General features: G+C 44.8%; 1 protein-coding gene across 1 annotated transcript; it reads left to right on the top strand.

Annotated features, from left to right (window-relative positions):
• Positions 1–16,544: 16,544 nt before the first annotated feature.
• NAPG (NSF attachment protein gamma) lies at positions 16,545–40,250 on the top strand. Its single transcript, XM_077778107.1, has 12 exons — positions 16,545–16,727; positions 20,641–20,708; positions 22,677–22,761; positions 23,475–23,492; positions 24,140–24,170; positions 27,462–27,571; positions 27,689–27,755; positions 28,028–28,098; positions 33,712–33,790; positions 36,151–36,230; positions 36,790–36,919; positions 37,943–40,250. Exons 1-12 carry the CDS (start codon positions 16,672–16,674, stop codon positions 38,081–38,083), a joined length of 936 nt encoding a protein of 311 aa, XP_077634233.1. The 5' UTR covers positions 16,545–16,671; the 3' UTR covers positions 38,084–40,250.
• The last annotated feature ends 31,144 nt before the right edge of the window (positions 40,251–71,394 follow it).

Below are 71,394 nucleotides of genomic sequence, written 5' to 3'. Positions count from 1 at the left end.
AAGCTGACTTTCATCCTTCAGTTAAATCTAATTAAGAAAATCAACTGAAGGAACTTCCCATAAAAGTGAGATGTTATTATGTGCTAATGAAAGGCAGATTGTCTCCTTGTTACCCCAATCATAAACACGAAGCTGCATTCCCATCAAAGGGTTTTAATTACCTGACCCCAGAATGTTCCCATAATTATGGTATTCTATTATCAGGTGTCAATGAATACCCAAACACGCAGTCTGCATGCAAAGTACATTCTGGTGACCAGTTGACATGACAGTCTTTGTTAACCTTATCTAACTTTAAAACCTTAAATGGCTCTACTTCTTTATAGCAAAACCCTTTATCGTGTAACCTCCACATGGAAGGGTCCTTGCTTTTTTTTATACATCCAAGGATGTTCTTGGAAAGACTTTTGGAGGGAGAAGTGGAAATAAGTGGCAACAGGGAGTTCTGCTTACTGTCCCCACAACTAGAGGGGCTCGCTGAGGCCAGCAAGCTGGTCTACGTCATTCTCCACCAACACTAATTACATCAGCCTCGCCCTCCTTCACCCCAGCTTTCTCACCAAATGGTCAGCCGTACTGAGTCCTTTTGTCCATCCCTCCTGCCTAGACAGTCTACCCCAGACCAATTGTATCAGACCTTGGTGGTATCTCTTTATGAAGGGTCAGCTGGATCTCAGAGCCATGGCATAGCATCCAAAACACTAAGGATAGAATTTTTCTTTCACTTGATCACAAATCATTCTCTTGTCCTACCCGTAGGTGATGGGCCTTCCAGAGCTGACTTCCTCAGATGCCCACTCTCCATCCTCTCTTATCTTGCTTTCTTCAATTCTCCCGTATCTTCTTGTAGGGGGTTATTTTTTAAGTCCTCAATCCAGGCCAATCTCTTCTCAGAGAAAACCCTGTTATCCCTAAGAGAGGGATGTGTGTGTGTGTGTGTGTGTGTGTGTGTGTGTGTCCATGTGTCTGCAGCATGTGTGTGTGTGCCTATGTGTGAATGTTTCTGTGTTTGTGTGTGTGTGTGTGTGTGTGTATCCACCCATGGGTGTGTGCATCTGTGAGTGTATGTCTGTGTGTCTGTGTTCCGCATCACAAAGCTTTTTCTTTGTCTTATAAGTCAGTGTCCTGAGCTTTAATCAGAGGTGCCTTCTTGGCTGGGTCACAGCTGCTCCCAAACGGTAGGAGAAGGCGGGGCATTTTGAACTAAATGAGTTCAAAACGAGTTAAAAAGAGACTCCTTCATATTCTCCTCACCTTCTGCACTGGCATGAGCTGGGGCAGATTTCATCATCAGAAGCAAGCATCATACCGCAAGATGAGCACAATTTTTTAAAGTTTATTTATTTATTTTGAGAGCGAGAGAGAGAGAGTATGTGTGTGTGTGAGTGGGCGAGAGGCAGAGAGAGAAGGAGAGAGAGAGAGAATTCCAAAACGGGATCCTAACGCGGGGCTGAAACACACAAACCATGAGATCCTAACACGGGGCTGAAACACACAAACCACGAGATCATAACCTAAGCTGAAATAAGAGTCAGACATTTAACCAAGTGAGCCACCCAGGCACCCTGAGCGCTATTTTTTTTTTTTTTTAATCTGTAGCGTCCAATCCTTCCCTGGAATTTTCTCCAATCCAAGAGTAACCCAAATTAGGCTCTTCCCTTCTTCCATTCCCTTCTACCCATAGAAGCGTTTTCTCTGTTGGGAGCACCTGGGTGGCTGAGTCAGTTACACATCAAACTTCTGCTCAGGTCATGATCTCACAGTTCATGAGTTCGAGTCCCACATTGGGTTCTTTTCTGTCAGCCTATCAGCACAAAGCCTGATTCAAATCCTCTGTTTCCCTCTCTCAGCCCCTCCCTCACTCTCTCCCAAAAATAAATACTAAAAAAAAGCATTTCCTCTGCTCATCTTCATATAATTGTAATATCCACATACAAGTAACTGAACATTTAAAATCCAATCATTCTAAAGAATAAGATTCAAATGTGAAAAACACCAGAGTTACCTGCATGTGTCTTTCCCTTGAATTCTTATATTATTATTTCTCAACATTTTCTGCCAATTTTTCAGCATTTGAGATGTAACCTGTAACATGCCAATGAAGCATCATTTATTCAGTCAATAGGTACTGAGTGCCTGGCTGTTTAGAGGTCAATATCCCCACCCAAAGTATAGCAGGGGTTCATGGGCCCCAGGGTCAGTCTCAGTAGCTCACTCAGCTCTCAGTGTGCCCTTTTCCCTAGCATCTTGCCTCCTTAACTTTTTCCTGAGCTGTTTGAGATTACACCCACGCGCATCCCTCTCTTATCTCCCACACCCGCCCCCTGGTAGGCTCTGTCTCCTCAGCATCACCTCCATACTTGTAATTTTCAAAAAATGTTATTTATCGGGTGCCTGGATGGCACAGTTGGTTAAGCGTCCAATTTCGGCTCAGGTCATGATCTCACAGGTCATGGGTTTGAGCCCTGTGCCAGGCTCTTTGCTGACAGCTCATAGCCTGGAGGCTGCTTCAGATTCTCTGTCTTCCTCATTCTCTGCCCCTCCCCCCCTCACACTCTGTCTCTCTCTCAAAAATAAATAAACATTAAAAATTTTTTTAATATGATACTTTTGCTACAGAGTGAGTTCTCCAGGGTTGGGATTGCTCCTGACTTGCCCATGCTGTTTCCACATCAGTGGACCTTAGTACTTTACAAACATGTTCTAGATGAGTAAGTGAACACTGAATGCACTGTCTGGTCTCCCCACCAATAAAGCCTGGCTTTATTAAAAACTTCCCAGAAAGAATTCAATGTCACAGAATGTTAACAAAATTTGAAAATAAACAACCTTCATCATACCTCTGGCAATACAATTAACAGACCTCTAGCTTCAAGAAACAAACTTTTTATTCAATTTGGAATGTTCACTTCTGTATAAAACATACAGACTTTTCCCCCAAGATGAATGTTATTCTAATTTTTTATCTAAAACTATTGTAAGAAGCAGACTTAATTATAAGTGCTCCTCTATGCAAAGACATCCAATGCTTGCCTAAGACAGAAAGAGAATCTTTATTCTGGAGGCAGAGAAAAGAATCTTGTCTGGGAAAATTACACATAGATAGTCCCAGCAACCATTGTGAAGATCTATGTCTTTCCTGCTCAATGCCTGCGAGCAAGGCAGCTGAAGCTGGTCTCTGGGAGCCAAAAGCACCAACTTGGCCGACCTTGACCGGGACTCAGTCCAAGGCAGGGCACTGCCTGTAATGTAAGGGCTTCTAGTGACAACTGGTACATCTTGATACATTGAACAAGGAAAACTTACTGAATTTATCCATTTTATTAAGTTTGTATTTTTATAAGTAACACATAGAAGATTATAATTCAGGGGCACCTGGGTGGCTCAGTCCATTGAGCATCCAACTCATGACTGTGGCTCGGGTCATGACCTTACTGTTCATGGGTTCAAGCTCTACACTGGGTTCTGTGCTGATGGCGCCGAGCCTGCATGGGATTCTCTCTCTCCCTCTCTCTCTCTGCTCCTCCCCCACTCGTACTCTCTCTCTCTCTCAAAATAAATAAACATTTAGAAAAAGATTATAAGTTAGAGGGTTGATTTGAGAGCTGATTTTGAATATCAACAACTTACTCTGTAGTTTAAACCATAAGTTGCCTGCTGGTCGATGTTTACCTAAATCATAGGCTCAGTGTTGGACTCAAAAGTGAAACCCATAAAATCAAAGTTCTACAATGAACTTTTGGGTTCCAAAGGGTGGCTCTGAAAATGAAGTTTAGCAGTGCTACAAGATCTCTTCATTCAAGTAGTTTGCTGCTTTCTCTTCCCCTTGCTCCAAAGGGGAATCTTCCTCTGTTCACCTGCAGGATGGGCACTGGCCCCTGGAAATGGAGAGACTTCGAGCAAATCATAGCTAATGTAGAAATGCTTCTTAGAATCACCCACAAACACCCTACATCCTCATAACTGTGTGTCTGTGTGTGCAGGGTCCCAGGGCTAAACACGGAGGCTGCTAGGTGGAAATCACCAGCTCCCTTGTCTTTCTGTCCCCACTTTGATACTCAGTGGGTGGCAGAATGCCAAGCAAAGGCAACAAGAAGCCACACAGGGAGTGTTCTTCAAAGGTAATGAGGCCAGTGGGGAGAACAGAAGTGAGCCGGGGCTGTATGCCAGGTCAACAGAAGAAATCGGGGTCAAGCCTGTGGGAATACTGGAGACGTGTGCTACGGCTCCAAAGGAAGAACTGCAAACATGAGCTCGTGTGACAAGAGAGACCGGAAACATGAGAAATAGAAGCTTGGTTTCTAAGTGGGGCCAGGGGAGGTCACAATGGTTGCGTGGGGGCCCTAATGCAGAGATGCATTCCTTGGGGAACAGAGGCGTTTGGCATGAGAAGTGAGGCGCCTGGACCCAGTCTGCTGGGGAACATGGCCCCTTCGCTGGAAGTCTCTCTCAGTTTTTGCTTTTTTTACTTTCTGATTTTAGCAAATCCGGCCTTTTTTTTTCAAGCAGTTCCAAAGCACCAATGGGGACAGCACATCACTCAAAGTTATTTGTTCCAATCCTAGGAGTTTGAACTGACCTTGAGATTTCCAGGTTTAGGATCCATGGGTGGATTGTGGGAAACACAAAGTCCTTAAGCAAAAGATCCTCCCCTCCCCTCCCCCTGAGTCATCTGCTTCTGTCACCTTTGGGCTGTGGCATCCCCACCCTCATCCCACAGTCCTCCTCATGTCCCCTCCTGTCTGGGGGTGAGCAAAGCACTGGCCTGAGCCATCAGCCAGAGAAGGCGGGGCAGACCCAGGGTCTGTGCCAGGGAAGCTGGGGTCCCAACCCTGGACTTGCTACAGTTTCTTCGGTCAGAAGAGGAACTACTGAAGTGGTTGAAACAGGGAGTAGTGTGGTCACACTGTGACGGCGGGGCTTCCAGAAGGCTGCAGGGAGGATGATGGCTTCTACAGAAGTCAGAGCGGTGGCAGGATGACTGCCCAGTAGGATCAGGTTGACCAGTCATCCAGGCCAGAGAAGAGGCCAGTAGCAGGAGGAATGGGGAGTGTAGGCTCATGCAGGACAGATTAGGAATCAGCACATGCCCTTCTTTGGGATTCTGAGTTCTAGACGTTCACTGCATTAACCGTACTTTATAGGCTTGCCTAGATGGCTCAGTCAGTTAAGTGTCCAACTTTGGCTCAGGTCATGATCTCATGGTTCATGGGTTCTAGCCCCACATCTGGCTGTGTGCTGACAGCTCAGAGTCTGCAGTTTGCTTCGGATTCTGTGTCTCCCTCTCTCTGTGCCCCTCCCCTGCTTGCTCTCTCTCTCTCTCTCAAACATGAATAAACATTAAAAAAAAATTCTTTAGGGGCACCTGGGTGGCTCAGCCAGTTAAGTGTCTGACTCTGGCTCAGGTCATGATCTCACGGTGCGTGGGTTTGAGCCCTCCATAGGGCTCTGTGCTCACAGCTCAGGGCCTGAAGCCTGCTTCGGATTCTGTGTCTCTCCCTCTCCCTCTGCCCCTCCCCCACTCATACTCTGTCTCTCTCTGTCTCAAAAATAAATAAAACATAAAAAATTAAAAAAAACTTTTTTAATTAAAAAAAAAAAGAATGCTTTCCATCCTAACATTACTACTACCTTGATTATCCCAGGAGGTCTAGTTTCATCACTGGGAGTAGCCCCTAAATATCTGTGACCAAAAGATAAGGTCACTTGGAGGCCATGGGGAGGGTGAGTGTTTGAGAGGCTCTCAGCCTGGCGGGCAAGCTCTCAACTCCTCCATGGACCTGGACATGAACAGCTGCATTTAAAGACAATCTCTTAGGCCGCCATACCTTCCTTAAGCCTAGCTGTATTTGGTGGCCTACCGAGTTTAGGCGGTTAAGGAGACTTAGAGGAGAAAAAGCAAGCAAGCACAGGGTGTGCTGCGTGTGCTGTTGTGTCCCTGGAATGCAGGGCCAGCACGTCCTGCTCACTGACGGAGCTCATGTTTACCAGAAGTGCCAGCAAGGCTGGACTCAGTGGCTCTCCTTATGCCTGACTTGCTTAGACCCGGGAGGATTTGCAGACCGAAGCCCGTGGACTCCCAGGCGAGTCAGCTGTGAGGGATTTCAAGGTCCTCCGGGAGCTCAGAGAGGATTTTCTGCCCACAGTTTTAAAAACTATCCTTTGGAAAGAAAATACAAACAAATGATGATGGCGCTATTTACTGAGCGCTCACTACGTGTCAGTTCTGAACTAGGTGGCTTGGAGGTATTTATTATTGGTAAAATAGACAACAGCTTCACAAGATAAGCACTTAGTGTGCTTATCTACTGCTGCCTAGCAAACTATCCCAGAGCTCAGTGGCTTTAAACAACAATTGTTATTAGTGTGTCTCATGATAGTGTAAAAGGGAATTTAGATACGTACAGAGGACCTCATCTCTGCCTCACGACATCTGGGACCTGGGCTGGGCTGGCTCACAGGGCTGGGAGCCACCTGGAGAGCTGGGGGCTGGCTCGCCATCTCCCCCTCCACTCGCGCACACACACCACCTCCTGGCTCACTCAGGATTCCACCCATCGTGGTGGCCTCATGGTAGTTGTAGCGTTCAGGGCTCCGAGAATGGCAGGAAGTAGGAGCTGCCTGGAATGACAGTGCTGCCTCCATGTTCTACTGGTCAAAGGAGCCCCAGAATATGTCCCCACACTGGGTTCAGGGGAAGAGGGGACATAGACTCCACCTCTCAATGGGAGGAGCGGCTGAGATTGGACCGCCATTTTGAATCCACCACACCATTATTATGCTTATTTTATGAAAAAGGAAACCAACCGAGGCTCAAAGAAGTGAAATAATTTACACCTTAAGGAACACAGCTGAGATTGGAACCTGGGACTGTCTCGAAGCCGAAGCCGAAACCTTTTCTCTGTCCGGTACACAGCCGTGCTCTCTCAACATGTGAACATTTGCTATAATGAGATAAAATCGGATAAAATCTGACTGATTTTAGAAGAAAGCATAACAACTCCCTTGTAATCGCCTTTCACCCTCTGTCACTAGCTATAGGCGCCCAGTCTAATATACAGCTGTAAAATCTAAAGTTTCTCTTCGGTTTGAGAGGTTGTTCAAGGTAAAAGATGAGGAAAAAATTACAAATGAACAAAATCACCAATTTAAATAAGAACTACCTGGCTCAGGAGAGGTTTCTCTCCACAGAGGATAGAAATATATTTACATTATGAAATACCCTGGAATCCAATGGGAACCCCTTGTTATTATTAGATTTCCTCTTGAGAAGGATTCGTAAATGAAAACATAACTTGCTATTTTAGTATTTTGTTTTTCAGGGAAGAAAAAACCCTTTGCAAAAACAAATATAAAAGGAAAAACTTATCCATTTCAAGCACTTGTTTATTTTCTTATTTGCCATGCTAAAACCGTCTTCTTTCATCTCTGATTTTGTTGGGAGTTGGGAGATGAGGTTTGTTTTTGTTTTTGTTTTTTTTAAATCTTCCTTTTTTCCCAAATCTGGAAGGTCTCCTTTCCAATGTGAGCACAACTAAAAATCCTTACCCGGGTAGATTTCTGAGCCCACGCCCTCCTCTGGCAATGGCCGTGGGCCTAGAGCTCCCCCCAGCGGGTATAATGGGAACCGCGGGCAGAAGGAGCTTGGTGCCGGCCGTACAGGTGCGCTGGGGTTTCAGCTGTCCTACTGATCCCTGTGAACACGATTCGTCGCTGGAGTTTGTATGTCTCTTTCCCCGCGACACGAGAATCTTGAGAAAAAGGGTCTTGTGGCTGCTTTTGCAACCCTGGCGCACTTTGTGGGCTTGAAATTTTCATGTTTGAGTAAGCTTTCCACCAAAGACTATGAAGCACTTTTTTTTTTTTGCCTTCTTTATTACTATTTGTCCATTTCTAATCACACAAGCAGAAGGGAGCTGTCTGTATGTAAGCAAAAGGCATGGTCCTGCAGATTTTCTTTTCNCATGACCTAAGCGAAAGTCGGACGCTTAACCGACTAAGCCCCAGGCAACCCCAGATTTTCAAACATCATCCAAACTTTGCCTGGTTTTAGACAGGACTCCACGAAGGAGGGGTTGTGTTGGCTCATTCACTAAGTGGTTGGTCTTCTGCACTCCGATGGGGCCTTGACATTGCAGGTCCCTAGTGTTCCCTGGAATAGGCCGGGCACACCCTCTCACCAACGGGCCGGTTCGCTTTAACTCTTCATTAGCCATGCTCCTTCTCCAGAGAGCCCATTGGCTCAAGCCATCATGCCTTCATGGCTTCATTCAGCTGTCACTGCAGTCTGGTAACTGCTCCCACCCTTGTGCGTGCACTGTCCAGCTCTCTTCCTGCTTTATTTTCCAAGAAGCATAGATCTCATCCAGCTTGTCACCCAGGCCCCCACCTGCACCCTTCCCTCCCCAGCATATAAACTCTGTGAGCACCAGGCAAGTCTTCTTTCTGTTGTATCCACAGCTGTACCCCCAGGGCCTGGAACACTGCCTGGCACACGGAAGCCAGTCCACAAATATCTCTTGAATGAATGCCTAAAGAGTAAATAGCATAGGGGCGCCTGGGTGGCTCAGTCTGTTAAGCGTCCAACTCTTGATTTCAGCTCAGGTCACGATCTCAGGATGTGAGATGGAGCCCCGTGCCAGGCTCCACACTAAGTGTGGCACCTGCTTGGGATTCTCGCTCTCCCTCGCTCTTCCCCCCTCCCCCACTCACACACGCACTTTCTCTTCTCTCCACAATAAACTTTTAAAAATGTTTTAATGTTTGGGGCGACTGGGTGGCTTAGTCGGTTAAGCGTCCGACTTTCGCTTAGGTCATGATCTCGCGGTTCGTGGGTTCGAGCCCCGCGTCGGGCTCTGTGCTGACTGCCAGCTCAGAGCCTGGCGTCTGTTTCAGTCTGTCACTCCCTCTCTCTCTGACCCTCCCCTGCTCACGCTTGCTCTCTCTCTCTCTCTCCTAGAAATAAATAAAAAAATAAAAAAAATAAATAAAAATGTTTTAATGTTTGTTTATTTTTGAGAGACAGAGCGTGAGCGGGGGAGGAGCAGAGAGAAAGAGACAGAGTGTGAGCCCAGGAGGGTCAGAGAGAGAGGGAGACACAGAATCTGAAGCAGGCTCCAGGCTCTTAGCTATCAGCACAGAGCCCAATGCGGGCTCAACCCATGACATGACCTGAGCCAAAGTCCAATGCTTAACCGACTGAGTCACTCAGGCGCCCCTCAAAAATAAATGTAAACAAGGGTAAATAGCATAAACTCAGACTACAATTCTTTGTTCCTGACAGGTTCAAACTGTGCAATTCTTGAGGAAATTTTAGTGTGGAAGATGCGTTATTTATAAAATTTCATTGATAAAAGTTAATGTTGTGTTATTTTGAATTTGTGTACTTGATATTTGCACAAAATGTAGCCATGTGAATATATTCTTTTGCAACAGCATTAAATTATTACAATTTAAAGTCCTCTTCACAGGTATGTCTTTGGAATATAGTTTTAAATTAAAATTTTTTTAATATTCATTTCTTTTTGAGAGACAGAGAGTGAGCAGAGGAAGGCAACACAGAATCTGAAGCAGGCTCCAGGCCCTGAGCTGTCAGCCCAAAGCCCACACGGGGCTCGAACTCACAAACTATGAGATCATGACCTGAGCCAAAGCCGGCCGCTTAACCAACTGAGCCACCCAGTGCCCTTGGTATATAGTTTTGAAAAGAACATTTTCAGGATGAAACTAGGTTGTCTACAAGTAGGCCAATAAAATATACAGTAGGACTCTACTAAGCCGATTTGGTAAATTGGTTTCAACTTTCATTCAGAGATAACTATCCGAGTAAGTTCTACATCTTCTCCCGTCTTAAAAGTATTATTTATCAAAACAATTGTGTTGGTTAAAGTGGATATAAAAAAATCTGTTATTAAACCTATAAATGCTGCAGATGTTTCCAGCTTTACTGTACTCTGTACTCTTGGGAAACACTGCTTAACTATGTGTACAAAATAATGAGAGGTATCACTTTTATGTGGAAAGTTCAGTTATGAATGAAAAACGTTGCCAGAGTCTGGCTCTAAAACCAAAAGTAGCAATCACTGCTGTTTGGTTGGCCCGTGGCTCTAAAAGCCTGTGCGAGTGGCGCCACCGTGTGTCTACTAGGGAGAACTACAAGACCTCCGCAAGGAGGGAATGAACTTGGGGAAGTCTCAGTAAAATACACTCAACTGCATCTGGCAGGGATGTTTCCTTCTCAGCCATTTGGCAGCTTACTTCAGTCATATCTAATAAATCCCCAACTCCAATTTTTCAATTACTAGTGAAATTTCCAAACACTAACAGATATGTAGTAAAATGTACTCTGATTTTTTTCCTTCAAAAACATTTGAACATCAGTAATTGATCCATGCGCCTAAGCGGGGATATTGTGTGAGTGGTTATTAAACTACTACAAAACAGATTCCATTTTTAAGTCCATTATAGTGGCTCGAGGATAGATTTTGGAGTCAAATGGTTCTTGGTTCATGTTCTGTCTTCCCATTTACTGACTGTGATCTTAGGCAAGTTACTTAGCTTCTCTGAGCCTCAGTTTCCTCATATGTGAAATAAGATACATGAAACGCCTTGTAGGGGTTCTGACAGATTTTAGTTGTCCTATCGAGCCGTTTGTCTCTCAGCTGCCAGGGACTGCCAGGATGGGGGTCTCAACGGCTGGCCTCCAGCCAGAGCCTGCAGAGTCAAGCAATCCGGACAGAGTCCACTGTCAGCACCGCCAACACCCACCTCTTTCCTGCTGAGGCAGAGGCGACTGTGGGATCCTGGCTACATTGGAAGCTATGCTCCAGCTTAGGCCACACTGGTCTCCTGTCTTGTGCTGAGGCAAGAGGAACACAATACGAAGAGAAGCAGATCGCAAGCCAGAGAAATCACCCCGGGGACGAGCCACGCCAAGGCTCTGGAGGAAGCAGCTTCTGAACGTTCTAACTCATCTCTCTCATCTTCCACAGAAATGAGAGAATTGCAGAAGAGCACTGAGTGATCTCTGTTCTATGTGCAGCACTGCACCCCGGCCTGCAGAAGTCAGGGGCCTTGTCCCCCATAGCTCACAGGTGAAGGGCAATGGCGGTTACAGCAAACCCTCAGACAATGCCAGGAGGAGGCCCTGCGGCCACAGGGACAGGGAACAATTCACCGGTTAACCCCAGGTATGCACACCGTGTGCCTCTTAAATGTCAGGCATTATTCTAAACACCAGCCAATGGACTGTAGAAAGGCAGCCTCACAAGGCTTAACTTCCACGTGGAGAGATGAACAATAAACAAAAATCTTCATAAAATAAGAAAATGATATCACGTAAGGAGATGACAGGTGCCCTAAAAGGAGGGCAATGCTGGGGATGAAAAGTGTGGGAGCAGAAAGAGGGGAGGTCACAGCCTCAGTGGGGCAGGCTTCGGAGAGAAGGGGCTTGAGTAGACCTGAAGAAGGCGGGGCGTCCACAGACACTCTGGGGAGCGTGCTCCAGGCGAGAAAGTCCTAGAACACAGGTCCTGGGGCAGGTGTGCCTGTGTGTTGGTGAACGGGCAGGGCTGGTGTGGCTGGGTGGCAGATGAAAGGAGGCAGGCCTTGCAGGGGACACTCAGGTCCTGGTAGGTCATGCAGGCCGTGGTCAGGCCTTTGGCTTTCACTCTGAAAATGGGCGTCTTTGGAGCCCGAAGGGACCTGATCTGATACGTCGTAGAAGAATCCTTTTGCTGCTGTGCTGAGAATAACCCATGTGGACAAGGCCGCGACATGGGTCCAAAGGCCCCTGCAGTAACAGAGGAGGGGGACCCGGACCATAGTCATGGCTGTGGACAGTGTGTGAAGTGGTTGGGTTCTAGATATCTCTTTGGAGGTAGAGTCAACCAAATTTCCTGACATGCTGTGTGAGAGGGAGAGGGGAGGCCCAGGTGACCCCACGTGCTGGGGCAATGAGCAGGCCAAAGTAGCCATCCCCCAACGTGGGTAAGATGAGGAAGATCAGATTTGGAGAGCCTTAAGAGTTCAGATTCGGACAGACTGGGTTTGAGGTTTTAGACTTCCGAGTGGGGCTTTGGCGCACATGTTGGATGTATGAATCTAGAGAAATAATCCTCCATATTGCTATCTATAGAATCCATAGAGATTTGGAAGTGATTTTTTAAATTAATGTATTCATTAATATTAACAAATATATGGATCATAATGGCATCTATCAGTTTTATCCCAACAAAAGCCAAGAATAATTTTTTTAAATGTTTATTTATTTATTTTGAGAGAGGAAAAAGCATGAACAGGGGAGGGGCAGAGAGAGAAGAAGAGAAGAGAGAATCCCAAGCAGGGTCTGCACTGTCAGCACAACCCAACTCGGGGCTCAGTCTCACAAACCGTGAGATCACGACCTGACCCAAAATCAAGAGTCAGACGCACAACCAACTAAGCCACCCAGGTGCCCCTAAAAGCCAAGAATAATTTTCTAAACTCCTATTCCAAGGAGAAGAATCCATCAAATTATAATGGGATTTGTCCTAAAAGTCTGTTAATAAGTTTTTGTTTGTTTGTTTGTTTTTGTAACTCAGAATCTATTTTCCCAGAGAAATGACTTTATGACTCATGGTCAAACTCGTGGGCCGAGTGTCAGAAGTGTATGTAATCTATAAGGTAGCAATGTATTTGAAAAACAAAAACAAAAATGAAAGAAATTTTTAAGAAACAACACCGCCAAGGTCCTAGTGATTTAATAAACACACAAAACTCAGTGACGGAGGAGATTTTGTGCTTCCTCATTTATGGTTTCTGAGTCAAAATAGAGTTCATCCCAATCTCTTTCCCAAGCAATGACAAAGACCCTTCATTTCGCTGAACATTCAGCTGAGGACAGTGGGCCCAAGAATCTTGTTTCCTGGCAGCAGACCAGACGAGGGGAGGGAGGTTTGTGCACACGACAAGCCCAGAGATTTGGGCCTGGGCACGGGCAAGGGCACCGAGAACTCTCCCAAAACCACAGCCCACTGTCAGAGAGCCATGCGGTAGCAAGCTCTATTTCAGCCTCATTCACCCTTTTGATGGAAATCACTGTAGTCACGTCCAAAATCTGTACAGCACGTGGGAAGGTAAATTTTTACGGAGGCAAGATAAAGAAGGAATTTTTAGAATAAGAGGAGAGGATGAGTCGGATGGGGTTGTTTGAACCAGCAGCCAGCCTGGGGAATGAATGGGACACTGAGCATCTGAAGGGGTCCAGAAGGTGAGGTGAGAGACAGCCTGGAAGGAGGCAAGGCAGCAGGAGGTGAGTTGAAGGCAAAGGAAACAACAGCACTTTTGCTGGGGTGCTGGTAGTAGCGGCCGTGATATCGAGAATTATTTTCATGGGGCATATCACCAGATTTAGCTTGAAAAACTACACCGTTTGATCTTTCCTTGGTTGGCCCAAGCGTTCCATTTTTTGGCTCACCCAAGCTGGCTTCCCTAATATCCCTCACTCAAGCCCTACTTCCACTCTAATGTAGGAAGGGATTGGGGAGGGATGCGGAAGAAGGAAGTGGAATATTTATGTACCCCACTTCCTGTTCCCGTCCTCTGTCTTCTTCCTCCCTTTCCCACGAAGGAGAGTTAGCATGTGTTACACAACTTCCCTAGTCAGAGGTCTTCGGGATCATAGAACCCTCAGATGCCATGGGGATGTCTTAGCCTTCTTTCTTTTTTCCATTCTTTCTTTGTCGCTGCTTAACAGAAGTAGGTTTAATATTTGTGTCCTCTCCTAGGCCACAAATTCCAAGTGGGCGGGCATTATGTCCTGATAGGGTTTAGAACAGGCTACCCCAAAATATGGCACCTTGGCATATTTAAACATTTAAGATGAAGAAATTTGAGAAAGAGCAGGTGCAGGAAGGTCTCTCTGACCTCTCCTTTCTCTGCCGAAGAGGGTCATAAGACCCTGCAGGAGAGGAAAGAGGTTTTCTCAACTCTCTTAGAATCTCTGGCTAGTTCTGCAAATCAAACAAAGATTAACAGGAGAAAAGCCTCCAGTATATTTCATGTGAGTTTTACATGGCATGGGAGCCTTCCTAAGGAAGCGAAGACGCGAAGACCAGACCTATGTACTTTTAACCTGGGTTCAGTGAAGAGTGGAATATCACAGGTTAAAGAGCAGGAGGTAAGGGTATGAAAGTGGGGGAAGCTTAGCAAAGCCTGTTCGTTCAGCTTCTTAGTGTCCCCCTGTCTTTGGAGAGAAGGATGTTGCTTTCCTCCAGGTGGAAGGAGGCAGCTGTCACGTGAGGGTTTTATGACCTGGTTCCAGGGCAGGAGGGTGATGGGCAGAGGAAGTCAGAGTGAGCTTCCTGCTGGTGCTGTTTCCGTAAACTGCCTCAGCTTCAAACATTCAGTACACCAAGGTGACATATTTTGGGGGAGCATGTCCTGAACCCATCAGCCCTCCTATGAGACGTGTCCTCCTTATACCTGGAAAAGAGGACCTTCCTTATCTCAGAAGATGCAGGGATGCTGAGGGGACCCTGAATGAATAGTCCTTGCTAAGCCTCCCTCCGTTTACGACCCTTTACTCATACCCTTTGTCCTATTATGTTTTCCCACAACTTTCTTTTCCTTCATCAAACCCAGCATAACATTCAGGTTTACCCACTTTTGCAGGTCTTCATTTCCTTAGGAAGGCTCTTGTGTCCTGTGAAACTTCGATTAAGTAAATCTGTATGCTTTCTTCCCGTTGGTCTGTCTTTGCCAGTCTAATTTACAGTGCCCTAGTTGGGGAATCTGAGTTGGGTAGAGGAAGAGATTTCTTTCTCCCCTACGTACCCTTGCTTACAATTGTGTCCTGTGGGTGTGGCCAGGGTGCCTAGTGCAGAGCGGGTGCTCAGAAAATGTTTAGCAAATGAATGTGTGAACAAGGGAGAATGAGGAGAAGGCTATAGCCTTTTGGTGCAGATTCCTTAGAAAACCTTCTGACACTGTCAATGGTTTTTAGAGGTTGATAATGCTCGGTGGATGTTAAGTCTAATTTCCCTTAAAAAGGTAAGACTTTCCTGTTTTCTGATAAAGGCCCCAGTTCTCTTATACTGAAGCAGTCACTCCAGAGCTGTGGTGAACTGGAAGTCAAGGTCACAATATTTCGCAACTCCTTTACTTCCCCACCTCTTGAATCTGGACTTGCCTTGTGACTTGCTTTGACCAATAAAAGCGGCAGAAGTGATTTTGAGTTGGTCCCAGGAGGCCTAGATTTCCACTTTCGCCCTCTCGGAATGCTGTGCCTTCATATAGGGAAGCTCAGGCTAGATAATAGGATGATGATGAGAGGCCCCATGTGTGGGTGGTACTTATACCCATGAAACTAAATAAGGACATGAGGATAGCGAGGGAGAGGTTCACTGGAGAAAAGGCGGACTATTCAGAAACTGATACAGATCGTTGGTAGATGGGCTGATGAGGCCAAATGCAAGATCTCTCTTCAACTGCTATTTCCTATTAAACAAGAAGTGAGAGTTGGCAGGCAAGCAGGGAGATTGTGTTGGCATTTTGAGGAGAAAAAGGGTGTGAACAGCCATCCAAGTGAGTGGGTGAGTAATTTGACAGGAAAATAAAGTACAGTTGCTCAGAAGCACCAAAGATCTCCTTGATGTTTATGGTCATTAAAATGAGAAATGTTGGCATGCTGGTTTGTTTTTTTTCTCCAGCCACATTTACTTGCTCAAGAGCAGTTCCAGAGTAGGTAGGGAGTTGGGGATTTTCTAGACAGTGAGAGAGGATTCAAAGGGAAGGCCAAGGAGGTTGAGGTTTAGCTACCAAAGAGTAGCTAAAATGAAGGAACACAGAATCTCTGCCGGGTCAAGAGGGGGAGGTGTGTAAGAGCAGATGGAGAGGAAAAAGGTGAGAGTTCTGTTGAAGGTGAAGAATTCCTGGCACTAGGAAAGGTAAGGTGGAATGGCAGGAGGAGATTAAGTGGGCTGCTTGAAATGGATGTAGTGTAGGACACGCAGTTATTAGTAATTAGTAAGGTCAAGAGTATGATCCTGAGAATGAGTGGATGAGTTACGGGGTTAGAAACTGAGAGGCTGCATGGGCACTGCAGGAATCGTCTGTGTGGATATTAAAATCACCGCGAGTTATCAATTGAGCCAAGGGTGTTCCTGCCTATTATTTCTGCCTGAGCATTACAAGCGATCCGGAACTCTGTTTCCTTCAGAGTGCTGATTATCTGACAGTCACCAGGACGGACAGTCTGTTTTCCTTACTGATTGACATACAGTTGGCGCTCAAAAGGCGGGATGAGTGATCAGCTCTGGAACAAACGTAGTAAATTATAGCACCAACGTATTTTCACACGAATAGAAAAGAAAGGCTGTACTTGGAACAGTGCGCGGCACATAGATGTCCAGTAAATATTTACGGAACGAACGCCGGAACGAACGACGTTCAGTGCCCACGGCGCCTGCGCTAGTAGCGCCAGGCTCAGGCGAACCCTGGCACTCTGCGCCTGCGCGGTGTGTGCCTGCGCTGCGTCTAGACCGGCTCCCGAGCAACCTTGGCCGCATTAGGCTTGAGCCCTACAGGCCCCCGTAGCAGCCGGGCTGCCGCGCCGTCCCGGCTGCCCCCTCGGCGTTCCCACGCCTGCTTAGCCGGGCTCTTGCCCTCCACGTCAGGGCCCGGACCTTCGAGATGGCGGCTCAGAAGATAAATGAGGGGCTGGAGCACCTAGCCAAAGCAGAGAAATAGTGAGTGAGAGACGTTACCGTGGGCCCCTGTCCCGGCGCTGGGCCCCTGCTCCACCGCCGCTCGCTCCTGGCACCTGGGAGTTGGAGGGAGGACGCGAGGGAGCGAGCGGGGCAGGCAGCGGCCTCCCGGGGGCTGCGGCCTGGGGCGGGGCCTGCTGCACCTCCGGAAGCGGACTTGGTCCCCCGGGCGGAAGTGGTCTCCTCTTTCTTCGGGGGTCTTTGGGTTGGAGGCTGCGCTGCTGCTTTTTGCTCGGGGCACTCCAGGACTCAGGAGACCGTCCTGGGCGTTGTAGTTTAGCAGCATCGGTGGCCTCTAGTTTCTAGATGCCTGCAACACCTTTCCTTCCCGTTCGAGACAACAAAACTGACCCCTCGGGAGATAGAATCGCCTTGTTGAAAACCAGCATTCTGAAAGACCCTGAGTTGGGAAGGGAGCTACCGACGTACCCTGAAAGTTACGCGATGGCCTCTTATGTCCCAATATATGGTTCCTGGGGGGTTGCGCTTCCTTTTAGTCATTTTATGTGTTCTTCCAGCTTCTAAGAAAGTACGTAGTGGGCATCCAACAAGTATTTGCGGACCTGAACTGATTCTGCCCAGTCAGTCAGTCCTTTGAACACTCCCGTCCTCCTCAGTGTCATTACTGCAACGAATTTTTGTCTAGCAGTTCTAGAGCATTAAAGTCTACGTGGTGCCTTGTGTCAGATGCTTCACGTAGCTAATCTGAGATCTTCACAACTTTGGATGTGCGGAATCTCATTTTACAGAAGAGGAGGTGAGACTCGGAGAAGCCTTATGATGACTTGCCCAAGGCTGCACAGTTGAAAGATGGCAGCGCCAGGTTTTGAACAGTGGAAAAATTCATGATCTTTCTTTCTGTTGTACCATATTACTGCTTCCAGGCTACGGTAGTGGAACTCTCCTGGGGCGGGAGATGCCCACAACAATCTTGCTTTTTAGTGAGAGCAAACGCAAAAGTGTCATTAGAACAGTGCATATAATAAGGACCATAATAAAGCTGTGTTAACTTTGCTTTGGTAGCATAGGGAGAGAAGTTTATTCTGTCTGGGGAAATTTAGGAAGATTTCCCAGAGGTGATTTTTGAGCAGAGCCTGGAAAATAAGAAATTTTTAAGCGGAAGGAAAATCCCGTGAGACAGAATCTGTGCACAGCCCTGAAAATATGCTGGGAGAATAGTTAATGTAGAGTAGCTGCAGTGCCCGAGGACGAGCGAGAGCAGAAAAGTTGGGGCCCGACTGTGAAGGGGCTGCCCTTCTGATGGTCCTGAACCTTAGCTCTTGTAGGGATCATATACCAAGGAGGATCCGTTTAGGTTTATTTTTGGCAAAAGAGGTGTGGCAGCAACATGGGGAATGGACAGGGACGGAGAAAAGTGAGAACTTTGACATATTCAGTAAGCAGACATCTGCAAAGTTGTCCTGTGTATCCGTCCCAGCCCCTGGGGTTAGTGAGGTCATGAAAAGTGGTCCTTTGCTCAGGAGCTTAGACTTCACAGGTGGGCATACAAGTCGACAGATGCGTAAAAATAAGATAGTAAGTGCTAGAATAGAGGTATGCAGTGGTTTCAGTGGATATACAAAGTAAGGAAATGTTAATATTCTCAGGGTGTGGGGAATGGAAGAGGAGAGCTGGCAGGAAAGGGGGCTGGGATTTCACTGTCAAGGATCCAAATGAAGGTAACAATGCAGGGGCAGGATTGGGTGACATCTGTCAGACAGAATTGGCAAGCTTTAATGACTCGACTGGAGTGAAAAGCTTGACTCTTCGGTTTTTGAGAGTTTGGAGAGATGAAATGGAAGAGAGATCTTCAGCTAAGATAGGGGATATTGAGGCATGAGTCTGATGGTTGGGATAGCACTGGGACAGGTAGGTGTTGGATTCAGGCTTGCTTGTTATGTTTGAAGTGCCTCCAGACAGTTGTCAGTAAATGACAGGAAAAATGGGCCAGGAGCTTAGGAGACAGATTTTGAGTTTTCTCTGTTTTCTAATGATAATATGGTTCAATATTGCCAAGTCTTAAATTTTTGCAATTTTAATTAATTACCTCAAGCAAATGGTGATTTTTTGGGTTTTGGTCCTATGAATATTGATCTGTTAGCATCAACAGAATTTCCTTATTGACTCCTCTTTTTTCTAACTCCTAAAAAGATTTTTTAGGGGTGCCTGGGTGGCTCGGTTAAGTGTCCGACTTCGGCTTAGGTCATGATCTCACAGTTCGTGGGTTCGAGCCCCGCATTGGGCCCTGTGCTGACAGCTAGCTCAGAGCCTGGAGCCTGTTTTAGATTCTGTGTCTCCCTCTCTCTCTGAGCCTCCCCTGCTCACGCTATCTCGCGCTCTCTGAGAAATAAATAAAACATTAAAAAAAAATAAACCAAGTGTTTAAAAAAAAATTATGTTAGTATACAGGATATAATGAACCCTTTAGGGTAGGGGTGAAGGATTAGAATTTTGTCTTATTGGAATTCTTCTCTAGTTTTGTGGGTTAGGCTGCAATTTAAGGATTTTATTTTTCTGAGCAATAATATTCTTGGTAAGTTTGAAAAATTGCTCACACATTTGGATCTTATAACAGTAAATACAAAAACACAAATGTTAAACACTTAATTGGCAAAAAGTATTGCTTAAAAATTAGGGCTCACAGAACGAACGTGTACTTCTGAGGGCTCTAGGGGATTCCCCTATCTTTCAGTTAGGGTGCTCCTTTGAAGCACCTTACAGTGTTCTGTGTAAGTAGACTTTCCTAATTGAATTGAAATTTAGAATCTAAGATGGCATTCACTTAGCAATTCTTATGCACACCCAAGTTTGATAGTCACTGAGATACTTTAAAGTGAGAGTCTGAGCTTATTTTAAAATAGAAAAGAAAGTATTGAAGAAAGGGCAAGTAAGGGAAGGAAATCAATCAAAATTGATGGTCCTTTGCTTTGGCATCTGAGGAACCAGTGGTGATCCTGGAACAGGTGATCCTGTTGTTTCATAACGTCCTCATCTTTCTCACTCTCCGTCCTGTTCACTGGTGCGAATTCTCAACCCGTGTTGCTGACTCCCTGTGTTGTTCCTCTGAGTGTTTGTCTTCTGTAGTCTTTCTGCTTACTGTCTAAGATCTCCCCAGCGGGTCTTAACCCAGGCCAGTGGTGTCGCCAGCAGATCTTACCTAGGCCCGGGGTGTGGCATAAGCCGGTGTGGCCCCTTGGTTAATATCTCTAGCCCCTCCAGAGCTTAGGTCTCCTGAACCCAGCTGCTTACTTGGTGCTGTGTTGCAGAGGGTCTCAAGCTTTAAAGCACCTCGCGGTTTGTTACACTCTGATTGCTGCTGCCAGCCCGGAGTCTCTGGTTCTGTAGGTCTGGGGCAGGAAGAGTTAGTATTTCTAGCACACTTTCTGGCTGGTCTGGGGACCACACACTGAGAATTTCTGCTGTATGTGGATGTTATACTGACATTTCAAAGGGAGGAAATCCACATCTATGATCGTGAAAGGGAAAATGGTGAGGTTGTATTTCATTGTGAATAAATTTGGGTGGAGGAGGTGGGCAAGAGGGGGACTTTGTACCTGGGCTCCCCCGTGTTGTTCTTGTTGTTTTTTTACGTTTTTTTTTTTTTTAATTTATTATTGAGAGACAGAGAGAGGCAGAGCATGAGTGGGGGAGGAGCAGAGAGAAGGGAGACACAAAATCTAAAGGAGTCTCCAGGTTCTGAGCTGCCAGCATAAAGTCCGACATGGGGCTCGAACTCACAAGCTGCAGTATCATGACCTGAGCCGAAGTCGGACACCCAACTGACTGAGCCACCCAGGCTCCCTGTTGCTGGTTTTTGAAATCACCTATAAAGTCATTAAAGCAGGGTTCTGATTTATACATGTGGTTGGTAACTTGTGTCTTCATTTTATTTTAGCCTGAAAACTGGTTTTTTAAAATGGAAGCCAGATTATGACAGTGCCGCTTCTGAATATGGAAAAGCAGGTATGTGAGACTGTCTGTTGTATTATAACCCCAACTTGTAATCCTAACAGAGGCTGGTAACTTCTCCTCGGGGAAGTACTTACACTTGATGCTGTCTGTAAGATTTTAATAGTTAAAAAAAAAAAAGCCCAAACCCTTGTTTTGTTTTCACTTGTTATTTTCAGGTATGTTGAGGACTGAGTGAGAGATCCCGTTCCCTGCAGCTCTCTCTCCTGACAGCAGTTGGATGGGGTTGGCTGTGCAAAGCTGCAGGGTTTTTGCATTGTTTGTATATGCTTGAACTTCAGTCAGTTGCTTGCTACTTCCAGGAGTTTTTTTTGCTGTATCTCTCTATTGTGCTTCCTATAATTGAATAAATATTTTTCTTAACTTTTTAAAAAACTTAGCCTTAATCTGAGTATATCTGCCAATCTTGTGTTTGGTTGGCATATGTTTTTTTAAGAGCCACACTGTTGAGATATACTGATACATGAAGTATTAAGCTGTATAAAATCTTTGAATAAATGTATCTGTACCTTAGATAAAAATGATCTGCAGTATGCAGCAGAGAGGGACTTTATCAAAAATCTAGCATTTAGTTATGGAATGATAGCTTTCAACATGTTTTGGATACAAAGCATAAGGCAGTTTTTGAAGTGCTCTGAATGCATTTGCAGTTGTGTTTCAGCCACAGGTCGGATCACGTTGGTTAGTCAAATGTAGAGCCCACCTATGGAAAGTGCTTTGGATAGACTTAAGTTTTAGTATATCACCAAAGAATAAAGAAATCCAGTAAATAAAAAACTAATGAGTCTTTAACACTTTCATTGAAATCCTGAGTAAATTCTATCTGTTGAATTATGCCCATTATTTATGTTATATTTAAAAGGAAAGTTATTCAGATCAAACCTCATGGGGATTCTGTGCAAGAATGCTTTTGTAACTGGAGGGCACGGTATTTTGCAAATCTCATGAGGGAAATTTAACACAGATTTGTTTTATACGCATCTGAGACCATGAGTTGCTTTCACAGATACGTATTTCAGGTCCTATTTTGCCATTAAATCATCCTTTGTTTCTTTAAGGGATTATACAAAATACATTCAATCAGTAGAATAGATTTTTAAAAAGCAAAATGTGCAAGTCCAGGGATGAAAATAGTTTGGTAGTTTGTTTGTTTTCAACATTTTATTGAAGAGAATTTTAAGAGTTTGATTTTAACAAATAATTTTTTAAAAACAGTATCCTTTGTTACTAATTTGTAAGCAATTGTTGGCAAGTTTTCCAAAGTCTGTAAGATTTTATTTTAGGGCCATTCCTAATTGTTTTGCTCTGATGATGATACTCTGTAACAGTAAGCAATATACTTTAGCTCTTTGGACAATAGAAATGTCATTTTCACAGAAACTTATGAACAGTGTAAAAGCTTTATTTAAAAGACATGCATTATTAATGTTTTGGGCATTTATGTAAAGATTGTGACATAAGGCGGGTTTATTACACAAATACTGAATGTGTTTATTGGTCTTCAGTTTCTAAATAATTTGAAAGATGGACTTGGCTGTAACTAAAGCACTGTTTTTATTATTAAATGTAAAACTGGTGAAGTCAGGTACTATCCTTTGTGACAGTATCCGCTACTTGGGAGTATTGATTTGACTGATGCGATTTTAGTTTCTCAAAGCTTAGGTGCTGGTGTTAAAAAGACTTGGTTTTGAGTGGAAGTAGCACGGATTTATCACCAGTAGTCTACAATTAAAAACAAAAAACAAAAAAACCCAAACTTTTGAAAGTACTTATAAGTTACTGGTTATCAAAAAAGTTGTAAGAAAATTGCTTTAATAAATACTGTTTTGTACAGCTTCTTAGGTATTTGATTAAAATAAATGTATTTTCTAATACTTTGCACCTGATGCAGATTTTAGTAATGATTCATTTGAAGTCTTTTAACAATGGATTAGAAAGTCTGTCTTTGTTGTTCTGTTTCAGCTGTTGCTTTTAAAAATGCCAAACAGTTTGAGCAAGCAAAAGATGCCTGCCTGCGAGAAGCTGTTGCTCACGAGAATAACAGGGCGTATCTTTTTCAGCCTTTACAGAGGAATTCAGCAGTTTGATGATTTGGACAAAAACTCGTTATTTTGTTAGAAGTTGGCTACATGTGGAGTCCAGTGGTATTAAATTAGAAAATGATTAGGAAAATTCTGCATTTTTTAGACTCTGAGGGAGCATTTACAGAGACTTCTCATAATGTTTACCCTGTTTTGCAGAACTGTAGTTGAGAGTTTATTTCTGTTGAATCTGGATTTCCTCGATGGTGGTTTTACTTGGGCTGAAGTGAGGGGAATACACAGGCGTGAAGGGTGAGGCAGGTAGTGGAAATGTATAAAATATAAAATAAGTATTTTTAAAATAGAGTCTTCCTTAGGTACTTGAAAAAAGATTAAGTAGTTGAGTAAATTTTCCTGAGGTATTTGAACATTTACTAAGTAAAAAGTGTCTGTTTTATCCCACTTTGAAATTGGCTGTAATAACTTGCATGTTAGTGACACTCTTCAGATAAATAGACCGTGGAAACAGCTTAAAAATCTATATAGTGCTGTCAGTGTTTTTGTGAATCATGTAGTTTTAAGAGACATCAACAGGCATAAAACGACTGCTTCATCTGTTTGTAGGATTTGTCTTTTGGAACCAACTGGGGCAGTTGACATTGTTTTTTTAAGTAGTAGATCTGTAGAAAGTGTTGATTTGGTTTTTTTCCTTAATTTTAACTTTGTTACATCCATTCAGTCTTTTTCATGCTGCCAAGTAAGTAAATATTTTCCATGTTTTCATGTATTTGTAGTTTGTGTTTTAAATGTTGCTGTTTTTCCATAGGTCAGTAAATTTTTCCTAAGTTATAAATCCATAAACAGTGAATTATTTTGTATTGATTTAGATAAAATCATCATTTCCATTTGTTTCGTTTTTTACCTGCCCCTTAGAAAAGAAGTCACTCCTAACTAAGATATACAGTGCTTAAGTTCAATTCACCAGATATTTCTAGGGCCATTTTCTTCAATGACCTATGAAAAAACAAGTAAGTTTTCCTCCCTTTTCCTTGATAGTTAATAGTACTTGTGGAGAGAAGGAGGCTTTCTCCTGCTTTCGTGGAGAGTACATACTTGTTTCAAAACTTGGATTTAGGTTTGTCAGAAAGTCCTTTAACCTTTCTGAGTTTTACTTAATTTTGCGTCTGCAGAATAAAATCCCTTTAACTCATATGTCTGTTGTTTCCAAGGCATTATTGCCCACAAAAATAAAAAGAAGGAAAAATTGTGTTACTAAAAGCCTAAAACAATATATAGTGCCTGAGCCAGTTTTAGGTGACCTCACTTCTCCTATGTGCGGTAGAAAGTTTCTCCTCCCCCTTATTTCATGAAGATGTCATCTGAGAACTTGTATTCTCTTTGCAGAGCTTATGAGCAAGCTGGCATGATGCTGAAGGTCAGTAATGTGTCACAACTGTTCTGTAGGTAAAATGAATTAACTACAAGGTGTTAAAGTAAATCTGTGTTGAGGTTGGAAAGTCTCCTTGCTGTAAGGTGAGAGGTGCTAAGATTTCATTTCCAAAATAATGCTAATTGGACCCAAGGGTACATTCTGTGTGTCTTAAGATAGGGAGTTTTAAAGGTGAATTTTAAGAGAAAACTTGATGGAGTAAACCAGGAACAACACATTTCTAAGCTTTGTAAGCAGGGGCTTGTTGATAAACAGGTTCTAAGCTTTGTAAGCAGGAGCTTGTTGATAAACAGATTCTAAGCTTTGTAAGCAGGGGCATGTTGATAAACAGCTCTGTGGGAGATTTCCCTACTCCTAAGAGCTTCAGGACATTTTAATGTAGTAAAAATTTACAAATACATGTTTTTTATTATTCTTGGGTTTTATTTCATTTTTATTTTTTAACTTTTTTAAATGTTGGGTTTATTTTTGAGAGAGAGACAGAGACGGAGTGCAAGTGGGAGAGGAGCAGAGAGAGAGAGAGAGAGAGAATCCGAAGCAGGCTCCGAGCTGTCAGCACAGAGAGAGAGAGACAGAATCCGAAGCAGGCTCTGAGCTGTCAGCACAGAGTCTGACAGGGAACTCGAACTCATGAACAGCAAGATGACCTGAGTCCAAGTCAGACGCTTAACGTACTGAGCCATCCAGGCGCCCCACTTTTGGGTTTTAGAAAGAAGAGTTTTGCTTGTTTTGTAAAAGCTGGCATTGAAGAGAACCTTATACTTAAGCTATTGCTATTTAATTCTGATTCTTGTTGAATGGAATAGTTGGCTAATGTGCCTGTGCAGCTTTTCATATTTCTGCCTCTTAAAAGCAGGTTGGCAATTAATATACTGTTGTGAGAAAAAACATGTTACTTTATGACACTTACTCAAAGCATGCAAAGTAGCAGTTGACATGGAACAATTTCCTTTCCATTTTTACGTTCCCTTATGGTAAAAGCTGTTTGAATTATGAAGCTTTGTTTTGAGAACTCCCGCTTTACTAAAACTTTTTTTTTAATCTCAATGACTTTTATAATCTTCACTTACTGATTTTTTTTTAAAGAATACATGCTCATTGTAGAACATTTAGAAACTGAAAACACCCAAAAATGTTAATGATGAGTTTAGTTTTTCTTTTCTTCTAGTTATTTTTTATGCACGTACATATCGTACTCTTTACATTTAACTTTTTCATGCAGATTTTCTAATGCCATTTAAGAAATTACTTTCAAAATATATACCAAGGGCTTTAAGAGTTTCCATAGCCTTTGACTCAGGAATTCCAGTGCTGTGACTCTGTTGTAAAGAAACAGATAGCAAAGATTTATGTGTAAAAATGTTTATTATATATTGCTTAAGAAAAATGGCATTTACCTAAATTTTTAATAATAAAATACTTAAATAAATTATGATACTTCCATGTGAGAAGCTGTTACGTAGCCATTGTAGTAAAGCTTTTCTGGATAAAACATGCAACCAGATTTGGTGATGCAGGTCAGGTTAGCAGCAGCAGTTTCTTAGCAACTAGAATTTCTCTTGTAGCCAAAGGAGCTGAGTGTCCGCCCTGACCTTGTGCTGTCCCAGGTCCCCCTGAGAAATAGAAAGCTCCCAGGTGGCTTGTGTCATCTCATTTGTGCCTATTATTAGGATACACTCTCTTAATACAGAAATGCTAGAGCACTGTAATTTATAATCCCCACAGCTTCAGTTTATATTGTAACAGCTGTGCGAAAACTTGAGTCTTCATCAGAAAATATTTTGACATCATTTCCGTTGCAGTAGTATTGTTTTAATTTGAGGATTTGAAGGCTCTGCTTTGAATGAAGGAAAAATAATCCTAGTAGATAGGGGAAGAGACAAGAGAAAATGCTTTCTGCCTGCTCTTGTATTTAAATTAAATGCCTTTGGACAGTCCTCAGCAGCATTAGGGGTCCTGAGCTACGTGGCCCGGTGTTAATTTTGTGGGTTAAAGCTTCCATCAGTCTGTCATACAGACCTTCATAAGGAAGTGGCAGGATGTGGAAGGAGGCAGAGTGGAAGACACCGCTTGTTAGAGAGAGCAGCCTCAGGTTCTGTCGTTGTACAGCTGTTAGATTTTATATCCTGTTTGCTCCGCAGAAGTGATAAGGTGACTAAGGCACACAAACCACTGAAAATAGGCATGTTTTTATTTTCCTCTTGATGATTTTGCCATGCTACACGAACATGGGGAAAAGTATAAAATAGTGTAACTTTTAGGAAGGCAGCCCATCCTTGTTTATTCCTTAGCTAAAGAAGAAAAAAGTTAGATTTGGATGTCAGTAAGAATGACACCAGCAGGTTTTGTATCCTAAAGAATTTGTCAACTTAGTGAGTGACTGAATAGGCAGATTTGAGAACAACCTGTGAGATGTCTGCATGGAGCCTACTTTGAGATCTAGGATGTCAGCCCTAAGTAGAATAATGCCATATAGACTTTATATCTAGCTTTTAAATGATTTTTCGTCTCTTTTTAAAAGAGTTTTGATTTGGAGATAATAGATGTAAGGAGCATAGGATGCTGAGAACTATGATCCCATAGCGAGGCACGGAGTTTACGTGTTGGTGGCACTCATCGTGAAAGAGAGCTGCAGACTCCAATGAGCCCAGAGCAGTGGGGACTGACTGACACTCAGGAGGCAGGCCTGGGCTTGTAGGACGGCGGGGAGCGCGGAGGGATGAGGCCACTGCAGGAGGTGCCACATCTCCCAGGATGTCTACTCAGCCCCAACCCGCTCCTGCCATGTGGGGGTGCAAGCCTGCTGATGCCAGAGCTTGTGAGACTTCTTTAAAATAGGAAGCTGTGAAACAGAACCTTTGTGAAAGTTTCTGATTTAAAACTACTGAATGGTTCAAGCTAGATGAACTTGGAAATGAGGTACAGCCCTTGAGCTGCCGGTTTGCAGCCTTTGGCATAGGCTTCACACGTAGTAGGGATACAGTAAGTGTTCAGAGAATTATAAATCCTACAAAACAGTCAAGAGCAAGGGTTTTGGTTTCTGCTGTTGTAGAGCTTTTCTGAAACCAAAGCACTGATGAACTCTGTAGAACTTAACAGATACATTTGTAGTTTGGCTAAACAAACTTGGGGGAGAGTAACCATGTGAAGGCATTTCATCTTAAATATATCTGTTGTTGTATGTTTTGAATTCTCTACTTTCATGAATTAAGAATAAAATGAATTTCCGATCGTTAATTTTGTGTTGAAGCTGATGCATATATCCTTTGCCTAAAGGAGATGCAGAAACTACCAGAAGCTGTTCAGCTGATCGAGAAAGCCAGCATGATGTATCTGGAAAACGGCACCCCTGACACGGCAGCCATGGCTTTGGAACGTGCTGGAAAGTGAGTGTGTAGAACACAGTCTCTGCATAGGAGCCATTGGCTTTTTATCTTAATAAAGACCTTATAAAAACAAGTTTTCTATTTCTCATAGGAGTCTAATTTTCTTGTCTCATATAGGCTTATAGAAAATGTAGATCCAGAAAAGGCTGTGCAGTTATATCAGCAGACAGCTAATGTGTTTGAAGTAAGTTTGAATTTTATTTTTTTCCTTAGAATGTTTAGGTTCATAATATGTAGGAAAATAGAGAAATGCAGTGACTGCTTTTCAGTTTTCCTGTGCTCACAATTGAACTGTAGTTTTTTACTAGACAGTTAATAAAATGGATTAACAGCTTTGGTGAATTCACCCTGCCCATTTTGATTGATTGTTATTACTTTTTAATCAAATAATTATTGAGAGGAAAAAAAGATTTTAGATTAAAGCAATCAACTGTCTCTTTTCTCTGATTCTTTCAGAATGAGGAACGCTTACGACAGGCAGTTGAATTACTAGGAAAAGCCTCCAGATTGCTGGTCCGAGGACGCAGGTAAGATTTCCAGAACTGTTCCTGTGTGTCCATGTAAACCTTCAGTCCACATTTGGAACCATTACATAATGTGGGGAATGGCTTGTTCATCTTTTTGGTGTAAGCCATAGGCACACCAGACTGCCTATTAGGAAGAGTAATGTCCGCAAAGGTGGAACATTGAATTAAATATTTAAAAAGCTGTTGTTTTTCTAAATCTGATGCCAAAATGTAGCATGCATTGTGATTTTGTTGGTTAAAACCTGGCTCAGCAGTGTGGGAGAGCAGTTGTCTTGATATGTTATTTGGTTGGGTTATAATGTGTTTCTCTTGAGAAAAAATAGCTATATAGGCATAAATAACAAGGTATCCTAAATGTTCACCCAAGGAAATTGACAGGTGCTTGACAGTGAAATATTGTCATTAAATAGGGTATTTATTTGCTTTTTTATTCTTTAAACATATGACTGAAGCCATAAATAGTTGGACCTCAGAAGCCTAGAATCCTATTGGATTTTCCTTTGTTTTTTATTAAATTTAAGCTTAGTAGACACTTTCTGTCATTAATAAAATTCTGTTTGCTGAGATGTTGTTTAGATCTATGTAAGATGAACACACTCGGAAAACTGTTAAGTCTGAATGTAGACAACCTCATTGAAATTTGCCCCTACTTCCCTCGTGACAGAAGAGACCCAAGATCTATTTTGTGAAGGAATCAAAAAACAAATGACTAAAGAATCTGTTGACCTTTTTCTGAGACTGAATTAAATGTTTTCTTCATGAAGACTGTATATTCTAAATTATAATTCAAACAGGTTTAAAGTAGCAGCAGAGTAAATTAATACAGAATTAGTAACTCTTGGCATGTTTTCATTTAGATACACTACTTTATAGGACCTTCTTTCATTGCTTTGGATTTTTTTGTTGGGCTAAATGGAATAGTATTTTTTATTGTGTTTTTAAATTAAGACTTCTGTATTAAACCATGAAGCAAAATTTAACTTATACATAAACCTTAGGTCATTGCATTTATTCATCTTAATTATCTTAGCTTCCTGGAAACCCAGAGAACTGGAATGCTAACTCTGGCAATTCTCAACTTATAAATGGTGGTAGAATAAGTTCGTGTTAGTCCCTGAAAGGGTTTCTTACAGAAACAGAGCTGTCTGATGGTCCTCCCCCCAGACCCCCAGAGCTTTCTTAGGGCCGGAGGCCCCTTAACCACTGAAGACCTCAGAAGTGAAGTTGGAGCTAGAGACAAAGTCAGGCCCATTCAGGGTAGGCATGCGCTCTGCTTCTGCCTCCCTGGGTGTTTCTGCTTTCACACCCGCTCCCCTGTTATCCAGATGGGGATTACCTAAAGCTGGGTTCTAGGGGGTAGAACAGGGAAGGATGTGGCCTGGAGGAGAGGTGGGGGAGGAGCTCCCCAAGAAGGCAGCTGAGCTGGAAAGCTCCGTTGTAGCCACCACCATTCTCAGAAGTTACTGGTCACTTGCAGCGGTGTGTAATGAGAACCATTATTCTAGACCAAGTACCAAGTTTTCTTCACAGTCATGGAAATTGGTATGGAAGTGCTGAGAAGGTGGACATTTATATATCTAGGGCAACCAGTACGTCTTCTATTTACTTCATGGCTGTTTTATTGCTTTTTTCTTCCTTTTTAGTAAAAGTGCATTGAAAAATTAATAGTATTTTATGCACTGTCTTGAACAAATATTTTGTGGGGATACTTTTTTTAAGTTGTATAAGGACATAAAGATTGATTTGAATTTATTCACAGGTGGTAAGGAATTTGATATTTTGAAAACTATCACTGTATGGATCGTGTGAAAGAGTTAGAAGTCAGCTGTCACGGTACTGCCATCAGGAATTTCAGTAGTACAGGGTGAGAAAAACCTGGAGGATCTATATTAAAAGAAAGATAACTGCAAGAATTTATATGATACTTTGAGTATTTTGAATATATATTTTAATTATAATCTGAACTAGGACTGTCAGTTGTCTAAGAGAACTAAAACAGTAATTTTATACATTTATACAAATAGCATCAGATATTTTGTGTTTGTTACACTTAAATATTTTCTTACATTAGTGCGATTCTGTAACAATTAACCTTAACTTAACAATAGTTTCTATCTTAGTATAGCAACATTAAATAGCTTGTTTAATAATGTTGGCATTCATCTCCTGCTCTTCCCTCATTTCTGGAGAGCCATAATTCGGAAGTGAGTCAGAGTTTGTTTAGGTTGCATCTGAGGCCTTAAATCAGTCCACACCAGTGCCCGTGTTCCCTCCCTGAAAAGGCCTTTCCAGTTGGTCTGACTTAGCAGATCATTCCCATGCCTTCCAGGGATGTTCTGAGGCAGCTGAGCTGGTTGGCAATACTGTGTAGTTGGTGCTCAGTGAACCAAAACCAGAGTGCTCTCCAGAGCTTTGTCCTGATTCTCAGTGAGGAGGGGAATCTGACTTCTGTGTCATTTAAGCACCCCCACCATGACCTGACCCCCCACTTGTCAGGCTGTCTCTCAGACTCTCACCTGGTGGCTGAGACAGTCACTAGATTCTAAACACAGGGAGAGCTGGGCGTGTGTATGTGGGGTAGGTAGGTACTAGTTGGTCGTAATTACTAGTTTCCTGTCTTTGTCTTGTCCTTTCTGTTGTGATGCCAAGGTTTATTAGAGTGATGATAAGCTTGGTTGGCAATATGAATTGGCTAAAAAGTTTTGTAGGTAGTTAAAAATACGTTCTGGATTTCAGGAGGCCATGGAGGTGTTTTGAGTCATTGTGAGGGAGATGTCCACTGAAAACTGGGTTGAGTGAAGTCCTGTGACAGTTTCCTGTCATATGCACCTAATTTTTGTGGGGCTTACATTTTATTTTATTTTTGAATTATGGGAAGATCAAAAACAGTTTATTCTCTTTTCAGCAAAACCGATACATTTTATTGTGTTAGGAGTACCTCTGTGTTCCAGTATAATAAGTTATGAATAACTTCCAGATACATTTGAAAACAGTTGGCTTTATGTATCAGTTTCATGGACTTTTAGCCAAGTTAATCATTTTTTTAAATCACGTATAAATAAACAGTATTTCTCTTAGATGGCTGTTTTGCTAAATAGCTGTGAGCACATGGAAATGCTGTCTTTTTTTTTTTTTTTTTTGCCAAGGAAGTAGAGTCGTGTGAAGAATACAGCCTTTATTGTTAAATATATGAAAAACTTAAAACGTTAAGATTCCTACTAGAATGGTATAATTGGGTATGATGTTCACTAAATGTCCTGATGTAATATGTTTTATAAAACAGGATCTGGGATAAGCTCATGGTCATAATTACAAATGATACAGATGTATGTTATCCACTATATTAATTTCCTTTTCTGTATGACAAATAACAAATCTAGCAGCTTAAAACAACACTCACTCATTGTCTCATAGTTCTGCAGGTTAGAAGTCCAGGCCAGTATAGCCGGGTCCTGTCCTCAGGGTCTCACTAGGCAGGAGTCAGGTGTCCAGTATGGCTGTGAAGTCATTCCAGGCTCACTGGCTGTTGGCAGGATTCCTTTCCTGGTAGCCATAGGATGCACACTCATATTTTCTTGTTAGTTGTTGGCTAGGGGCAGTTCTTATCTTTAGAGGTGGGCAACCCATAGTTGCTTGGCATGTGTCCTCTAGATGTTTTACAAGATAGTAGTTTTGTGGCTTCTTCAAGGGTGGTGAGAGCATGTCTCTTGACTTCCAATCTCTGACCTTTCAAGAGCTCGTCTGATTAGATCAGGCCCATCCAGACCATCTCTGCTTTACTCACTCAGTTGATTAGTATCCTCATAAGAGTGAGTTCCATCATGGGGCGCCTGGGTGGTTAGTCAGTTAAGCGTCCGACTTTCGCTTAGGTCATGATCTCGCGGTTTGTGGGTTCGAGCCCCGCGTCGGGCTCTGTGCTGACAGCCAGCTCAGAGCCTGGAGCCTGTTTCGGAGTCTGTGTCTCCCTCTCTCTCTGTCCCTCCCCTGCTCACGCTGTCTCTCTCTCTCTCTCTCTCTCTCTCTCTCCTAGAAATAAATAAAAATATAAAAAAAATAAAAAGTGAGTTCCATCATATTCAGAAGTCATGCCCACATTCAAGGGGAGACTATACAAGAATGTATATAAGGAGCAAGAATCTTGGGGAACAGTCTTAGAATTCTGCTACCATGTGCAACTTATAAACCGGCTTTGTTCCCCAAATTTATCAAGTTGGTCTTTAGAAATTCAGAATGCACTTCTTCAGTGAGCCTTATTATTTTTTAAATATAATTTATTGTCAAATTGGCTGTCATACAGTGTGTAAAGTGTGCTCTTGGTGTTTGAGGTAGTTTCCCGTGGTATATCGCTTACATACAACACCCAGTGCTCATCCCGACAAGTGCCCTTTATTGTCTGAGGCAGTAAGTTGCCAGGGGACCACCCACAGAAATTCAGTTTAATTCATATGACTTAAACTGTGCCATACTGTGTGTGTGTGGTATGTGCACGTGTATGCGACTCGCCTGTTCAGGCATAATTTTAAAATTATCTTTTTAAAAGATAATTGTTAACATTTTTATATTTTAATTTGCATTGTGAAACAGCTCTTTGCCTCTGCATTCAAACAGTGCAGACAGCTTGTCCTTTTGGCTTTTGGGGTGAGAGAGACAGGTGAGGCCTGCACACTTTCTTCAGCCACAGGTTAGATGCCAGGTAGGGAGTCTTGGGACGGGGGTGTGACACGCCTGTACAAAGAGGTGAGGGTGTGCTGGGATTGAGGCTGCGGAGTAGGAGGGCGAGGGCCATGGAGGATTCTGGGGAACAGTGTTAGCAATGCTTTTCCTCTTCATCCTGCCATCTGAGTGGGATGGAAGAAAAGGAAAATGGGGAGAGGTCACTGAAACCGGTGAATGTTGAGGATGAAAGGGACTTTTTTTCTGGCTTACTGAGCAACAGTGGAGCGTGTGGTGGTGAGGACTGAGTTGGGGAAGGAACTCCCCAGGTGTGAGGCACGGCCCTCACGGTGTCTAGATGGTCTTAGTGGAAGGAAAGAACTCTGGGATGATGAAATCAGGGCTAGTCTAATACTTTTCACGGAAGATCACAGAGCAGTTTGTTGAATTGGATAGATGCTTATTAATGGATGATCCTTACCAGACTTAAACTTTTCTGATTAAAGTATCTTCTCCTTAAGTTCTGCTTTTTGTCTGTCTGCTTAATGCCTGAAACAGCCATTGGGAGCATTTAAAAGAGCCTGGGTGGCTCAGTTGGTTAAGCATCTGACTTCAGCTCAGATCATGCTCTCACGGGTTGTGAGTTCAAGCCCCACATCGGGCTCTGTGCTGACAGCTCAGAGCCTGGAACCTGCTTTGGATTCTTTATCTCCCTGTATCTCTGCCCCTCCCCAGCTTGTGCTCTCTCTCTGTCTCTCTCTCTCTCACACACACACACACACACACACACACACGCAAAAACAATAAGCAGATGTGGAGAGCTCATAGAAACTGGGTTACTGAGCTACAAATACCTTATGCATTATTTTTGCTAAACTGTGTACTATCAAATACAAAGGTGATCTCCACTTGAGGTCATTTAGAGCTGCCTTGTTTGACATTTCTTTGTTTTGTCTTTAGGTTTGATGAGGCAGCACTTTCTATTCAGAAAGAAAAAAATATTTATAAGGAGATTGAGAATTATCCAACTTGTTATAAGGTATGATTTGAAAGTGCTTATTTTTGGCTTTATATTTGTTAATTTTTCATATTGCCATAACTTTGTACCTAAGACTGGATTCCATGGGTATTTTTAAAAATAATTTTGGCCAAGATGGAGTAAGCCCCCTNAGCCCCACATCGGGCTCTGTGCTGACAGCTCAGAGCCTGGAACCTGCTTTGGATTCTTTATCTCCCTGTATCTCTGCCCCTCCCCAGCTTGTGCTCTCTCTCTGTCTCTCTCTCTCTCACACACACACACACACACACACACACACGCAAAAACAATAAGCAGATGTGGAGAGCTCATAGAAACTGGGTTACTGAGCTACAAATACCTTATGCATTATTTTTGCTAAACTGTGTACTATCAAATACAAAGGTGATCTCCACTTGAGGTCATTTAGAGCTGCCTTGTTTGACATTTCTTTGTTTTGTCTTTAGGTTTGATGAGGCAGCACTTTCTATTCAGAAAGAAAAAAATATTTATAAGGAGATTGAGAATTATCCAACTTGTTATAAGGTATGATTTGAAAGTGCTTATTTTTGGCTTTATATTTGTTAATTTTTCATATTGCCATAACTTTGTACCTAAGACTGGATTCCATGGGTATTTTTAAAAATAATTTTGGCCAAGATGGAGTAAGCCCCCTACAGTCTGTCTCTCCTGCTGATTACAACTGAAACTTCTGGACAAAATATAAAAATTCCTGGACTCTGAAAAATAAAAGCATGGGTAAGTAAACACTTGGACAAGCAGACAGTACAGGAGAGGGTTTCCGGCGTTTTCCCTGTTCCTCTTGTGGCACTGCCTGAGAGAGGCTCCCAGCCCTGGAGCTCCAGCAGCTAAAACAAACCCAACTACCCCATGCTTCTAACTGGAAGGACCCCTCTACCGCATGTTTCTCCCTTGTCTTTGCTCTGAGGGTAAGCCCTAGTCATGGAGCAATGGCTCTGATGATGGTGCATGCAGATAAAACACCCAAGAGGCTTATTAGTCTCTTTGGCCAGAGGAGCTGGAACAAGGAGCTAAGAGCAAGGTGGAACGCCCAGGAAGGCGGTGAAGGGAATCCCCTAAGTGTGGGTCTGAGCAGGCGCCCACACAAGTCCTGGGTTTATTCTCCAGCTCTGCCTTGGCTGCACAGACCCAGAGCAGCAGAGCGTAGGCTTCGGAGCTGAAGTAAGATTTGACCACTGTCCAGGGCTCACAGCACCCTGGCAGGGCTCTTGCTTGGGGCCGAGCCGCAGCAGCAGGGCAGAGGAGCTGAAGACCAGGGCCGCTGCCCCCCAGACCAGACGGAACCTGTAGCCTGAGCCTGCCTGCGCTACTACCTGCTGGAAACATCCACGCTCTTCTGAGAATTATAGGAGAGTCTATGCAGCATAACATCTACGGTGTCCAGGATACAGTCCCGAAGTGCTCCACACATAAGGAGCCAGGAAGTAGGGCCAGTTTTCAAGAGAAGACAACGGATGCCCACCCAGAGGTGCCCCAGATGTTGGAATTACCAGGTCACAACTTCAGAACTTTGAAGCAGCTGTTGCAACTAGTCCATGAGGTAGAAAGGCAAACAGATGAATAGACAAAAGGACCCTTCGTTTATTCTTTCTTTCTTCTTTTTCCTTCCTTCCTCCCTCCCTTCCTTCCATGAACTAAATGAGAATTTTGGAACTAAAAAAGCAATGTCTGCAGTTAATACTGTATGAACTTAATCTGATAATGGAGGTGATAAAAGATACAGCGAAGTTAAAGATGGATCAATAAAAGTTGCCTGAAAAATGGAGAGAAAAGATTAAAAAACCCTTTTTGAGGAGCTTATTCTACCAATAAGATCTTATCAGTTATATCTTTGGTCTTACTAATGGTTTTGTTGGCATATAGATAGTATTGTTCCTATTATCTAAAGTTTTTACTCGTTCATTCATCTTTGTCGGACTATCTAAGAATTCCAGAGTATTATTGTTGACTCACGGATCCCCCCCCTCCTTTTCATTCCTTTTTCAAGATTGAACCTATGTAGATATTTAAGAGACGTTTTCTTTACAGTGTGTAGTGATGGTGTCCTAAGTTGTGTTACTCAGTGTGGCCCTCAGACTGGCAGTGTTGGGGCACCTGGGAACAGGATTGTAGGCTTGCCTCAGTGTCCCTAAATCCGTCTTCATTTAGCAAGACCCCACGTAGCTCGTGTGCACAGTAGAGTTTGACTGTCTGCTGTTGCATGTTTTCCCTCACATGTCCTGTGGAAGCTGCTAAGAATTTGTAAGTCTCTGTATGACTCTCAAAGTCAAATTTCAGATGTCAGGGGATTGACTTTGCTAAACAGATGTAAATTTGGACCATAATCCCCTCTTCTGTTTTAGAAAACGATTGCTCAAGTCTTAGTTCACTTGCACAGGAGTGACTACGTGGCCGCAGAGAGGTGCGTCAGGGAGAGCTACAGGTGAGGCGCTGGCCGCACCGTCCGCACGTGCGGTGTTAACGTTTTAAGGTTTGTGGTCCTCCAGGTCAGGTCACTGCTTAGCAGCTATTCTTGGCCATGAAGCTGTTTTTGGTTTTTAATAAATTTCGTAGTGGTGGGAGGACTTCCCTTCCGTTTCAGCGGGATTTTGACAAGTTGGGATCTTTCCTATGCTTTTCTCCTGGGGATTTAGTGGGAGTGAATGAGTTGAATGATTTTCTGTTTGCCTTCTAAGAAATAAAGAACAACAACAACAACAACAAAGGAGTAAAGAAATGTTCTCAGATTGTATGTTACAGGAGGATCCTTTCTTGTTGAAGCTAGTTCAAATGAGTGGTCTCAGTCTGGGCATTGCTGGCATTTTGGGGTGCATAATTCCGTGCTGTCGGGCCTGTCCTGTGCATTGTGGGGTGTGCGAGGCATCCCAGGCCTCTACCCACCTGTTAACAAAAATGTCTCCAGATATTGCCAAACGTTTGCAGAACGAGGGGGCAGAATGGGGGGGAGACAGGTGGAGACGTGTGACTCCTGCTCGCTGCAGCATTCCAGGGTTCAGCGGGAGTGAAGACTGCGCCGCACTGGAGCAGCTCCTTGAAGGCTATGACCAGCAAGACCAAGACCAGGTGTCGGAGGTCTGCAACTCACCCCTTTTCAAGTACATGGACAATGATGTAAGTGGCCTCTTTTCTTTCCCCTTTAAAAGTGGAGGCTTCTAGCGAGATAGTTTTTCTCCTATGGGTGTGTGAGATATGCCCCCTCTAGTTTTCACCTCCAGCTACTGCTCAAAAAAGAAGGTGGCATTTGCACTGAATTTCACTGTAGGCTTAGACTTTCCATGTCAGCCATGTGGGTTTACAGCTGTTTATCTGGCCTTCTAACTGTTGACTCTATGTCTGTTTTTTAATTGGGCTCCATATCTCACTTTGCCGACTGTCTGTTGGCCTCTATAGGTTGCTTAGTTTGAGTTTCTTTTAGGCTTCACTGAAAGGCTCCTCAGGTAGTGGCCTTTGTAATTCAGTGGACTTGCTGGAGGCCCACTTCTGTGACAGCTGGATGTGTGATGGTGGGTATTAATGAACTCTGTAAGCCTCACTTAACTTAATCTGTAAGAACGGAGCAGCTGGTCCCTGTCTTGCCCGCTTGTCTTGAAGAATAGACTGGTTTGCATTTGAGAAACAGCTTCGTACAGCGCCGTGTACAGAACATGAGCCGTGTCTGGGGGTCTCCCTTGTGTGTTTCCCTTTTCAGTAGATTTATGAGCCCCTGTTGATTTGATTTGGTATTAGATCAGCTGAAGACCTTCAGTTTTCTGTAATGATGTATATAGAGGAACTGTTTTTTTCTTGATAGATTCTCACACAAGCTTATGTAAGTTTATTTTTTAAGAATTTGTCCGTAGCTTAACTTTGTAGGTAACTGCAAGCATTACTTTACTTAGCGTGTCCCGATGATCTCAGGCTCCTAGGTGTGGCATAGAACTGCTATTTCTACCACTTGCATACCTGTCACGTCATGGTCTTGAGCCATCTGATGGCAGAGCAGTGTCGACTTGTGGTTGTTCTTCCATCTAAAAGGTAGCATGGGTTCTCCTGAGGCCAAGAACTCAGCTGTCTCCTGTAGAGGACTACTGCTGACATGTGGCAGGTTGAGATTCTGGCTGTCCAGCTCCTGAGAACATGCTTTGTCCTTGACAGTATGCTAAGCTGGGCCTGAGTTTGGTGGTTCCAGGAGGGGGAATCAAGAAGAAATCTGCAACACCACAGGCCAAGTCTGAAGGCGCCGCTGCCCCCGCCGCTGAGGAAGATGAGGACGAGTATGCGGGAGGCCTGTGCTAGGGCCTTGCTCTGCGGAAAGGAAGAGAAATTCCTGACGTGCCGCTCACGGACTTGGACCTTGTCTAAGGGGATCTAGACTTCGCTGCAGTCCTGGTTTTGAAAATGCTAATAAAGACTCATTTTTATTCCTCATTTCTCTAAGTCACCCATTGAACCCACTACCTGAAAACATTTTTTTTTCTTTCCATAAGAGCCTTTCTAAGACACCCGGCAAGAATGAACAGGCAAATGTATTGTCACATTTTAATACAGTTGATTTTTAAATTTGCAAGCCACAAAGGATGTTCTAAACAAAAGGGACAGTAAGCATAGAAATTCTTTTCTCCTGGGCTTTTAAAATTTATTGTTAGAGAGTTTTCTTTGTGTTTTATTTAGTAATTGCTGCTAAAAATGAAGTTTACTGGTTCAACAAGGTAGTATTTTAAACTTTGGTTTTGAAAAGGAAATTTATTCCCAGTGATATTAGATACATTTAAATTATTAAATCTTTAAAATTTTTCAGAGGCAAGACTGGTACAGGATGCTATTTTGAGCCTTACAATATTGTTTAGCCCAATGAAAGATACATTTAAGGTCTTACATGTAAATGGAATCTTTTGAAAGTATATTTAACTCCTCTTTGAAGTACATTTTTCCCCCTAAAAAAACATAGCGGCTCTCCCCAAATCCACTTGGTTTTGACTAAATGGTAACGAATGAGGACTGTTTTATGCATTCTAATTCCATCAATCTAGAACATTTCTTCCCTCCCAAATAATTTTCGATTCACTTAGAGCTGTAACAGGACAGTAACTTGACGTGGAGAATGCCGCATGCCATGGACATTTAGCTGAGAGGGCAGAATTGTTTCTGAAGTGCTCCTGTTTAAAGGACTGACCACTGCCAGCAGTTTAGTCCTGGTGGGTATTCCTAAAAGATGATTTTTGAAGCATTCCTTTTTCACCTGTGTGGCTTGGCCCTATCTCCGAATCTGCTGAGTGGAAAGAGGCCCCGCTCAGCAGCAGGGCGCATTCTGCGGGCAGATGCCACCCAGGGTGGTTTCCCATCCCCGCGTCCTGTGTCCTCCCGGAGCCGGGCCTTATGGAGTGCAGTGTGTGACTGTTCGCTGCTCCCTGAAGACCCGGGGGCCCAGGGCCGATCCGTCATGAGGAGTGCTGTTTAGCCCTGGTTGCCTCCGAGGGATAGGAGGGTGTACTCAGGACGGTATCTTCATGTGGCAGGTGCTCTTGGGTGGGGAGTGGGCGGGGAGAAATACTGACTGAAGCTCCAATTTAAAACATTAACAAATACAGCGTTTGGATTCCCCAAGTTCCCTCCACAGTTGTGGTAGCAGCCCATTTCCACTAGTTCTGTGCAGATTAGCTTGGAACAGTCACAGTAAAGCTGCATTGAGATATTTGTACCTGAATGACACACTGATACTTCCAGGATCCCGCCTTCGCTGCTGTGCCCTTTGGATCTAGTCGGAAACTTCAGGAATCTCATGTTCATGCTCTTGTGAACTAAGCAACCATCTGTCTAAACAGATTCGGCAGCACTTGAAAGATATTTTGGACCGTTTGTTTGAAGACTATATTAGCCATTGCAGCCTTGGAAAAATTGGTCACTTTTACATTCTAAAACCGAGGAGTGATTCAGCGCATTCGGTATCAGCAGGGCAGCTGACCCTAAACAACATAAAAGGCTCTGTTTTTTCCAAGTGCAGCCTCTCTCCCCCTCCCTGTCCACGCCTAGGGGCTCACGTGCAGGACTTGGGGCTACGGTGTCCAGGAAAGAGCCCTTGCTCCATCGTCACGTATTTTGTTTTTCCACGCACAGAAGTCTTTATCCCGAGTGTGGACAGAAGTGGGAAACATGTGTTTACAGCAGGAAACACTTTTCCAGAGCTCGTGTCCTCCCGTTTACCAAAGTGGAAGTCTGCATGAGTATGCTCAGAATTGAATACTCAATGTTCTATTATATTGTAAGTGAAGTCAATCTACAATTATATTTAATATATTGAATTTATTTGTACATATGCAAAGTATGTATGGTATTTGTGTATGGAATCTGCTTCCTCCCTATTTTTTCCAGTTCTTTGATGAGTAAATATTGAATGTGTTGTTATGGAAATGTAGATTATTGCTTCTATAGGAAGATAATTATGAAAATAAAATCTGAAACTATGTATGATTATTTTTGTTACTCATTTTGCTTATTTCCTTTTTTTTCCAAAGACACATTCTCATGTGATTGCAACTATGTTTATATAAGAACAGTATTTTGTTATGTCATATATTCTGTTCGTTGGGAGTTAGTTAAGTACCTTTAGGAGTTACGTTAAACTATTTGAGTTTTTAAAATACTGATCATCCACTTACTGCAGTGCTGTACTATTTGCTACTTGATGAGGTAGAAGACTTCAATACGTCTTCCAAGAGAATAATTCTTTCATTAAGGAAGGTGGTGGAAGTCAAGTGCATCACTTCTGGGACAGACCTCTTAATGCTGGAGGAACACTGTGAAGTTCCCATTCCTCTGCCACTCAGATCCAGAATGCTCCCTTGTCCCCCCGGAGAGCGGAAGCTGTGAGCAGACCCCTGCTCCGTGAGCAGAGCCCCAGAGAGCTGACCCATGATACACAAGAAGCAGGAATGAACTAGGTTTCCGGTGCATCTTAGTACGTGAAGGCTGTCCCAGGATTTGGACAGAAGTTGACTAATTATTCAAAAAATTTTTCTTGGAAAATATTATTTATTGCTTCTGTAAGAATATAAACCTGGAATAAGGCACATTTTGTTGTAAGCTTTTTAGTTGGCCTTCGGAAAGTGTGTATGACTCTCCTGTTAGAGTTGATGGAAGCCGTATTGTGGTATTGTGCTGTGCTGGCGGGCCAGGCTTCTGGGCAGGCCAGCCCGCGGTGCCCCCAGCTGACCTGCCGTGGATCTTGGGCAAGCTAGTTTCCTCACTTAACCATAGGAGCCTCATGGCGCCTACTTAAAGGGGCTCGGAGGATTAAATGAGTTCACAAATACAAAGCACTTAGAGTAATTGACAGCGGGTTCTGTGCTCAGCGATGAATGAGTTGAACTCTGGGAGAGAAAAGGCCAGTTAATAGTTCCAACTTTGACAGCCAGACTTTTTGGGAACTTACGCATTTCAGACGCCAGTGTAAGTCATTTTATCTAAGACCTCATTTCATTTTCATCGTGGCCCGATTCCAACTGAGGACAAGCCTTGCTAGGGACTTGTATCTCTGTGCCTGTTGGCACCTCCAGGTCAGACTGACTAATGGGCTGTCGCCCTCAGGCTCTGCATTTTCAGGATGCTGCCTGCCTGCCTCTCCCACAGTTGTTTGTATCCTTTACTGCTCCATGATCAAGAGGCTGACGTCTGCCTGCCTTCAGACCAGGACCAGTGGCCCGGAACCTGGGGGCAGAGTGGGGTGACAGCCCAACATCTCTGTCCTCCCTCTGCAAGCTGTGTGGTAGGCCCTCAGCTGTCAGGTTCAGACACTGTCCCCACCCTCCTGGCCACTGGTTTGGTCCCAAACTTGGCTTCTGACTCAAGCTGAGCAAATTAGTGTTTGTTTCTTACCAGAGAATGTGGGGTTTGTTCTCACTATCCAGATCGCTCTTTCTCTATCCTGTTTTATTTTGCTTCCCAGCACCTCTCAATACTTGAAATTATGCTATGTATGCGTGTGTTTATTGTCTACCAATGGTGAAGAGAATGTGAACTCCATTAAATTAAAATATAGCCTCCATGAGAGCAGAGCCTTCATTCTCTCCCTCACCTGTGTGTCTTTCAGAACAGTTTCCAGCACCGATTACATATTAATAGATACATGAACAAAAGCACTCAACACATGTTATTCCATTTGCTCTTTATTGAAATTGGCCAGTCTCTGGTCCTGCTCTTTGTCGTTCTTAATTTATATTAGCCAGTATTTATCCAGTGCTTTTCAAACCCAATAGACATAACATTACTAAGGTCATGAAGACATTAACTGATGAGCTTCTCGGTTTTCCCGCTCCCTCTGTGCCTAATTTAGAGGGAGTGCTAGATATTAGGCTAAGGCCCTCATAGGATATGCAGATGTGCTCTGAGAAATACGTGAGCACACGGAGATGCATTCAGATATCTGCCTTCAGGGCCCAGCAAGGCCATATTGGGGGAGTCTCAGTCTGCAAGTTCTCCAGATATCAGAGCCAAAATCTAAAGTTGTTTTATTGCTTGAAACTGAGGTACAGTCTGGCTTTGATTTCACAGGGGTGATCCATCAGAGGGGTGGTGATTGGAGAATCTGAAAACAAAATTGGTTTGAGCTATGCTGTTCAAATCTTAGAACTTGTACACAGAAGCCTTGCCTTTCCTCTTCAAGCCCCTCTGAAGCTCTTTCTAGAACCTGGTGTTCCCACTTCAAGAAAGTGGAACATCCTACATTCTTCGCACCGAAGACCTTGGTGGTGAGAACAGTCAACATTCCGATAGCTTATTGCATGGACAGCTTGCAGAAGTCCCCTTCCAGAGGATGTCTGTTCAAGATGAAACTAGTGTTTGACCTTTTTGGTGTGTTTAGGTTTAGTCCTTCAGCCAATAGCTCCTTTTAACTGTGATGTTAGCAAATGTTTCTTGAGATTTGATTGAATATGATTTTATTGAAGGAGCCTTTATAAAATGTCACCGGCCAGAGTGATATCTCCCATGAAGATGAATATTTTTAACTTCAGGGCTGACGGCAAGCATGCTAAGTGAACTCACAAAGTTGAACTGTGATGTTTAGAGCGTTGTAGAATTAGCAACACATTTTGATCTATTCCCAGATTTTGTATGTCAGTTTGTAGCTGTGTTGTTTTTCCAGCATCTTCAACAGCTTCCTCGGTCTACGAATTGTTTTCCTCTTCATATTGTCCACCAACCAATCCTCACCTCTACAGAAGCCACTCTGCTCTGGGGCCATATCTGTGGCTTCTGTGGGCATATAGACAGATGAACGCCCCACCGGAAGCTGGGCCATCGTGTCACCTGGCAGATATATAAGGGGCATGTCTGGACTTCTATTTTCAGAGCTGAACATTGGCTTAAACATTATAATGCAATAATCGTAACCAGTTCTCTTGGCAAAAGCAGTGGGTTTCTATATGTGAGTTAATCAGAGAAGGGTGCAGAAGGCACGAGAAGAAAAGATGAATGGGATGGAAGTATTAAGATTTATCAGGACCTGACTCCTCCCACCACCTGTGCTTACTCATCCGGGATATATGGATTGGCATGTGACTGTGTGGCTACCCAGGTTGGTGAGCACTGGGCCTGCTCCCTGTTTCCTGCATCCCCCTGCATGAGTTGTGAGCCTGTGGACAACTGCGGAAAGAGAAAATGCAAGGTTCCCCAAATGACCTAGAACTTCAAGGCTGCCAGGAGTTGCCCCACAGCTGCTGGCGATCCATACGCAGCTCCCGTGAGTCTGGAATTTGGAGGTCAGCTGGATGATTTTTCTGGATCGGTGCAAAATGAAAGAACAGGCCCTTTTGTCCAAAAATAAGGGAAAAAGTTCAATTTCTTTCCTCGGCGTCTCTCTCTCTCTCTCTGCCTATCATAGTGTTTGCATTTGCTATTCAATATGGGTCCTTCAGGAGCAGACCCTCATGGAGGCTTAGCCCTGCCGTGCACCGGACATGGGTGCATGCCGGACGCCAGCCCTACCCACGCCCAGGTCACCATCCCAGCAGAGGCAGCTGCAGCTCAGTGGGCAGGGACAGGGAGCCATCTGCTGAGAACCTGTCCTGTGACAATGGGGAGGTGGACCCTGCATGAACCAAGGCTCCAAGGCCCTGGCACATCCTCCACTGTCCCGTCAGATTTGCTTACAAAATACAAATCCAAAGACAAGATTATTGAGAAATTCAAGATGACCCCAGGCGTGGGCCCCTTTGAGCAATGGACCTTGTGCGATTGCACTGGTCACCTGCCAAAGGCCAAAGGTGCCTGAGCCAAACCCAGAGCTGTGGCACCTTTGGGTCAGGTACACATTTCTCCCTCTTGGCATCCCAGATGTTACTCCGTCCTGGAGGAGTTCCTTTTGGGCCCTGGGGGTCTTAGTTCTGGAAGGTGGGTGAAGATGGATCCATACAGTGCAGACGTCCTCACCGTCATTAGCAGGAGGGGGCCCAGGCCTTCCAGCCTCTTTACTGCATAGTAAATAAACACAAAGAGCTAATCATGCTAATACCGATTCCTTCTCATGATCCAGCCTCCTTGAATTATTAAGCTAAGAGACACCCCTGGGGGTGAGGGAAGAGGTGGGGAAGTCTAAGGAGACCCAGACATCAGTCTGCAGTAGCCACGCCCTAGACCCAGGGGGAAGGCCAGGGAGGGGCTGCGGGAAACAGGACTCTCACGCTTCCCACCAGATCCTCGGGGGCTTCTCTGCCGGCTGTGTCCACGGTTTTCCTGTTTGTGTTGTTTCTCCTCCGCCTGGTTTTCCTGTTTGTGTTGTTTCTCCTCCGCCTTCTCAAGTGCGGGTCACACGTCAGCCTCTCTGGGTGCCCTCTAGAAATGTCCTCAGACCCAGTCTTTGCACACAGACTGATAACTGACACAGGAGCCAGAGGCCTCCCTCTTTAGGGATGCAGTGGGGGAAGGAGGGCAGGCAGAGTGCATGGCAAGTCCATCTGGAAGCAGCCTTGGAGAATGGATGGAGAAGCAGAGAGTGAAGAAGACCTCAAACCGGGGCTGCGGGAAGCCGCCTACCCATGTGAGAGGCAGGAGGCCTGTGGAGCCAAGTCAGATGGAGCCACAGCTTTCCCCCGGACCCTGGGGTGGGAGTGGGGGTGTGTGTGTGTTGGAGATGAGGACGTCCTTCTGGGGAAGGGCTGCTGCAGTTAGCGCTCTCCTGAGACCCTCCTCTCAGACCCTCCCCAGATTTCATCTTGGAACAGAACAGAGCTCTGAAGACACATCTCGTGCTGTTTTCCACCAGAAAACACTTCTGGAATGGAACCTTTATTTGTTGCTCATTTCTCTCCCATTTTGGGGCATCATAAGTTAGGTTTATCAGGACAGTTTTCAGGGCTCCGGGGTTAGAACTTTCCAGCCACCAGGTGGCGCTGCAGAGCACGCTTAGAGCGTGCCTGGCGGGAGCCTGCCGGTGGGGGGCGCCTGGATCTGTGACCGAGGGCGGGCCATGCTTAAAACAGACAGCTCCAAAGTTACTACTCCCAGACTGTGAACAAACTATAGGATGGCTGAATAGGATTCAAAGTTACCAATCAGATAAAAACTTGCAGCTCTGTGTCTGTCTCTCTGAATCATGCACAGAGGTGTGCGAGCACAGTCGGGCACCCATGCACTCTATGCGAACCGCTGGTTATATTTATTTACTTGTCGTTACTCTTTTAGCCCCAACCTATAGCATACAATTATATAGTGGACGTGAACAGGCCTGAGCCTTCCTGAAGGCTTTGTCCTGAGCTACTTTCAGGGCTTCTGCTGGCGGTGAGGGAAGAGGAGTAAGGAGGTGGTAACGGCATGGGGTCAGGGCAATTCTTTGTATGGATCTGTTCCCCTCATTGTAGGTCATTTAGCTTTCCCTGGCTCTTGCCCACTAAATGCTGGTTGTATCCCCCACGCATGGTGACAAACCAATAATGTCCTCACACATCTGTAGGTGCCCCACCCAGGGTTGGGCTAATGTCCCTTGTGAACCAAGAGAGCTTTGAGAATACAGTATCTCTCTGCCCTAACTTCTAAGCACTTAACCTAACGTCAGAACATCAGCAATGTGGCTCTAGACCGTGCTGCCCTATATGATACCCCGTGGTGCTACTAAAATGTAAATAAATCAAAACGAGATGAAAGTAAAATTCATCTTATCTCTTTGGTCACACTAGTCACATCCCCAGTGCTGGATAGCCCCGCGTGTCTAGTGGCTACTGGACTGGGTGTGCCCAAGAGAGCATTTCTGTCATTCCGGCAAGTTTTACTGGGCAGTGCTGGCCTGGACTGTTCTTTCCAAGTACATCTGAGCACGGTTTGGGCCCCTCTATTAGAGGATCCAGTGTGGGTGATGCACCTGTGGACCAAGTCACCTGTGCAGCTGCAGATGCAGGAAGAGCAGATTCTGTAGCTCTGGAACTAGATCTTCCCAGGGTCTTCATTTGGCTCCTGCTGTCTGCCCCCCTCCCCCTTGAGTTTCACATACACCTGCTGCAGGGGACCTGGTATCCAGCACCCCAAGTAACCTCTGTTTTGTGTCCAACCCCACTGGATTTATTCCTTCTCCTGAGAGTCACAAAGCTGCCTAAATGCTGAGTCCTTGGCTCCTCTTCCTCCTTTCAGACTGGGTTACTGGACTAGAGGAAGGTTTCCCAGGCCAGCAACCCAGAGACATGTAAAGGTTTCTTACAGAAATACCCTCTTCCCCAACAGAGGACACAGGGGCTCAGTTCCACAGAAGACACCAGGCAGTGGCAGCTCGGGAGCAGGGAGCATGGACACTCCTCAGTGAGGTTCTGTGAGCGTGGGCTTCAGCCCCGTGTAGGCGGGCTCCTAAGTTGCTTCAACAAGTGAGAACTATTAGGGGTGCCTGGGTGGCTCAGTCAGTTAAACGTCTGACTTCGGCTCAGGCCATGATCTTATGGTTCATGGGTTCGAGCCCCGCATCAGGCTCTGTGCTGACAGCTAGCTCAGAGCCTGGAGTCTGTTTCGGATTCTGTATCTCCTTCTCTCTTTGACCCTCCCCTGCTCACGCTGTCTCTCTCTCTCTCTCCTAGAAATAAATAAAAAACATTTAAAATAAATTTTTTTTAAATTTTTTTTTAATGTTTTTATTTATTTCTGAGAGAGAGAGAGACAGCGTGAGCAGGGGAGGGTCAGAGAGAGAGGGAGTCACAGACTGAAACAGGCTCCAGGCTCTGAGCTGGCAGTCAGCACAGAGCCCGACGCGGGGCCCGAACCCACGAACCGCGAGATCATGACCTAAGCGAAAGTCGGACGCTCAACCAACTGAGGCACCCAGGTGCCCACATTTAAAATAATTTAAAAAAACAAGAATTGTTAGCGGAGAGAGACTTGCCTTAAGTAAAATAAACATCTCCTTGGCCCAGAGAGGAAAAGATGCTCTAAGCAACATCCCAGAGGAGAAATGAGCCCGTTCGACACTTTTCAATCTCGACTAGGGGTTTCTGAAACCCTTCCAGCATGTGGCATCTCCTAGGGAGTGACTCAGGCCATGATCTCGTGGGATGCTCCTTGACAAAACAGTTCTAAGAAAACAGCTCAATGTTTAAGAAAGTTTAAGAAAGTCTACATAGTATTTTCTGGAACCTCACAATGCACTGTAGCATGTTAAAGATTCGGAGAAGTTCTGGCCAAGGAAACAGTTACAAATCATATACCTTGGCATTTTCCTGATGCCTTTGACCCTGAAGACCATCCACAGACAGCAGATGGGGTCCCTCAAAGACAGAGCTGTGAGCTGGGAGGTTCTCTGCAGGTGGTTGGGCCCAGCCCCAGCCCACAAAGGCCACTCAGTTGTACATCTGAGCTCAGGCTTCCCCTTCTGGGTGACAATGCTGAGTGCCAGCCTGCCTGAGAGCTGCCCCCAGAAGCAAGTTTCACCAGAGTGAGAAATAGCCATTGTCACAGCCCTGGTGACAAAAGACATCTTGTCACTGATGAGCACGACAGCAACAGCAATGATATAACATTTTACAGTAACAAAAGGTTTCATTGTTTTTGTTTGCTTTTTTTTTTTAATGTTTATGTTTGATAGAGAAACAGCCCGAGTGGGGGAGGGGCAGAGAGCGGGGGAGACAGAATCTTCTGGTTCAGGCGGTGGAGCTGCTAGTTCTCCCCAGCTTCGTCATCAATAACTTGACCTCGGTGACTTGGAACCAGCCATGGTGGCAATAGTTCCACCATGGAAATTGACAAAAAGCCCTAGCGATCAGGGCTTTTTCTTCTCTCTTGACTTTTTCTCTTCTCCAAAGAGTTAATGTCAAGCACTGCACCCGCACACCACAGGGGTGGCCGCCAGCTTCGACCTGTGCAGATGCAGTGGTCTGCCGGTCCCCCTCCAGTCCATTGTCTACCCAGCAGCAAAAACAGGTCTCTGGAAATACAAGTTAACTCCTGCCTTGTTCTTCCTTAAGGCCTTTTGATAACCTCTCCCTGCACTTGGGAGAAAATCCAGCTTCTTAAGCTGCTTTACAAGGGCTGTCCACGTCTCCCACCTCATTTTGTGCCAATTGCTTTCAGAAGTCAAGTCCATCTGGACAGGCTTTGCCAGAAGAGCTGAATAATGAATGCCTGTGTTGTGAGATTGAATTTTACAGGCCTCACTCCCAGGGTGCAGCACTGACACATTGTATATTTCAGAGAATTTTCCTTTCTAACTATGCTGCCTCGTTCAGTCTGATGAGGAAAACAATGTAGATCAGTGCTGGGTGATAAAAATATAATCTGAGTCACATATGTAATTTTGAAAGTTCTGATAGTCATATTAAAAAGTAAAAGGAAACAGGTGAGATTAACTCCAATAAAATGTTTTCTTTAGCCCAATTCGTGCTGCTCCGGATATGACTTGTTCCCACTGGTCCTCGGCATGTCCTGGTTCGCTTCCACCCTCCCAAGGTGCACGGTTATCCTGGCTCGGACTCGGGGCGTTTGCCTTTTGTCCTGTGGCATCCAGGGAGCCCTCCAGGGTCTCGTCCCTGGAGACAGGCTCACAGGTCACTCACTCTGTGTGGCTTCCCAGTCCCGACGGCTAGCCCTCCTTCAGGATAGCCGGTTTCCCAGCTCCGAGGCTCCATTCTCACACTCCCGGGAGACGAGACTGTTCGTAGGCGCTTTTGCTGTGATCGTTCTTTTGTGGCAAAGCTGCAAAGGCCAGGGGTCAGGACGGGCCACGTGAGACCAGACCCCGAAGCCCACTGGGCTCTTGCATCCTTCTTCCTGTTTGGGAAACCCTCTCCTTACACCCAGCTTGGCAGGGGATGGCCAGACACCTACGGCTGGGACCCAGGTTCCCTTGCCTCCCACTTCCAGGTAGGGGGATTTAGCCTGACGTCGGGGCGGTTCTGGAGGGGGTCGGGCTGGCACTGGCTGGCATCTTCTTTCACGTATTTTCACAAGGGCAGCCTTCCAGCTCCCCTCTTCCTGGAGGTGCCGGCTCGGTTGGTGTCCAGGGAGAGCTCTGCTGACACCCATCCCCACGGGGTGCCCCGGGCACGTATCAGAAATAGGGTCAGAGATGTCCAGACATCTGCTCAAACCTTCTTATACTCCTTCTTTGCACACGTTTTCACACACAAGTCAACGTTTTTTCACATAAGCCTGCCCGTGTCTATAGCTATGTGCATATATATGGACATACATGTGTATACATCTGTATTTATACCCATCTGCATATGGGCAACAGTAACGAAATTTTTTTACTGTTTATTTATTTATTTTTGATATACATATTTTGATATATATATTTGAGATATATATTTATTTTGAGAAAGAGAGAGAGGGAGAAAGACAGAGAAAGAGGGGGACAGAGGATCTGAAGCAGACTCTGTGCTGACAGCTGTGAGCCCAACATGGGGCTCGAACTCACATGACCTGCACAGAAACCAAGAGTTGGCACTCAACTGAATGAGCCACCCAGGTGCCCCTGAACCAGGGCAGCTTTAATTCATTAATCTGCTTTACAAGCACTCATATAGCCCCTGCTCCATGCTGGACACTGTTCTTTTTTTTTTTTATTTATGTATTTATTTTTTTTTTTACAAATAGTTTATTGTCAAATTAGTTTCCACATAACACTCAGTGCTCATCCCCAAAGTGCCCTCCTCCATTCCCATCCCCCCATCCCCCCACATCCATCAGTCCTCAGTTTTTGTCAGCATTCAAGAGTCTCTCATGGTTTGCCTCTCTCCCTTTCCCCCACCATTTCCCCCCTTCTTCTCCCCCTTGTTCCTCCATCAAGTTCCTCCTAATCCTCCTAATCCTCCTATACGTGCAAACATATGATATTTGTCCTTCTCTGCCTGACTTATTTCGCTCAGCATCACACCCTCAAGGTCCATCCATGTTGCTACACATGGCCAGATTTCATTGTTTCTCATTGCCATGTAGTATTCCATGGTATAGATAAACCACATCTTCTTGATCCATTCATCTGTTGATGGACACTTAGGCTCTTTCCATGTTTTAGCTATTGTGGAGAGTGCTGCTATGAACATTGGGGTACATGTGCTCCTATGCCTCAGCATTTCTGTATCCCTTGGGTAAATTCCTAGCAGTGCTATTGCTGGGTCATAGGGGAGTTCTATTGTTAGTTTCCTGAGGAACCTCCACACTGTTTTCCAGAGGGGCTGTACCAGTTTACATTCCCACCAACAGTGTAGGAGGGTGCCCGTTTCTCCACATCCTCGCCAGCATCTAGAGTTCTCTGATTTGCTCATTTTAGCCACTCTGACTGGCGTGAGGTGGTATCTCAGTGTGGTTTTGATTTGTATTTCCCTGATGAGGAGGGATGCTGAGCATCGTTTCATGTGTCTGTTGGCCATCTGGATGTCCTCTTTGGAGAAGTGTCTGTTCATATCTTCTGCCCATTTCTTCACTGGGTTGTTTGTTTTTCGGGCGTGTAGTTTGATGAGTTCCTTATAGATTCTGGATATTAACCCTTTATCTGATATGTCATTTGCAACTATCTTTTCCCATTCCGTTGGTTGCCTATTAATTTTCTGGGTTGTTTCCTTGCTGGACACTGTTCTAAGTGGTTTACAAATATGGCCACATAAAATTGTTTCAGAACAATTTTATGAAGTAGATACTATCACAGCTTCTGATTGGGAGATGGGGAAACCGACTCACAGTACCATTTCTGTTAGCCAATTCATCACTTACTGCTCAGTTATTGTTTTAGAAAAGAACCTGATTCACCTTGATTCGCACTCTACTTCCTCCAAAATGTAAGAAGGAACACTTTGCATGTGTAAATAATGCAAGCTAAGAGCTTCCCTAGGATATGGTTCAAGACAACCTCATTGATTTTCCTGGGTGAAGTTACGATGTGGTCTGTGGCAGAGTTTCATTACCATTGTAATTTCCACCAGGAAGCAAATTGTGCTTCGATTCAACAGATGGAGTAATTGAAGACTGTCCTTATTGCTTTGCATTGGATTTACACGTTTACTCGTATAGATCACTGGGAAGCAGTTTAACCATCAACCTGACAAAGGAAGATAAAAATAAGGAACAACAAATAACGCTGAAATTATCTGAAGAGTTAGGGTGACCAACCAGGATGATTTGCTCAGGTCTAGGGGTCACCTGGGACCTGGGATTGTCAGTTCTAGAATCCTAACAGTCTGCTGTCTCTTCTCTTGGCATACGGCTTCTGACAGGAACAGATGCAAAGCAGTGAGAAATTGACATCAGTGGGGCTTATAATCTGGAGACTTGTGCCTCTTGAGTCTTCACTTGGGTCCCCACAATGAACTCAAGAATGAGACTGTGTTAAAAATGGATTTCCTGCTTTATACAAAATTTCCCTGGCCTTTGCTGCTTTCTTTATTAATGTAGCTGCTCTGTACTTTAGATGCAACACATTTTTTAAAAAAGATCTCTCCTTAATTATTTTTAAGCCTCTTGACATGATTGCCCTTTGATATTTGACTTTTTGTTTTTTTCAAAGTCTGTTTTTTTTCAATGTCTGGCCTCCCTCCTGGTGAGAAAGTACATCTCACCAAATAGAGGGGTATAGCTTTTCTGGGAGGATTTCTTTTAAGTCTTCTGACTTAAAGCTTTATAATTTGGCCATCCCAAGAAGAAGGTACAATTCTCATCTTTTAGGGATTTTTTTTAATGTCTATTTGTTTTTGAGAGAGAGGGCCCAGGGCTCAAACTCATGAACCTCAAGATCATGACCTGAGCTAAAATCGAGAGTTGGATGCTTAACCAAGTGAGTCAGCCAGGTGCCTCTCAGGGAAGATTGGAGAGTATATTTTTCCACTTTACATCTGATCACATGCATGAAAGCTTATGAAAAGCGTTTAATTAGTTCTTCTTCCAGAAGTAGAGCTTCTTTTTTAAAATGAGCAGCAGGCAAAAGTTTATTAAGATGCATGATCAGAAAGTAAGAATAGCATGAAAGCTCTCTTTACAGAGAGGGGGCATTTGAAAGTGAATGCCCCTGGAAGTAGAGCTTTTTTAAGTGGCTCAAAGGGAGCCAGAAAAAGTGAGCCACTAAAATCTAGATTAAGGTTTATGTCTGTTCCCCCATCCTGTCCCCCTATCACCAATGGCTCCGTATTTCCTCTCCATCACTCTCTTCTCCAGGCATCAGTTGCTTAAGACAAAGGCAAGTTCTATGCCAGCTATGGGCACATAAAGCTAGAGCAGCTGGTCTCCCTACACAAAGAATACAGTCAAAGACCCACTGCATAGAGACCATCACTTTCTAATTTCTCTATTTAAAAAAATTTTTTAACATTTATTTATTATTGAGAAACAGAGAGAGAGCATGAGCATGGGAGGGGCAGAGAGAGGGGGAGACACAGAATCCGAAGCAGGTTCCAGGCTCCGAGCTGTCAGCACAGAGCCCAATGCTGGGCTTGAACCCGTGAGCGGTGAGATCATGACCTGAGCCGAAGTCAGATGCTCAATTGACTGAGACACCCAAGCACTCCTAATTTTCTCCATTAAAAAAAAATATTTATTCATTTTTGAGAGAAAGAGAGAGACAGAGTATGAGGAGAAGGGCGGAGAGAGAGGGTGACACAGAATCTGAAGCAGGCTCCAGGCTCTGAGCTGTCAGCACAGAGCCCAACTGGGGGCTCGAACCCACGAATCATGGGTTAATGACTGGAGCCTAAGTCGGACGCTTAACTGACTTAGCCACCGAGGAACCTCTAGTTTTCTCCATCTTAATGATTTGTTTTGGCGTTTTGCTGGTGCAGTTTTAGGTATTACCTCATCCCCACCCCTGCAACCCCTTGTCCTGGCCCAAGAGGGAAGCCAAGCAGTCTTGCTGTCAAAATCAAAGTCAATTAGTTTAGTCAAATAAGTGCACAGCTTAGGGAAAATACTTAGACTTCAGCTCAATCAGTGAAATGACTAATGAATTCAAACTGTGTTTTCATGGTGCCAGAATAATTGTGTTAAATGAGGATAGTTGAAATATACTGTTTGTATTTGATTTTGTATCATTGATTTTTTTTTTTTTCTTAAAGGTTCTTGTTTGGATCCTGTTGCCACATTGTTAAATTGTGAAGATCTAGCTTCCAATGTCACCTTTAAAGCTGTTTCAGGGGCTCATGGGTGGCTCAGTAGGCTAAGTGTCCGACTCTTGATTTGGCCCAGGTCATAATCTCATGGTTTGTGAGTTTGAGCCCCACATTGGGCTCTGCTCTGACAGTGAGGATCCTGCTTGAGATTCTCTCCCTCCTTCTCTCTCTGCTCCTCTCTCTCTCTTTCTCAAAATAAATAAATAAATAGGGAAAAAATGCTATTTCATACAGAGCAAATTAGGCTCCAAATTTCTCTCGTGGTTAATCAATAGCACTGAAAGCAATGATTTAGTGGCTCAGGGCAGCCTGGTGTGGCAGGAAGGCAATGGCTTTGGGCAAGGGCCTGGAGCAGGGTGACTGTTCTCCAGCTGTGACAGTGGCCAGGCCACCGCACCCCTGGCTCTCATTGCCTCTGCTGTGAAAATAGGGGCTGGGCCCAGGTGCACTCAAGGTCCCCAAATGTTCAAGACTAGGATTTATGACAAAATGACCTAATGCCCTCTTTCCTTCAGGTTGGCCTTAATTTATTCTCCTCCTCATCATAGATATAAAAATTCAATTTCTTAGGTCTCACACACACTTACCACACCTGAAGCCCTGCGAAGGACAAGTAAGGTTGATGTCGGGCTTCATGCCAAACTTCTCCACATTGATGGCTATGAGAAGGCTGCTGTTATGTTTGCTGCCTGGAAAGCTCCAGCATGACAGGGCTTCTGAGTGATGGAAACACTCCGTTCTGGGTCAGGCTGGAGGGAAGGTCTCAACACCTTTGGTTAAAACTTTATGATCTTTTAGGTCCAAGACTTCTGCCACTTTTTCCCTGCAGCATCCAGCATCTGCTTTCCACACCTGTCCTTCCTTCTTGAGCTTTGAAAGCCTTTGCTCGTGTGCGCTTGATGACATTTCTCTGATTCCGCTGCACAGTATGGGCAGCCTCTTGGGGATTACCAGCTACTTAAGGATAGGAACTATGCTTTATGTGCAAACTGTCTTTTCAGTCACCCATTTGCTCATTCCTTCACTCACTCTGAGCATCTGTGTTTATGGAGGATTTTGCATTTGAAGGATGTCACAGAGTCCTGAGAACCTCAGTGCCTGACCTGTGATGTGAACCTGGATGTTCCTTAAAGAGGAGCTCTTGGTTCCCCAGGCAGAAAGTCTGATGCTTGGTTCTGGAAGCAGCTTATGTCCCAGGGCCTTTCAGGACTGGGAAAGGGACCAACCAATGTGCTTATGTAAGTTTTTGTAAGATATTTTAAATACAGGGGTGCCTGGGTGGCTCAGTCAGTTAAGCATCTAACTTAGCATCTGAGCATCGGCTCAGGCCATGATCTTTTTTTTAAGTTTTTTTCTTTTAATGTGTGTGTGTGTGTGTGTGTGTGTGTGTGTGTGTGTGTGTGTGTGTTTGAGAGAGAGAGAGTGTGTGCAGGGGAGGGTCAGAGAGAGAGGGAGACACAGAATCTGAAACAGGCTCCAGGCTCTGAGCTGGCTGTCAGCACAGAGCCTGACACGGGGCTCAAACCCACAAACGGTGAGATCATGACCTGAGCCGAAGTCGGACGCTTAACCGACTGAGGCACCCAGGCACCACACCCTAGTTCAGGTCATGATCTTGTTGTTGGTGAGCTCTAGTCTCACACTGGGCTCTGTGCTGACAGTGCGGAGCCTGCTTGAGATTCTCTCTCTTTTTCTCTCTCTGCCCCTCTCCTGCTCTCACTCTCTCTCTCTCTCTCTCAAAATAAATAAATAAAATTATAAAAAAAGATACTTTAAATACAGTTGGGTTGGGCAGTGTCTTTCAATCCCAGCCTCTCTTCCCCTCCCACATGAGGAGTAAGTGGCCAGGACAATGATGGAGTCCAGATAAGGGGACTGTTCCCTAGTTTGTTCAGGCTACTGTGACAAAGTACTATAAACTGGGTGGCTACAAACCATGGGAATTTATCCTCTCCCAGCTCTAGAGGCTAGAAGTGCAAGATCAAGTTGCCAGCAGGACCGCCTCTTCCTGAAGGTTCTAGGGGAGATTTCTCCATTGCTCCTTCCCACTTCTGTGGCTCCTGGAAATGTTTGGTGTCCTTGGGCTTCTGGCTGCTTCACCAGTTTCTGCCTCCATCCCCATGTGGCCTTCATCTCTCTGCGCCAGTACCTCTCTCTTCCCTTCTTCTCATAAGGACATCAGTCATTAGATTTGGGACCCGCCCTGATCCAGCGTGGCCTGATCTTAACTAATCACATCTGCGAAGACCCTGTTTCTAAATAAGGTCCATTCTGAGGCTCTGGGTGGACATGAATCTGGAGGGTCATGTTCAACCCGGTATAGGTTGGCTCTCCAGGGCACGAGGGAAGCAGGGGGAGAAGTTAACAGAGAGGCAGCCGTGTATGAAGAGGAGTGGAGCGTGTTAACACACTGGGGATGGAGAAAGAGGTGGGTTTCCTGCTGACTTCTCAAGACACTGAGATCATCAGTGAAATCTGTAATGCGCCATTATGGTGAGAACATCAATTACATTAGTGAATGTGGTCATTTTAAAATGTATTTATGAAAATGAACCTAAGTGCCCATCAACTGATGGATTATGAAAATGTGAACTGTCCTGAAGCCTTACAGTTAACACATAGAAGAAACATGACAGAGGTTTCCTCAAATTTGACAAAAATTCAACACACAGAAATACTAATAATGAGCCATTAACACAAAAGATACTTTCCTAATTGTCAATGATAGAAAACGAAATCTGTTTGATCATGTTAGAGGAAACCTGAACTCTCCTCTTCAAAGAAAAAGGATAATATAAAACCATTGCCATGTAAGAAAAAGATCAGAGAATATGAAACCCAAGAATATTAGGAAAATTAAGTATTATAAAATTACAACAGAGAGTAAGTTAATGAACAATTTTTTCCCCTGGGATTTGTAATGTTTATGGTATTTGCCAGCTTTCCAGATTTTTAGAGTGCAGTATTTCTTTCTCCTTCTAAATAAACATGCACTTCTAACCTAATTTTGCATTCCAATTTTTCTTAAGGAAGGCTCTTCCAAACTGTATACGCTTCAGGTCCCACGAAGTCTGGATCCGCACTGGCTTCTGGGACTAGGCGGCTGTCAAGGTTGCAAGCAGGGCCAGAAGATGAATATTATGCCATGGGAACTCAGGACTCCCGGAACGCTACAGCACAGAGGCCCGTGCTGGTGAGGTGGCCCATGAACCTTGGGGTCTGGCCCAGCGCAGAGCTGTAGGAATGGCCCCTAGGTCCCCCAAGATCTGTCCCCTCTAGGACTCTGCCCGTCCCACTTCAGGAGTGTGAGGCACTACTTGACTTCTGGGCTTGGCTGAACTTGGGTGGCAGGTGTGAGGCTGGGGAGCAGAGGGAAGGGATAGCTTTTCTAGAAAGACTTCCCTGGAAAAATTCAATCATATCCATCAAGATGGAGGCCCCAGAGGCAGCACAGAAAGGCAGCTGCACGTCTACAGGATCACACCTCCTGGCAGACACTGGACCTCTGGCTCATTTGGGGGTCGTTTTGTTCCCACCCCTTCACCAGGGAAAGAAAAATCCGACCTGTGACCCCCTCCAGCTGGGCAGAGGCCAGAATAATGTGTATTCCCAGCGTATTCAGGCTCATGTGATCACCAGGAAAATCTGGGTCAATTTCACTTCTGAGCTTAAGAATTCGGCTTCACTGGGTCCAAACTGATTACTTCGTAGAACAAGGTCTAATAGAAGCTCTTTGCTGACACCGACAGTGGGAACCCAAGAGCGGTGGGCATCTCCAAATCTGAGAGAACGTGAGTACGAGCGGGGGCAAAGGAGCCCCTGAGCACTCCTGGGAGCACACAACCCTCCACCCAGATTTCCTAGGAAGCCAGCGCTGAGGACGGTGGGAAATTTCTGCAGGGTCAGGGAGATGCCACAACTCTCCCTTCAGTGCCTGCTGGCCATGCCCTTGCCCAAGCCACTGCCCTGCCTCTGGTAGACTCAGAATTAGTCCTTGCAACAAATCAGTCCCTGCTCCTCAAAGGGGCAGTGCTGTTATCCAGTGACTCTGTCTGTAGCCGGGGATGGATTGCAGGTGCTGATGACGAGGTCCTTCCGTTGGGGCTGGACAGGATGTGCATTGCTGGCTGCACATTTCAAGCCACCAGTGCGGCTCCAGATGCACAGGGACTTGGAAAAGAAACAATGGACCAAGCACAGAGCTTGATGCCACTTAGGCCACTTCATGCTTTACTCTGTTAGGTAAATATAATCTTGAGCTTTCTTGTCCTGAATCGGAGGTAGATAGGCTCACTTTGATGCTGATCTCCCTTCCTGCTGGGAGTGTTCCAGAAACCCCTTGACGAGAGAAGCCCTCTCTCATCTCAGGTGATCTCCAAGGGCTGCCCCCCACTCGTAGGCTGGTTGTGTGGTAACACAGCTAAAACAGAGAGGTGTCAGGCCTCACATGTCTGCGTCACTAGACTGGGCACCATGGCTCATGGCATTCATCCTGGCAGCAGCGTTCTCCCTGTCTTCTCACTGTCGGGGTTGTCAGAGTCAGGAGCAAGCGGATTGGTCCCGGAGTGGGTGTGAAATAGCGTTGGGCTCCGGCTTTCATAGTGCCTAGAAGAGCACGGGCAACGGTGAGGCGGCCCCTGGAGGCTCCCCGCTCTTGCTCCCATCAGTGCTGTCCCTCGAGTGTGAGCTTTGGGGCAGTGTGCCTTCCCCTCCCGCCCTACTCCAGCCCCGTTTCTCTTCTGGCTCCATAATAGTCCTTGTCAAGGACTTGTCAAGCCACTGGGTGGCTCAGTCAGTTGAGTGTCTGACTCCCGATTTCAGCTCAGGTCATCGTGATCTCACCGTTCAGGGATCGAGCCCCCTGTTAGGCTCTGCACTGTCAGTGCGGAGCCTGCTGGGGATTCTCTCCCTATCTCTCTCCGCCCCTGCCCTGCTCGTATGTGTGCAGATGCTCTCTAAATAAGGAAATAAGTAAGTAAATAGACTTAAAAAAAAGAGTCCTTGTCGAATGATATCCAGAAATGCTTCCTTCAACTCATCCAATTGCTCATTTCACAAACACCCAGGACATACTTGCCCTGTTCCAGGCAACGTACTCTGTAAAGGGAGTGAATGACATGTGGCCTTCCCCTTGAGGGGGTCCTGGTCCCTCAGAGGAGGCCAACCTGTAGACAAACAGACTGACCGTCCCCAGTCCGCACAGCTTTGGGGTATACATGTCCTCACATTCATGATAATGGCCAAGTACAGTGACTTCTCACAGGTACCAGCACAGCTGCGAAATCTTGGGCCTTCCTCCAGCCAGAACTTTCCCCACCACCCCCATAATTTCTGCAGCTCCCTAGGGTGCAGCTCCTTGCCCTCTACCAGGAAGTTCTGCTTATGCTGGGAATCTAGCCTCTCAGCTGCCTCACCAGGCCCTTGCCCTTGGGTACTCCTGGCCTTGCATGGCCCTCCCACAGTGAAGCTGGGCTGACCTGGGGCCACGCTGTTGCCTTTTGAGGCCAAGATCATAAAAGACACTGTGGCTTCCCCCAGTCAGTAAGGTCACTCCTTCTGGGGCAAACCAGCTGTGAGGCTGCTCAGGTGGCTTTGTGGGGAGGCCCACATGCTGAGGAAAGTGATGAGGTGTTGTGGTGGGGTGATGGGGGGCTCGTGAGGTCCGGAGCCCATGGGCCAAGAAAGAATTCTGGGAGATATCTTTGGTGCACAAAGGTGATTTTATTAAAGCACAGGGATGGGACTCCTGGGCAGGAAGAGCTGCACTGGGGATGTGAAAAGTGGCTCCTTGGGGCGCCTGGGTGGCTTAGTCGGTTAAGCGTCCGATTTTCGCTTAGGTCATGATCTCGCGGTTCGTGGGTTCGAGCCCCCCGTCGGGCTCTGTGCGGACTGCCAGCTCAGAGCCTGGAGCCTGTTTCAGTCTGTGACTCCCTCTCTCTCTGACCCTCCCCTGCTCACACTGTCTCTCTCTCTCTCCTAGAAATAAATAAAACATTAAAAAAAAATTTAAAAAAAAGTGGCTCCTTATATACTATGCAGTTGGGGAGGTAAAGTCCAAAGGGAGGCGTCCAGAGGGCTTTGATATGCTAAAGAAGTTTCCTAGGATACCTGAGACCTTGCTGTTGTCAGGCTCGGGTTGTTTTCCCTCTAGTCAGGCATTAACATTTGTTGGCAGGGGGTTCCTGGAGAAATGTTCTACTCTGTGTTTGGCTCAAGTATTTGTCAATGGGCTACAGGTTATAAGGAAATTTAATTTTACCTGCCGTTTCCTTCATGCCTTTGTTCCCCATATCACCATGGAGGGTGATGTTGGGGCTCCAGGAACTGGACTCTATAGGTTTCTGGAGATGAGGCTATTGATTAGATTGCCTTTTTCTTGTAATTTACTAAGATCTTTGTAAGCTGATGGAGACCCATGTCCTGTATGACTGTGATCTCTGTCAGTTAACCATTTGTTTTCTTTCCTTGGTCCTTGGGAAGCCAGGAGTGCCTGAGAATCCCATGGGGGGGCGGGGGGCAGTGCCACAGCTTACACTTTGCCCTCAGCCCACCCCATGCTCCCTCATCGAAAGGATGCCTCTGCCCACAGCCAGCGCATGCTTTCCGGTCATGCGAGCGAGCCACCTTGGAAATAGATCCTTCCCCCCTGCCCAGGCTTCAGATCTGCAACACGTCAACATGTTAAGAATGTGAGAGCAGAGAAGTAGATGGAGCCTGAACCCTCTGCAATATCACGAAGCCACCGATTAAACCCATTCTGACTATGCCCAGACTTCCTGTTACACAGAAGAGACAAACGAACCAATTTGTTTAAGGCACCATGGAACTTGTTGTGCCTCATCTTTCCTATAGTTCAGTCTCTCCTTCTTCCCTAGGCCCCAAATAAAACCTCACACGATTAGACCTGCCAAGGAGCTGCCTGCTTCCACCTCACTGACACCCTCCTTTGCACTGCGGTCTCCACTCACCTGGGACACCCAGCTGCAGACACACTTACAATGTAGTGTGGAAAGTGCTATGGCCCTGTGGTTGGGCAGGAGGAAGGGGCTTCTTTCTGGGGCATTAGGGTGGGTCTGAGTCTTTAGGAATTATTGACAAGAGTAGAGACTTGACCTGAATCTCTAGGAATTGTTGAAAATTCCCCCACAAACAAGTGGCTGTGGCCTCCTGGGAAAGCACTCAGCCTTTCCCCAAGTTCCACACAAAAAGGGAGTTATCGCCTTTGGAAAGAGAAGACACATGTGCTTTCAAACCAGCATCCCTGGAAGAAGAACCTGTCCGTTGGCATCTCAATAATTCATCCACTTCATTTTCCATTCTGACTGGGTAACATTTACTGCTCTGTGTCTAGATTAGTGTGATTTCTTGTGTTCGTGATGTAATACAACATGGCCAGTGTGCAAGAAGCTTTAGTTACACACTCCCCACGAAGGCGCCTTAAAGGCATCTTTAAGCTCTCACTCTGATCAGAGAGGTAAATATGTGGACCAGATACAAAGGCAGGTGTCAGATCTTTATTGGTTAAAGCTCAGACTTTGGAATAGAATGAGCGGGGCCCATGCATGAGGCCCTGGAAGGAATGTCTTCTCCCACAAAAGAGGGAGGACCCTTTATTTTGAACAACTCAGAATTCAAGGGATAAAGATGAACACAAGAAGGTGTCAAATGTAAAAAAGACAAATGCCGATTTTACTGCTTTGGTCCCTTGAGCCCACTGCAGTGGAGGGAACTTGCTAGGGCAGTTGGGTGAATGCCTGGAGCCTCAGCAAGGGCACCCTCCTCAGCACCTGCTCCCTCCTCAGCACCTGCTCACAGCTCTTTGATCCTGACTATCTTTATTTCACAGGTGAGTGGTGGTGATTGGTTGTAATGGCCCCTCTGTCTGAAAAACTAGGCTTCCTTTACACATATGTAACTTAGCTAAAACGAGTAATAGCCATTTCCCCTTCAATTTGCAGATCTTACATTCTTTTAAAAAATCTTTACCAAAACCATCTGGTATACCCAGGTTGAATAGTAGCACAACATTTTATTCAAATAGGACATGGGATTATGAATGAAGGAACTAGAGAAATATCTTAACAAACCATAGCACCCATGTGTGGGGGGGTCTCTCTCCCTGAGTTAGACGATATGGTAACACCCAGAAAATCTTCCTGCTTTTAATTTCCTTACTGAGCACATTTATGATAAGTGAACTCAAATGCAAAAGCAAGATGTTTGGGTTATGCATTGCTGTGTTATTAGGTATTTCTATATCCATTGGGCTGACTATTGATGTGTGTGTACATCATGTGTCTGTATTATTTCTCACCTATTTATCTGTATATACTAATCTCATCACTATCACCACCACCACCTTTGTCTCTAGCTAAACTGCACAGAAGGACCCCAGGAACCTTTTGTATTTTCCACGTGCTTAAGTGTGGCCAGGGCTTAGACACAAAATAACTACCAGTCAGTAAGTATTTCCTTTCAGGTTTTATTTTATGGACACGATATAACTTTTTGTTTATTAAAAAAAAAGTACAGCAAACAACCCAAAAGGCACAAGGAAGGGGCGCTTGGGTGGCTCAGTTGGTTAAGCGTCCTACTCCGGCTCAGGTCATGATTTAGTGGTTTGTGGGTTCGAGCTTAGCATCCGGCTCTTCTGACAGCTTGGAGCCTGGAGCCTGCTTCAGATTCTGTGTCTCCTTCTTTTTCTGCACCTCCCGCACTTGCGCTCTCTCTTTCTCTCAAAAATAACTAAACAAAAAAATTAATTTTAAAAAAAGTACACGGAAAAGACAAAAACAAATTCTTACAAATCTTATCATTCAGAAATAGATGTTTCCTTTGTGATGATCATGCCAGTCTTCTGCACAACTGGTGAAAATACAAAAATATACAAACTATTTTACAGGATAAGATCTTATTTACTATTTTAAAATAAACTTGTCACACACAAGCTCCATGGAACTTAGTGAAAGAGAAGAAATTCAGATGAATGTTTCTTCACAGAAGAGATCCATTTCTATAAGATTCCTCCCCAATTTATAATGGATTAGATTGTTTATGCTTTTATGCCTAACTCTTTCAACTTGAAACATTGTTGATCCCTTGCTTGGAAATGGGATCATTAGCATACCTGGGGTCCTCACTCTGTTTTTTTAAATACGTCCTGATTTTTTACTGTTATATTATTATATATTTTATTTTCCATTTTCAAGGTTTAGAACATTTACATTGTGCTCTTTTTTAAAATGTTTATCTATATTTATATTGAGAGAGAGAGGGAGAGAGTGTGTGGGAGGGGGAAGGGGCTGAGAGAGAGGGAGACAGGATCCTAAGCAGGCTCCAAGATCTCAGCACAGAGCCAGAGGTAATGAGCTCATGACCTGAGCTGAAATCAAGAGTCCCACACTTAACCGTTCCACTGAGCCACCAGGCGCTCCTATGTTTTGTTCTTTAATGACAATTTCGTCAGTTTCTTATTCTTATGTAAGTATGTATTTACTTAAATGTTTATTTATTTTTGAGAGGGGGGTAGAAGCAGAGAGACGAAGTCAGAGGATCTGAAGCGGGCTCCATGCTGACAGTAGAGAACCCTGAGATCATGACCCGAGACAAAGTCAGATGCTTAACTGAGCCACCGAGGTGTCCCTTAGTTGTTTAAATGAGTTCAGAGCTCACCACTCATTTTTAACTATTCTTTTCCTTTTCTTNCCCCAGGGCCCCTTCCTTTTTTTTTTTTTTTTTAAGAAATGGTTTTGATTTCTCCTTTGATTGGCTAAATGTCATCCTTTTTCTTTCTCCACGAAAGGCTCATGGATTTCTTGAATGATTGCCTACTTGATCTGCCTTTTGTCTTTTTACTTCTTGTATAACCTAGCTATGTAGGAACCTCCTGGGTGACACTTTTCCTACTCAGAACCTTATAAATATTGCTCCACTGACTTCTGGCATTGAACATTGGAATCTGAGCCCAACCAACCTTTTCCCTTGTATGTAATGTTGATTTTCTGCTTGGGTGAGCATATAAATCTTTCAGTACCCTTGGAATCCACTAAGTAGTCTGGAAAAAGTTTGTTGTTGATAATTCTACATCTCTGTCCCTATCACCTATCATCTATCTATTATCTGTTTCTGCTCATCTGTCTACAATATTTATAGTGCAGGTTGTTTTCTTTAAAAAAAATTTTTTTTAATGTTTGTTTATTTTGGAAAGAAGAAGACACAGAGTGTGAGTGGGGAGAGGGGCAGAGCAAGAGAGACACAGAATCTGAAGTAGGCTCCAGGCTCTGAGCTCTCAGCACAGAGCATAATACAGGGCTTGAACCCACAAACAGCAAGGTCATAACCTGAACCAAAGCCAGACACTTAGCCTACTGAGCCACTGGCGCCCCAGGTTGTGTTCTTTTAATCTGTAGAGTTAAATATGTCATTATCTCAGGAATATTTAATTCTACTAAATGAATTTATTATTTTCATCAAGGTAATATATGCACAAAATGTAGAGTCAAAGACACACTGCCCCACACTTCCCCAAGCCCCCATCCTGTTTCCCAGAACCGACTGCTTCAAATTTGTTTCTTTTTTATGTACCTCTGTATTTCTAAATAACACACCTATAAAGCTGTGTCTTGATTTTTAGATTTTAGAAGTTATTTAATAGCTTCCTTTGGTGGAAGTTGAGATTTTTCCTCTTACTCTTTCTATCTTTCCTCAGCTAACAGTTTGATTGATTAACGCCTTATGATTTCGTCATTTTAAATATATGAATAATGTTTATCGACTATCCAACGTTGCCATAACTAACACAGAGGTTTCCCTTGAACACCTGAAGGCTTTTCTCATCTTCCTTACCCTGAGGTTTCTTTTCCATAACGCTCGCTTGTCCTTCTTCCCCTCAAGAATGCAATCCAAGGATTAATCTGTTTTGTTCCTGCTTTACCCCCAGGGCTAAGAACCAAGCCTGCCCTGAAATTTACTCATTAAATCCTTGTTAAGTAAAGAAATGCTGAGAAAATTAAGCGATGTGATGCCGGGAGCCACACGGGCCTCACTGATGACAGTCACAGTGAGGAAATGGCAGCGTTTGCACAGCTTCTGCCATGGGAAGTGAAACTGGTATCTCCTTCTGCCACTACCGGCTCATGTTGGAAATAAGCCTGCTGGTATTAACAGGCCTCACAATATTCCAGATCAGACCCATATTCCCCACACAGATACCTCAGAAGGAAAAGCATATTCCTGCCTCTTCAAATGAGATTTTAGATGAAAGCATTGTGGATGATTGTCAACAGGCTCTTCCGATGGGCCTTGCAGATCCAAGACTTAGATANGGCCGACACATTTAGGGCCTCCATGGTGTTTACACATCCAGCATCAAGTCAAAAAAGTTTCCACAAACAACTTATTAAGCAGCTCAAAAACATTCTTCCTCTTGTGAGCCAGACGGAATGACTCCCAGCCCATCTATATACAACTTAGCCTATGTCCTAATCCAAGCGTTATTCACTTAGAACAAATATGTATGTCATCCTGTTTTTCACTAAGAACTTCCTGTTATTTCCTTAGTTGTAAGATTAACTCAACCTCACTACGATTGCGGTAATTCTGCAAGAATACTTCCAAAAACCTGTTTTTGTACACTTTTCAAAGCATCTTATCACAAAGAGTTTTCCATTGTAAAAAATTCCTTTTTCTGATCTCATGTTGTCGTTGGACCTTTAAATAAAGACACCAAAACCGACAGGACAGAGATGCCTGCCTGGTGATCAGAAAGATTCTCGGGGTGCTCTCTCTCTCTCTCTCTCTCTGTCTCTCTCTCTCGCCGACACCACCCATCCTTCAGGGACCCCTGGACCGGCTGGAGTGGGCCTCCAGCACTGTGATTATATATTCTATTTTTGAATTTTATTTTTCCCCCGAATTAATAATTACCTAGAATTAATCACTGCCTCGCATTTTCTTTATAGTTTTATAATTATAATCAAACCTTTCCAAAATTTCCAAAGAAACTGTAATCTCCATGCCCATCCTGAACACTGTTTCTCTGTGTGGTGGTGTGAGACCAAGGGTTGTCCAGCACCCCCCAGCCTCCCGGGGGTCCAAACTGCCACAGCTGTGTGCCGGGGACTCCCTTCCACACACAGGGTGCTCCTTCTGGGTCCCTGCCTCCTGAATCCCGTCTTCCTCTTCTTGGTTTCCTCCTTCATTATAGTGGAGCACATCTTCCAGCAATTCCCTGAAAATGCCTCTGCACACTGTTTTGAGCTATTATTGCATGTTTGAACTGTTTCGTTCTAATATTTGTGATTGGGCTGAAACTAACATTCTAGGTGGGAAACCCTCAGAAATTTGAAGACATTCCTTCATTATCTTCTAGATCCCATGTTGCTTTTGAGAAGTCTATTGCCATTATGCAGCTTTTCCTCTTTATCCCTCTCTCTGAAATTATTTGGGATGTTCTCTTTAAGGGGTGTTCTGAAGTTTCACGATGATGTGCCTTGGGGGATTCTTTGCATAGATTATACGGGGAATGTCAAGATCTGCATTTAATTTTTTAAAAACTAAAAGTCTTTAGAAATAGTTTCCACTCTTCTGTTTTCTCTTTTTAGATTCCTAGTAGTGGGGTGACACACATCTTGATTTAGTTCTCTGATTTTATCTTTTTTTCCTCCTGTTTTCATCTTGTTACACAGTGGAGGATTTTCTCAATTTTATCTTTCAAATCATTCATGCATTTTTCATCTAAACTCTCATATTTTTAATTTCCACCAAGCCCTCTTCTCTTACCTTGCTTTCTAATTGTTCCTTTTCTCCCCCCTAACATGAACTGTTATTTTTTGAATGCAATACCATATACAGTAAAACCTTGGATTGCGAGTAGCTTGTTCTGCGAGTGTTCCGCAAGATGAACAAACATCTCTAACAAACGAGCGATGTCTTGCAATAGGAGTGGTATGTGAAGCTGAATGTCACATGATCACAACTGAGCCCATAGTTCTTGACATTCACTTTGATATACAAGTACTTTGATTACAAGCATATTTCCAGAATGAATTATGCTTGCAAACCAAAGTTTTACTGTATTATCTTTTGGAAGATGTTACTGTGCTTTTGAAATTCTGCCCCTGAGTTCCATTTGTGTGTGTGTGTGTGTGTGTGTGTGTGTGTGTTGGCCTCTGCCTTTCCTGTTAGAGGCGCTGCGCATATGTCTGGTGATACTCTGTGACTCTCAATTTGAGAGGGAGGCACTAAGCGCTAGTGGGAGGAGCTATTTGTGGGCGGGCCTTATGATGAAGGGGCTGTGCCTCAGATGTGCACAGGTGTTCAGAAGTTTCTTCGGAGGATCCCCAGATCATCAGGAACTGCAGATCTCGTCTCTGGATCTATCTGTTTTTCCGGAGAAGGCACCTCCAGCTTCCGTGAGCAGGAGGAAGCAAGGGCCAGCTGTCTTGCAGCAGCCTGTGGACACTCACTTGACCTTCCAAGATAGTCCATGCCGCCGGCCTCCACCAGGGGGTGGAGAGATTTTCACTCAGGCAGCACGCCAGGCTGGGGATACAGGGTTTCACTGCTCCTTGGCCAGATTTAGACCCCCATTTGCCTGTTTCCACCCCTCACCTCACTTCTCTGATTCCCGGCAAGTCCAGCTCTCCAGACTTCCAGGGGCCCACAGGCACTTAAGGTGTAGCCTTAAATCTGCCAAATCTGTTAATGCTTTAAACACAAGTCTGGCTCTTGAGGGTTCTCCTTTGTTTGGGGTTTGAACCCTGCTTTTCTCCTTGCTTCTCCTTACAAGGTTATGGAGGTGGGAGGGTGGCAGCGCCGAAAGGGTGCTTTGGTCCCTCTATGATCAATCCTAATCCCTTTGTAACTTTGAGTCTTTCTATTCGCTTTGCGTCTTCTGTGGCAGCACCCGCGTAAGCTTGTTGGACTTCTCCCAGGCCCACACACGCCGTCTTCTACATGACCAGCTTGAGAACTGTCTTTCTGGATCGCTGCCCCTGCCTACCTTGTCTCCAGCTGTGTCCTAAACCACGCCATTGTTGGCATGTGGGCTTTTAATTCCATCTTCATCTTTTAAAAATTCTGGCTGTGTCTTCTATTTCTTCTTTGAGAAGGTTGCTGTGGGCCCTAATACCTCCTCCTTTCCACGTTACACCACGTGTGAGCACGAGTTCTTTAAGACTATGGAGAACTGAGGGGCACCGGGGTGGCTCAGTCAGTTAAACGTCTGACTCTTGATTTAAACTCAGGTCATGATCTCACCGTTAGTGAGATGGAGCCCCAAGTCTGGCTCTGCACTGACACAGTGGAGCCTGCTTGGGATCCTCTCTCTATCTCTTTCCCTTCCCCATGTGTGCTCTCTCTCTCCCCCAAAATAAATTAATATTCAATAAAAAGACTATGGAGAACTACTTCTCTAAATCTGCCTCTTTCTTATGCAGCGTCTCTCTTTTTTATGATTCTCTAGTGTTTCTTTCTTTAATTCATTGGAGTGTAGTTGACACACAATATTACATTCGTTTTATGTGCAGGGCGGGGCGCCTGGGTGGCTCAGTTGGTTGAGCATCCGACTTCCGCTCAGGTCATGATCTCACAGTTGGTGGATTCTGTGAGCTGTCTGTGCTGACGGCCCAGAGTCTGGAGCCTGTCTTCAGATTCTGTGTCTCCCTCTCTGACCTTCCCCTGCTCATGCTCTCTCTCTCTCAAAAATAAAAAACATTTTAAAAATTTTACATTAGTTTTATGTGTACACCGGATTTGACAAGAGTGTGCAGTAGGCTCAGCTCACCATGAGGGTTGCTACCATCGGTCGCCATACAATGCTGTTACACTACCATGCACTGGAGTCCTGATGCGGCATGTCTTGTGATACACCTTTGTCCTCTGCCTTTCACCTATATTCATTTCCTACTTAAAATTATTTAGGTTTAGACTCTATGTGCGACCCTTTTTGATCATTACTCATATTCAACTATGACTCCACACGTACAGGGGGAGGCTAGTATCACCTCTCAAGACCTATGGCTTGCCCTTGAACAAGCCTTTGGTATGGGAAGGAGAGGAGCTAGTGTCTTTACGTGCTCTGAGGTAGGCAAACGCCCAGCATCTGCTCTCTGAATTCTGCTGCCAGCTACATCGTTGAACACTGAGGGTGGTTTCTTCCATTGGCTCAGTATTACTTGGCTGTCAATATTTCCAGAGCTGTCTCAGGGATTTGACTCATCGTCCTTGAACTTTGGTAAGAAAATTTTACAAAGTATATACAATGTCAACGAGAGGAAGTAGTGTCATGAGCTGGATTGGCTGACCTGTCAGGAACCTGGAACCTAGGGGGCTCACTCTTCCTTCTTCAGGTGGAACCTTTTCCATTGAAAGGGAACCCAGAGAGGGGCTTACAGGAGAGAGCAAATGTGTGTACTCTGCAGACAGCTGCTTCAGTAATCCTAGATGACCTTGGAGGGATTCACTTCTGGTATGGTTTAGCCTCTGAGTGGGTCCTTTAGCTGAGCAACTTCCAATTCAGAACGGAACTGGAAAGGAAGTAAGAGTCTCCTACCTGTAAGTCAACAGAAAGGGGGCATTGTGACCATAAAAGATCTTCAGTGAGTCAGAATGGGATCTTTCTGAACAAGCCACGCTCAATGAGGCCACAGTGTTGGGGGTGAACGTATGTTCTGATTATCTGTTGCTGCATAACAAGCCATCCTAAAACCTAGAGGCTTATGTCAGCATTTTGTTGTTATCTCTCTTGGTTCTGTGGATTGACTGGATTCAAGGAAGCAGCCTTAACTGGGTTCTTCTGGATGGCTGCTAGGAGGAGGTGGAGGTTGGAGTCAGAGAAAGGCTGAGCTGGCTGATTAGCAAATATGGCACTCTCCTCGGACTGGCACTTGAGGCTGGCTGTTGGCTTGGAGACCAGCTGCAGTTATCAACTGGACCACATCCACATGGCCTTCCGGTGTGGCCGGGCTGTCTGCATCATGGCAGCTGTGTTCCAAGAGCATCCCAAGAACAAACATTCCAAGGGACCCAAGTGGGGGCTGTAAGGCTTGTTACAGCCTAAGCCTAGAAGTCTCCACATGCCAGTTCCTCCTCATTCCATTGGTCAAGCAAATTGCTAAGGCTGGCCCAGACTGAATGGGAGGGGAGTTAGATTCCATTTTCAGATGGAAGAATGGCAAGGCCAGCTTGCAGAAGAGCATGTGGCTACTGCAGGGTAAGCTAAGGAGACAGTGAGGGAAGCTAAGTTGGGCCCACCTCTCGCCTTCCCCTCTAGCAGGAAAAGGACAGCCAGGCCATGCCTATGGCTTTCATTCTGACACTTGCTGTGCAGAAATGAGCTGGGCTAGATATGAACAGGAGGGTAGCCTGTGGAAGGATTATTGTCCCTTCAGCCCTCCAGGATCAATATATGCCCCCCTGAGAATCTCTGTCCCATGAGTACAAAGAAGAACTTTGCCAGGGTGACTCCTCCAGGAATGCGCCAGAGGCACTGGCTTTGATCTCTTCTCTGGCTCCAGGAACACTGTTCCAACCTTGCTCTGCAACCTCAAGCCCCAGGGGAGGGCAACCACTAATGTTTGGAGTCCATAAAGGAATTCATGGATTTTCATTGGGCCCCTTTACATGCCTCCCCATCCTGTTCTGTCTATTTCTCCAGTTCTACTGCCCACATTGCCCAGGAAGGCTGGTGGCAATGGCGAGCTCAACTGGGGCCTTTTCTCCAGGGAAATCAGCCAGTGTGAGAATGCAAAACTGGCCACGAGAGGCCCCTCCCCACAATGGTTCACATGGCAGACATCTCCAGGCTTATCTTCCCAAACTTGTTTTGGAGGATGAGCCCAAGACCTCTAAATACAGAAGTTATGTACTGGCTCTCTCTCTCTCTCTCACACTAAAGATGAGTTCTTTCCTTTTCCTTTATGAGTTGGCAGAGCATGATGCTGCATTCATAAAATAACACCTGCTGCCATCCCTGGGAGGGTCTTCCGTGAGGAGCAGGATGTCACCGTGGATGGGGACTGGCAAGCCATAGTTGCCAAGGTTGAAATAGGGGTACATGGAGCTAAGCCTCTTCCTAGAATGGGACTCTGGAGCAGGGACAAGCAGCTATCGGAGGTGGGGTGCACTCAGGGCATAAGGGACAGTACATAGGAGGCTCACTAGAGGGAAGGGGGTGAGAGAGTTGGGTATGTGGTCAGTAGGCATGCACAGGAGGTTCCCTGTAGGGGCTCAGTGACCAGCGCTGGGTCCTTGATTTCTGGGTGAGCCGAAAAGAGAGGAAAAGTCCCAGTGAGCATCTAGTTGGTACAGACACATTCCCAAATACCATCCTCTGTAGTCACATCAGCTACTGTCAGGGTCCTTTTTCACCTCTTTTTACCTGAGGAAGAGGCAAAGGGGAGGGAGAGGGAAAAAGAAAAAGGATCATCACTTTACAACATTGCTTTCTTTAACACAATTTTCAAAATAAGAAGTGTTATTGCTATTTTGACAGATGAGGAAACTGAGGCAAAGTAATGCTCACAACCACTGGGCTGAGAAGTGCTACTGCCGTACTAAGAAGGTGAGAAAGCCCTGTCTCCCTTCCCCCCGCCACATTGTCTTAACATAAGGCCTCATCTGATGGCCACCAGTGCACCACCAGGGCCAGGATTGGTTTACAGCCCCTGGGGCAAAGGAGGTGAGGAACCTGGCTGTGGGCTTCCAGGGAAAGCAGATGTAGAAGGGCTGGGACAGGGTGAGCACCGTGGTGAGACCCAGAGGTGACAGTTCTGTACCTCAGCACAAGACAGCTCTGTGTGGTCCACCACGTTCATGGTTCAGTTCTATGGTGTGTCTCCTCACTAGGAAAGCAAGTGATGAAAAGAACCCTGTGATTTTTCCTCTTCTCTCTGACCAGAATGTTTCCCTGCCTGTCACGTCATCAGCATAGGAGTGATCCTGGGTGTCTGTGATGAGACCAGAGTTATTACATGCAGCTAAATCCTTCCTGATCTTCTGTTTTCCACATCTTAAGCTGCTTGAATGCTTCCTCCACATAAAACACTGAAA

Source organism: Crocuta crocuta, unplaced genomic scaffold (genome assembly GCF_008692635.1).
Source record: "Crocuta crocuta isolate KB4526 unplaced genomic scaffold, BGI_CrCroc_1.0 scaffold26, whole genome shotgun sequence".
In the NCBI taxonomy this organism is placed as follows: domain Eukaryota; kingdom Metazoa; phylum Chordata; class Mammalia; order Carnivora; family Hyaenidae; genus Crocuta; species Crocuta crocuta.
This window is presented reverse-complemented; position numbering and strand designations above follow the sequence as displayed.

What these genes read in the sequence shown, in the direction of transcription:
- NAPG (XM_077778107.1), top strand. Translation starts at nt 16,672, where the DNA reads ATGGCGGCTCAGAAGATAAATGAGGGGCTGGAGCACCTAGCCAAAGCA. An exon ending in ATTATCCAACTTGTTATAAG is followed by an intron (nt 33,791 to 36,150) that starts GTATGATTTGAA and finishes CTTCTGTTTTAG; the next exon opens with AAAACGATTGCTCAAGTCTT. An exon ending in TGCGTCAGGGAGAGCTACAG is followed by an intron (nt 36,231 to 36,789) that starts GTGAGGCGCTGG and finishes TGCTCGCTGCAG; the next exon opens with CATTCCAGGGTTCAGCGGGA.